The 65,220-nt window shown below is 41.6% G+C and overlaps 1 protein-coding gene across 1 annotated transcript; it reads left to right on the top strand.

The window, feature by feature from the left end:
* The first annotated feature begins 3,610 nt into the window (after positions 1–3,610).
* CMTM6 (CKLF like MARVEL transmembrane domain containing 6) lies at positions 3,611–54,449 on the top strand. Its single transcript, XM_081245455.1, has 4 exons — positions 3,611–3,830; positions 22,839–23,015; positions 48,858–48,956; positions 51,723–54,449. The coding sequence occupies exons 1-4, from the start codon at positions 3,693–3,695 to the stop codon at positions 51,843–51,845; spliced, it is 537 nt and encodes a 178-aa protein (XP_081101581.1). The 5' UTR covers positions 3,611–3,692; the 3' UTR covers positions 51,846–54,449.
* Positions 54,450–65,220: the final 10,771 nt, after the last annotated feature.

Consider the following 65,220-nt stretch of genomic DNA (forward strand, 5'->3'; position numbering starts at 1 on the left):
GTTCCTTAGCCTGATTTCTAAGGCCCTCCAAAATCTGACCCTCCGTTTATCCTCCTTGACAACCCTTTGTCCTTCCTCCTTCTGTTCTATGTGCAGGCTCTTTGCTTTCCATCCCGTTGCCCCTCTGCCTGCAGTACCCTCTGTCCTCTTTCTGCATGTCCAAAGCTCAGTGTTCTTTAACCCCCAGCTTGAAGCTCTACCATGCGGATCCTTTTAGCTGAAAGTCATTTCCCTCTACTCTGAATTCCCAAAACATTTACTTTGTATCTCTTTTATGGCACATACACTTTGTTTTGTGACCTGGTCTGTTAGGTATGTTTCTTGTTTCTGTGGCCTCTTTGTAGGACAGTGTCTGTGGTCCAAATTTGTATCCACATTACTGCCTAACTGTGCTAACATAGATAAGACAGCCATGAAGTTTTTTCAGTAGGAGCTGCTGGAAACTTAAAATTTCAACTGAAAAGGTAGCACCAAATTATTATTATTATTTTATTTATTTTTTTTTTTCTGGTACGCGGGCCTCTCACCGTTGTGGCCTCTGCCGTTGCGGAGCACAGGCCCCGGACGGCAGGCCCAGCGGCCATGGCTCACAGACCCAGCCGCTCCGCGGCACGTGGGATCTTCCCAGACCGGGGCACGAACCCGCGCCCCCTGCATTGACAGGCGGACCCCCAACCACTGCGCCACCAGGGAAGCCCCAAATTATTTTTTTAATGTTGAAAATCTCAAATTATATTTTCCCAAACTATCTCTTTTTGTGAATGTTTTCCTTCATTTAAAAAATATTAACTATATTAAAGGAAAAAACTGAATACTCTCCAAAACTTAAATGAATCTTCCTTTCTTCTATTTAGTGTATCTTTTCTCCATAAATAAGATTTCTCATTTCAATGTAGCAAGTCCCAGCATTTAACTATTCAGTGTTATTTATTCATTAATGAAGCGAAAGTTTTCTGTGTGGCTGCCCCCATCCAAAGGACTCCCTAGTACAGTCATCCTGTGATGTCCGGGGGTGGGGGGGACTGGTTCCAGGACCCTCCCTGGATACCAAGATCCTCAGATGCTCTAGTCCTTTATATAAAAACATGTATTTGTATATAACATATGCACATCCTCCCATACACTTTAAATCATTTCTAGATTACTTATAATACCTAATACAATGTAAATGTTATGTAAGTAGTTGCTGACATACAGCAAATTCAAGTTTTGCTTTATGGAACTTTGTGGAATTTTAAAGAAGTATTTTCTATCTGTGGTTGGTTGAGCCTGCAGATGCAGAACCCATGGATACAGAGGGCCAACTATACAAGTATTTGTTCATGAAGACCTAAAATCTTCAGTTGGGCTTTTAATTTATTAAGAAACAATAAGCAACGCACATTTTTTTTAACTGGCAGGGATATTAGTGTCTAAATGCTAGGCACCCCCAAATCAATCAGAGCAAAGGAGGTTATGGCACGTCTGCTGTCTCCTACCTAATAGCTTTCATTCCCATCGTGTTATGAAACAGTGTTCCTCCACATGTGGATAGAGTTCTCATCGGTAGTATCTGGAGAGCTTCTTACAAAATTATATTCCCAAGACCCACCCAAATCCAGACACTTTGGGGCTGGATCTCCCAGGAGCTTTATCTTTAACTTCCCAGATGATTCTTCGGCACCCTGAAGTTTGTGAATCACAGGCTACATTCTATCCTCTTCTAAGTTCAAAGAGAAGCAGAGAACCTTTTTAGACTTTCCCAAGTGCACCGTAAACAAACCAAGAGCGTTGAGAGTCATCCATTTTTTCTCCTCTAAGTGTCCTTCTTCTTTGTAACTTTCCCTTAATATTTTATTTTGAAAATATCCAAACCGAAGTTGAAATAATTGTGCAGTGGACACCCATGTACTACACCATTAACATGTTATCACAGTTGCTTTATCACAAATCTCTCCTTTCATCCATCTCTCTGTTCATTAACTTTTTTTTTTCATGAATTTCAAAGTAAATTTCAGACACAGGTAGTGTCTAATTTGGGATGATGGTGACTTGAAGAATAACAAGGCAGTGAATTCTTGTAGCCCTTGTGAAAGCACAGTGGCTTTACTGGCCAGGATTGGTGGCTGCTTGACCTCAGCAAGAGGTTAAGAATGTGTTTAATCAAAGACAGAAGGATAGTTTGGGCTGACTGTAGATTATCTCCCTACCCCCCACCCTCACCCCCTCCAGCAGAGTAGTATCTATTTGTCTCTATTCATTTGAATGGGAGCTTTTGTTTTGTTACAGGGGGAAGAAAGGGAGGTTTGGGGTTGTGGAGAACAGAAGATAAATGTGGAAGCAGAGGGCAGCAGTAACCCTTCCTTTTAACACGGTTTCAAGGCCCTAATGGAGAGATGGGTTACAGGCTGAGGTTGCTGGCTTAGTGGTTAGCAGCAAGGCCATGAGTCAGACTGCCTAGGCCTACATTCCACTTGTCCCTGGGTGTTTGACCTTGGATGTGATACTCAGCCTCTTGGTCTTGTTTCTGAACCGAACTTGGGTCCTCTTGCCCAGCATGCAGCAAAGCCAGTTTACTGACACTGGGTTGTAGTAAAGGAAAGTACTGCATTTATCGGAGGGCCCAGCAAGGAGAACGGAGAGCTCATGCTCAGAAGACCCGAGCTCCTCGATGGTTTTCAGGGGAGGGTCTTAAAGGCAACATTTGGGGTGAGAGTTGCAGAGGGCATGACTTTCTTCTGATTGGTTGGTGTTGAGGTAACAGGGTGGTGTTACAGGAATTTTTTTTTTTTGCGGTACGCGGGCCTCTCACCGTTCTGGCCTCTCCCGCTGCGGAGCACAGGCTCCGGACGCACAGGCTCAGCGGCCATGGGTCACAGGCCCAGCCGCTCCGCGGCATGTGGGATCTTCCCGGACCGGGGCACCAACCCGTGTCCCCTGCATTGGCAGGCGGACTCTCAACCACTGCACCACCAGGGAAGCCCAAAGCCTTTTTTTAAAAACAAGAACTGGGGGACATGGAGGGGCTTTTGTACCTGGGTTCCAGCCTCAGTTTTCTCATCTGTAAAATGAAAGTAATGACAGTACTTACATTATATTGTTGTGGAGAAAATATGTGTGCCTAGCATGTAACTTGATCAACTTCAGTTGCTAAAATATAATTACCTTCCTTGATGAGTATCTTTAAGTTCACACAAAATTAACATATAGGGCTGTAGCAGCTGGTGAACAAAAAAGAGACAAGTAAATGAAACTATTTTGATAATTAAGCCTAGAAGGAATTCAGAGAGAAGCAGGAGGGAGAAATCCTGAAAGTCCTTCAAGGAAACCCATAGCACTTAAAATGAAATCCAATTTTTTCCCTTTCTCTGCAAGGCCTCTACAGTATCTGACCTCTGCCTACATTTCCAACTTCACCGCCTCTCTTTCTCCCTTATTTAACCTAGCCACACCAGCCGTTTCATAACGAGCCGAGCTCACTGGATCCTCAGGACATTTGCACCTGCTGTTCCCTTTCCTTGAGTCTCTCCGCAGATCTTTCTAAGTTAGAAAAGAGGTAAGGCCTCGAGGCAGGGGGCGGGGCTCTGGAGGAGGCGGGGCAGGGGCGGAGTCGGCCGGAAGTGGGGCGGAGGCCCAGGAAGTGAAGGTCCTGGTAGCGGAGTCGGCGAAGTCTACGACGCCAGTTGCGGCCTTGCGTTCCCGGACCGTGGGCGATGGAGAACGGAGCGGTCTACCGATCCACCACCGAGGCGCACCCGGGCCCCGCCAGAGGCGCCCGGAGCGGCCTCGTCGCCTACTTCACCCTGCGCCGGCTCAAGGGGACCCGGCTAATCATCAAACTCCTTCAGCTGGTGAGTCCGCGGCCGGGGCGGGCGAGAGGAGACAGTCGAGCGGCTCTCAACTAGCAGTTAAGGAGCGGCCGTTTCCACATCTCCAGTTCCTTCCCTCTCCGCCTGGGGAGGGGTCGTTCCCCTCGGGGCTCCCCCTTCCCGCCGGCGCCCCCTCATCCCGGGTCCCTCCCCCGGTGGGTCCCCGACGGCGACCTAGGACCACCGAGCGTGTTTGGCGGGCGCAGGAAATGCGTCAGAGACCCAAGTCAGCCGCTTAGACTTTCTCTCCTCCTCTGTAGGACTTCGGCTCTTCTCCCAGCTGTAACTCTGCATTATCTCCCAAAGTGCCTGTATTTAGACTATGAAACGCTTTTTGTTTATCTTTCTCTGGTTCTTGCGGGTTTCCTGGTGCGAGCCCAAGGGGGCAGTTTAATTTGTTGGACAAAGTCTTCCGATACTACACAAGGCATAGAGATGTGTGTGTCCAATAAATTGTCTCCCCAAAGTTTTATATTGACTGGAAAAGAATTACTTCTGAATGAGCAATATGTGTGTACCAAATACGAAGTCAAAAGGACAGCTTTTTGTGTGTGTTGTGTGCAGGTAGCAGAGCGAGGGCATTCTTTTTCAATGTCGCTGAGTTTCAGTTTACTTTGGGCATTGGTTAAGGACCTTAAACCTACTACTGAAAATATCAAAACATCTTGGAGATTTAAATTTTAATTCAGATTACACACATATTAAGCTCCTCCTATGTTCTGTTTTAACCAATGATGGGTAACACTTTCTGCAAGAGGAAAACTCAGACTGTTTATAGAGTGTTTATGGGTTGGGTTGGTTTTTTGAACCAACCAAGTGAAAATAGCCAGTTAGTTTCCTTGGGAAAATCTTAAGTTCTTAGAAATCAGGTAACCAGAACTTACATTCTTAGAACTCAGATGACCTACTTTTATTGGATAGAAAAATAGTAGTCAGAAAACAAACAGTACTTTTTAGCCACCAAAATGATCACTTCTGAGAATAATTGGGGAGTCACTTGGAAGCAAGTGACACTGTGGCCTGTGGAACCCAAGGGTCTGGCTCTATCTCCTTTTAATTCCATACTGGCAACCTTTCTGTTCTTACCAGGTGTCATCAGCTCTCTCCTGCCATTGTTCCTTTGCATGGGCGGTTCCTTCTACCCAGAAGGGCTTCCTTCTGCTCTTCCTCTTGTCAGCTCTCACTTGACTTTTAGATATCAGCTATGTTTCTCTGCCTTAGAGCTAAAATGTTTCTGCATAAATAGTAGAACTCTTTAGAACAGAAAAGGGTTATTAATATTCATCTGAAGCACTCTTGCTGCTCAAAAGACATCATCAATTCTGGTCTGTTGCCCATTAAATCTGCTTTTAGTTGCCTTTATTTTTCCTTTCTAATCAGAACTGGCAAATCTAAAGTAAAATTTCCCATTACCTTGTTTATAGTTTAGTAAACTGTAGTTCCATATCTTCAGAATAGAACACAGCCAGAAGTTTGGATAGACTTTTTACTTGGATGTGGAGAAGAGAGGAAGATGAGTTTGCCTTTCGAGGGTTGTTAGACTATTCCTGCTTGTTCTCCATCATCCATAGGAGAAAGAGTGAGAGAATAAAAACTGCCACTGCACAGCTTGTGGGATCTTAGTTTCCTGACTCGGGATTGAGCCTGTGCCCTCCCCAGTGAAAGCTCGGAGTCCTAACCACTGGACCGCCAGGGAATTCCCTCTGTTTATGGGGAACTTGTAATGTTACAAGAACACTTTCTTTAATATAGATTTTAAAAAATATTTCATTATTGCCTTTCATTTTGATGGTTTTCTTTTTGTTCCTGCTTTGTCTGTTTTAATGTCTTACCTCTTCACAACAGTATATTATGGGAGTTACCCAGAAAGTCCCAAGGAAGTTATATATGGAATAAATGAAAACTGTCATCCAGCCAGGGGCAACAGGCAAAGTCTTCTTTGCCTTAACTCAAACTCTGCCTTTAAGTTGTTTTACTTTAGATAACTTATTTTTTAATTAAATAGAATTGGAAAGCTCCAAGAAGGAAACAACCGTAGTGGAGAAACCCATAATCAAAAGAGGAGGTACTCTGGGCTTCCCTGGTGGCGCAGTGGTTGAGAGTCTGCCTGCCGATGCAGAGGACGCGGGTTCGTGCCCCGGTCCGGGAAGATCCCACATGCCGCGTAGCTGCTGGGCCCGTGAGCCATGGCCGCTGAGCCTGCGCCTCCGGAGCCTGTGCTCCGCCATGGGAGAGGCTACACCAGTGAGAGGCCCGCGTATCTCAAAAAAAAAAAAAAAAAAAAAAAAAGAGGAGGTACTTTAATAAGAGACCTGCAAGCCCTATGACATTTTATTCAAAATATAGTGCATTTCTGTGTTTGGGTACATTATTCTAGACCCATAAGTCTTATCAGATTCTCAAAGACCCCAAAAGGGAAATGAATCTTATTCTAAAACTTAAAAAACACTGTGTACTTAGGAAATTCTTAGAGTCCTAGGAAGTTGCATTGGATTTCCTCTGAGGTTCTTTCCACTCCTAAGATTTTTAGAAATCTCTGAGGCTCTGTGGGATGTGCTTGCTGGTACAGAGCTGAACACCAAAGGGTAGATAGAGAACGGAGCCTGCAAACAGAAGGGGAGGTTAGAGAGAAAAGAGAATAACCAGCTCTTGAGTTAACATACTCTGGGAGTTACATGGCTCTGTCTGCCATTCAGATGTGACCTTAATTTTTTCAAAGGCTTGTCCATCCACCCTTCCAGAGCTGAAGAAAAAATAGAGACTCAGCTGAGAATTTACCATAAGGAGTCATTGCAGGTCTAAATTGATGCAGTCACTTTATTAGTTTATTCTACCCTTAGACTGGCCCTTATGCCCATATTTTATTTTGTGACGTTTTGTTATTGTTATTTTTGAGGGAGTTTGTTTTTAAGGGGAGAACTGACCTTTGGCAACCTAATTCCTTGCTAGTAAACTGGTGCAGTGATCTAAGTATGTGTGATATTCTCTCTGCCACAAGCCAACATTGTGTTTATGGTACCAATTGAATGTCCTGAAGGCTGCACAGTACTATGATTATAATGACTTCTTTTTTTTTTTTTTTTTTTGGCTGTGTTGGGTCTTCGTTGCTGAGCGCGAGCTTTCTCTAGTTGCGGCGAGCGGGAGCTTCTCATTGCGGTGGCTTCTTGTGGCGGAGCACGGGCTCTAGGCACGTGGGCTTCAGTGGCTGGGGCATGCTGGCTTAGTAGTTGCGGCAGGCGGGCCCTAGAGTGCGCGGTCTTCAGTAGTTGTGGCACGTGGGCTCAGTAGCTGTGGCTCGCGGGCTGTAGAGCGCAGGCTCAGTAGTTGCAGTGCACGGGCTTAGTTGCTTTGCGGCATGTGGGGTCTTCCTGGACCAGGGATTGAACCCGTGTCCCCTGCATTGGCAGGCGGATTCTTAACCACTGCGCCACCAGGGAAGTCCCCATAATGGCTCTTCAGGCAAGCAGTTTGATTTAGAATTCACCAGTCATTTAAATTTATTAAGTTATAAATATTGTTACTCTGTAAGTGCCAACAAACAGATCACTTAGAAACAGTTTGTATTATGTTGGTGCTGTTTTCATGATTTAAATGTGAAAACAGTTAGGTACTAAATTGAAATGCTCTGTTTTTACCTTGAAGAAGATCTGTAATGTCAGCAAATTATATCTTCGAACGTTTAGGAGAATAAATGTTTGCCGAAGGCAAGGGAGGCTTACCTGATTTCAGGCTGACTGATTTGTTTACTTGAACCTTATGTATCACTACAAGGTTTTTAATAGCAAATTCAGAAATTCACAGACTAATATAATTGTGTAGATGGAGCCTTATAATCAATAGCAAACGTTAAACCGTTCTTTTTATGAGTTTTTTGGTGGTAGACTGCTAAATGATGGAGAATTAGTATGTAGTGTGATGACTGAAGTTTCAGAAAAGGTAGTGAAACTGAAATGGAGACACAGGGTAGTCATTATCTGAATATTTAAGTCACCAGAAGTGTAAGACCATCTTTAGTCACTAAGACTTCCCAAATGTGTTGACCCTAGCACCTTGGTTTTAATGTATGATTTAACAGCAAAAGGGGAAATGCACAAAACTATGGTTGTAACTTCAAAAACCCAACTTACAGGGAAAACCTACACAAACATACATAGTCGTAAAATGAACTTAATAAACAGTGCTTTATGGGGGGAAACAAGTACAGAGTGGGAGTTAGGAGACCCGGGTTCTTGTCTGTGCCTGGCTAACTTGGGATTTAGTCTGTCAGAGATTAAGTCCATCAACTGTAAGCATGAGGCTTGAAGACTGTGCTCTCTCCAAGGGCTCTCCCAACTCTTAACAGCTTGATAATTCCCTTAATTATGTTTGGGTAAAATTTCGTCATTAGAAGGAGCCGCATTGCATGTACGTACTGTTGTTAGGTGCTTAGCCTAATATTCAGTAAGCAATCTTTAGTACATGTCTTCATGCCATTGAGAGCAAAACTGTTTACCAGAAAGTAATCAGTGAGCCTCTAAATTTATGGGTTGCATTCACCATTATTTCCTTACGCAATTCAGTGACTTTATCTCTTTTCCAGTCTTTAACCACTTTGGTATTTAATGCTGGTGACCACACATTTCTCAAACTTCCTCCCTTAACTTTCACATCTTTTTTCTTTTTAATACAAAAAAGTGTCTGCTTACAAATATAAACATAAATATATATGATTACTTACATATATATGATTAATAAAATAAGCCACACTTCAGCCCTCACACCACTCATACACTCCGCAGCATCATTGTTAGATTTACAATTTGGAGGAGTGTGTTTACTTCCTTTCTTTTTTTTGGCCGCACCGTGCAGCCCCCTACATTGGAAACGTGGAGTCCCAACCATTGGACCACCAGGGAAGTCCTTGCTTTTTAAAATTTTTTATTTGTTTGTTTATTTATTTATGGCTGCATTGGGTCTTTGTTGCTGCGTATGGACTTTAGTTGCGGCGAGTGGGGGCTACTCTTCGTTGTGGTGTGCGGGCTTCTCATTGTGAAGCATGAGCTCTAGGTGCGCAGGCTCAGTAGTTGTGGCACACGGGCTTAGTTGCTCCATGGCATGTGGGATCTTCCCAGACCAGGGATTGAATCCGTGTTCCCTGCACTGGCAGGTGGATTCTTAACCACTGCGCCACCAGGGAAGTCCCGGAAGTCCTTGCTTTTTAAGGAGTTTAGGAAAGAAGTGTTAAACTTCCTGTGACTTGCTTGTCTGGTGCAAGTTGCCCTGTTCCCTCCTCCCCTTGAACTGTTGATGTTCCTTCAGGCCTCATCCGGACCTCTGCTCCTCCTGTCTGCAAACCAACTAAACCAGACAGGCAGTGCCTGCATCTAGAAGTCCATACTCCCTGGCACGATCATCACTGTCACTCAACTCCTTAACCATTTTCCTCATCACTTCCCATCCAGTTAGGTTGGTTGCCTTATTATCCCTTTTGGGCTACTGTGCACATCCTTGCTGGCATGAATCTGTTCCTTTTGTGCTGCACCTGGAATGCCCTCTGCCTATCCTGATCCTGTGTGTCTCTTGGCCCTGATTTGAGTCTTGCTTTTCCACTCATCTTTCTCCAGCTATTAGTGCAGGTGGATCTGAACATTTTCCTGAGATTTCCTGAATTTATGTATAACAAATGCTCAATTATGAGATATAAAATTATTGTTTTCTTATTTTTTCTTATACATTGATCTTTTGCTCTGTTATTACATGTTCCTATATATATTACAATGTTGGATACATGATACTCAATACACTGTATTTTTTTAACTTTTCTCTTTTTCAGCATCTTTATTGGAGTATAATTTTTTTAAATTTTTACTTATTTATTTTTGGCTGCGTTGGGTCTTCATCACTGCATGAGGGCTTTTCTCCAGTTGCAGCACGCGGGCTTCTCATTGTGGTGGGTTCTCTTGTTGCAGAGCAAAGGCTCTAGGAGCGTGGGCATCAGTAGTTGTGGTTCATGGGCTCCAGAGCACAGGCTCAGTAGTTGTGGCGCCTGGGCTTAGTTACTCCACGGCATGTGGGATCTTCCCGGACCAGAGCTCGAACCCGTGTCTGCTGCATTGGCAGGCAGATTCTTAACCACTGCGCCACCAGGGAAGCCCTATTGGAGTATAATTGCTTTACAGTGGTGTGTTAGTTTCTGCTGCATAACAAAGTGAATCAGCTATACATATACATATATCCCCATATCTCCTCCCTCTTGCGTCTCCCTCCCACCCTCCCTATCCCACCCCTATAGGTGGTCACAAAGCACCGAGCTGATCTTCCTGTGCTATGTGGCTGCTTCCCACTAGCTATCTGTTTTACATTTGGTAATATATATAAGTCCACGCCACTCTCTCACTTCGTCCCAGCTTAACTTTCCCCCTCCCTGTGTCCTCAAGTCCATTCTCTATGCCTGCATCTTTATTCCTGTCCAGCCCCTAGGTTCTTCAGAAACTTTTTTTTTTTTTTAGATTCCACATATATGTGTTAGCATACGGTATGTGTTTTTCTCTTTCTGACTTACTTCAATCTGTGTGACAGACTCTAGGTCCATCCACCTCACTACAAATAACTCAATTTCGTTTCTTTTTATGCCTGAGTAATGTTCCATTGTATATATGTGCCACAACTTCTTTATCCATTTATCTGTGTGGACACTTAGGTTGCTTCCATGTCCTGGCTATTGAAAACAGAGCTGCAGTGAACATTGTGGTACATGAGTTTTTTTGAATTACAGTTTTCTCAGGGTATATGCTCAGTAGTGGGATTGCTGGGTCGTATGGTAGTTCTATTTTTAGTTTAAGGCACCTCCATACTGTTCTCCATAGTGGCTGTATCAGTTTACATTCCCATCAACAGTGCAAGAGGGTTCCCTTTTCTCCACACCGTCTCCAGCATTTGTTTGTAGATTTTTTCAAGATAGCCATTCTAACTGGTGTGAGTTGATACCTCATTGTAGTTTTGATTTGCATTTCTCTAATGATTAGTGATGTTGACCATTCTTTCATGTGTTTCTTGGCAGTCTGTATATCTTCTTTGGAGAAATGTCTATTTAGGTCTTCTGCCCATTCTTGGGTTGTTTGTTTTTTTGATATTGAGCTGCATGAGCTGCTTGTAAATTTTGGAGATTAATCCTTTGTCAGTTGCTTCATTTGCAAGTATTTTCTCCCATTCTGAGGGTTGTCTTTTTTTTTTTTTTTTTTTTGCTGTATGCGGGCCTCTCACTGTTGTGGCCTCTCCCCTTGCGGCAGAGCACAGGCTCCGGATGCACAGGCTCAGCGGCCATGGCTCACGGGCCCAGCCACTCCATGGCATGTGGGATCCTCCCAGACCGGGGCATGTCCCCTGCATCGGCAGGTGGACTCTCAACCACTGTGCCACCAGGGAAGCCCCCATTTTTTATTTTTGTTTTTATTTCCATTTTTCTAGGAGGTGGGTCAAAAACGATCTTGCTGTGATTTATGTCAAGGTGTGTTCTTTCTATGTTTTCCTCTAGGAGTTTTATAGTTTCCAGTCTTACATTTAGGTCTCTAATCCATTTTGAGTTTATTTTTGTGTATGGTGTTAGGGAGTGTTCTAATTTCTTTCTTTTACATGTAGCTGTCCAGTTTTCCCAGCACCACTTACTGAAGAGGCTGTCTTTTCTCCATTGTATAGTCTTGCCTCCTTTATCAAAAATAAGGTGACCATATGTGCGTGGGTTTATCTCTGGGCTTTCTATCCTGTTCCATTGATCTGTATTTCTGTTTTTGTGTCAGTACCGTACTGTCTTGATTACTGTAGCCTTGTAGTATAGTCTGAAGGCAGGGACCCTGATTCCTCTACCTCCATTTTTCTTTCTCAAGATTGCTTTGGCTACTCAGGGTCTTTTGTGTTTCCATACAAATTGTGAAATTTTCTGTTCTACTTCTGTGAAAAATGACATTGGTAGTTTGATAGGGACTCCACTGAATCTGTAGATTGCTTGGGGTAGTATAGTCATTTTCTCAATGTTGATTCCTCCAATCCAAGAACATGGTATATCTCTCCATCTGTTTGTATCATCTTTATTTCTTTCATGAGTGTCTTATAGTTTTCTGCATACAGGTCTTTTGTCTCCTTAGGTAGGTTTATTCCTAGGTATTTTATTCTTTTTGTTGTAACGGTAAATAGGAGTGTTTCCTTAATTTCTCCTTCTGATCTTTCATTCTTAGTGTATAGGAATGCAAGAGATTTCTGTTCATTAATTTTGTATCCTGCAACTTTACCAAATTCATTGATTAGCTCTAGCAGTTTTCTGGTAGCATCTTTTGGAGTCTCTATGTGTAGTATCATGTCATCTGCAAACAGTGAGAGCTTTATTTCTTTTCCAATTTGGATTCCTTTTATTTCTTTTTCTTCTCTGACTGCCGTGGCTAAAACTTCCAAAACTGTGTTGAATAATAGTGGTGAGAGTGGGCAACCTTGTCTTGTTTCTGATCTAAGTGGAAATGGTTTCAGTTGTTCACCATTCAGAACAATGTTGGCTGTAGTTTTGTCATATATGGCCTTTATTATGTTGAGGTAAGTTCCCTCTATGCCTACTTTCTGGAGAGTTTTTATCATAAATGGGGGTTGAATAATGTTAAAAGCTTTTTCTGCATCTGTTGAGATTATCATATGGTGTTTCTCCTTCAGTTTATTAATATGGTTTATCACATTGATTGATTTGCGTGTATTGAAGAATCCTTGCGTTCTTGGGATAAACCCTATTTGATCATGGTGTATGATCCTTTTAATGTGCTGTTGGATTCTGTTTCCTAGTATTTTGTTGAGGATTTTTGCCTCTGTTTTCATCAGTGATGTCGGCCTGTAGTTTTCTTTCTTTCTTTTTTTTTTTTTTTGCTGCGTTGGGTCTTTGTTTCTGTGTGTGGGCTTTCGCTAGTTATGGCGAGCAGGGGCTACTCATCGTTGTGGTGAGCAGGCTTCTCATTATGGTGGATTCTCTCATTGCAGAGCACGGGCTCTAGGCGCGTGGGTTTCAGTAGTTGTAGCACGCGGGCTCAGTAGTTGTGGCTCGTGGGCTCAATAGTTGTGGCTTACAGGCTCTAGAGCACAGGTTCAGTAGTTGTGGCGCATGGGATTAATTGCTCCGTGGCATGTGGGATCTTCCCAGTCCAGGGCTCAAACCCGTGTCAGCTGCATTGGCAGGAGGATTCTTAACTACTGTGCCACCAGGGAAGTCCCTGGCCTGTAGTTTTCTTTGTGACGTCTTTGTCTGGTTTTGGTGTCAGGGTGATGGTGGCCTCATAGAATGAGTTTGGGAGTGTTCCTCCCTCTCTGTATTTTGGAAGAGTTTGAGAAGGATAGGTGTTAGCTCTTCTCTAAATGTTTGATAGAATTCACCTGTGAAGCCATCTGGTCCTGGGCTTTTGTTTGTTGGAAGATTTTTAATCACAGTTTCAATTTCAGTGCTTGTGATTGTTCTGTTTATATGTTCTGTTTCTTCCTGGTTCAGTCTTGGAAGGTTGTGCTTTTCTAAGAATTTGTCCATTTCTTCCAGGTTGTCCGTTTTATTGGCATGTAGTTGCTTGTAATAATCTCTCATGATCTTTTGTATTTCTGCAGTGTCAGTTGTTGCTTATCCTTTTTCATTTCTAATTCTATTGATTTGAGTCTTCTCCCTTTTTTCTTGATGAGTCTGGCTAATGGTTTATCAATTTTGTTTATCTTTTCAAAGAACCAGCTTTTAGTTTTATTGATCTTTGCTATTGCTTCCTTCATTTCTTTTTCATTTATTTCTGATCTGATCTTTATGATTTCTTTCTTTCTGCTACTTGGGGGCTTTTTTGTTCTTCTTTCTCTAATTGCTTTAGGTGTAAGCTTAGGTTGTTTGAGATGTTTCTTGTTTCTTGAGGTAGGATTGTATTGCTGTAAGCTCCCTCTTAGAACTGCTTTTGCTGCATCCCATAGGTTTTGGGTCATCGTGTTTTCATTGTCATTTGTTTCTAGGTATTTTTTGATTTCCTCTTTGATTTCTTCAGTGATCTCTTGGTTATTAAGTAGTGTATTGTTTAGCTTCCATGTGTTTGTATTTTTTAGACTTTTTCCTGTAATTGATATCTAGTCTCATAGCGTTGTGGTTGGAAAAGATACTTGATACGATTTCAATTTTCTTAAATTTACCGAGGCTTGATTTGTGACCCAAGATATGATCTATCTTGGAGAATGTTCCATGAGCACTTAAGAAAGTGTATTCTGTTGTTTTTGGAAGGAATGTCCTATAAATATCAGTTAAGTCCATCTTGTTTAATATATCATTTATAGCTTGTGTTTCCCTATTTATTTTCATTTTGGATGATCTGTCCATTGGTGAAAGTGGGGCGTTAAAGTCCCCTACTATGATTGTGTTACTGTCGATTTCCCCTTTTATGGCTGTTAGCATTTGCCTTACGTATTGAGGTGCTCCTCTGTTGGGTGCATAAATATTTATAATTGTTGTAACTTTTTCTTGGATTGACCCCTTGATCATTATGTAGTGTCCTTTTTCGTCTCCTGTAATCGTCTTTATTTTAAAGTCTATTTTGTCTGGTATGAGAATTGCTACTGCAGCTTTCTTTTGATTTCCATTTGCATGATGTATCTTTTTCCATCCCCTCACTTTCAGTCTGAATGTGTCCCTAGGTCTGAAGTGGATCCCTTATAGACAGTATGTAGGTGGGTCTTGTTTTTGTATCCATTCAGCCAGTCTGTGTCTTTTGGTGGGAGCATTTAATCCATTTATATTTAATGTAATTATCAATATGTATTTTCCTATTACCATTTTCCTAATTGTTTGGGGTTTGTTATTGTAGGTCTTTTCCTTCTCTTGTGTCTCCTGCCTAGAAAAGTTTTTATTTTTAGCATTTGTTGTAAAGCTGGTTTGGTGGTGCTGAATTCTCTTAGCTTTCGCTTGTCTGTAAAGGTTTTAATTTCTCTGTCTAATCTGAGTGAGATCCTTGCTGGGTAGACTAATCTTGCTTGTAGGTTTTTCCCTTTCTTCACTTTAAATATGTCCTGCCACTCTCTTCTGGTTTTCAGAGTTTCTGCTGAAAGATCAGGTGTTAACGTTATGGAGTTCCCTTGTATGTTATTTGTTGTTTTTCCCTTGCTGCTTTTAATATTTTTTCTTTATATTTAATTTTTGATAGTTTAATTAATATGTGGCTTGGCGTGTTTCTCTTTGGATTTATCCTGTATGGGACTCTCTGTGCTTCCTGGACTTGGATTAACTGTTTCCTTTCCCATGTTAGGGAAGTTTTCAGCTATAATCTCTTCAAATATTTTCTCAGTCCCTTTCTTTTTCTCTTCCTCTTCTGGGACCCCTATAATTCCAATGTTGGTGCGTTTACTGTTGTCCCAGAGGTCTCTAAGACTGTCCTCAATTCTTTTCATTCTTTTTTCTTTATTCTGCTCTGCAGTAGTTATTGCCACTATTTTATCTTCCAGGTCACTTATCTGTTCTTCTGCCTCAGTTGTTCTGCTGTTGATTCCTTCTAGAGAATTTTTAATTTCATTTATTGTGTTGTTCATCATTGTTTGTTTGCTCTTTAGCTCTACTAGGTCTTTGTTAAACGTTTCTTATATTTTCTCCATTCTAGTTCCAAGATTTTGGATCATCTTCACTATCATTACTCTGAATTCTTTTTCAGGTAGACTGCCTATTTCCTCTTCAGTTGTTTGGTCTGGTGGGTTTTTACCTTGCTCCTTCATCTGCTGTGTGTTTCTCTGTCTTCTCATTTTGCTTATCTTACTGTGTCTGGGGTCTCCTTTTCGCAGGCTGCAGGATTCTAGTTCCTGTTGTTTTTGGTGTCTGCCTCCAGTGGCTAAGGTTGGTTCAGTGGGTTGTGTAGGCTTCCTGGTGGAGGGGACTAGTGCCTGTGTTCTGGTGTATGAGGCTGGATCTTGTCTTTCTGGTGGGCAGGACCGCGTCCGGTGGTGTGTTTGGGGGTGTCTGTGACCTTATTATGATTTTAGGCAGCCTCTCTGCTAATGGGTGGGGTTGTGTTCCTGTCTTGCTAGTTGTTTGGCATAGGGTGTCCAGCACTGTAGCTTGCTGGTCGTTGAGTGAAGCTGGGTGCTGGTGTTGAGATGGAGATCTCTAGGAGATTTTCGCCGTTTGATATTACGTGGAGCCGGGAGGTCTCTGGTGGACCAGTGTCCTGAACTTGACTCTCCCACCTCACAGGCACAGCCCTGACACCCGTCCGGAGCACCAAGACCCTGTCAGTCACATGGCTCAGAAGAAAAGGGAGGAAAAAAAGAAAGGAAGAAAGAAAAAAATAAAGTTACTAAAATAGAAAATTAAAAATAATTATTAAAAAAGTTAAAAAGTAATAAAAAAAAGAAAAAAAAAGAAAGAAGAGAGCAACTAGACCAAAAAAACAAATCCACCAATGATAACAAGCGCTAAAAACTGTACTAAAAACAAAAACAAAAACAAAAAACGGACAGGCAGAACCGTAGGACAAAGGGTAAAAACAAAGCTATTCAGACAGGAACACACAAAGAAGCATACACATACACATGGTCAAAAAGAGAAAAAGGAAAAAAATATATCTATATATTTCAAAAAAAAAAGGAGGAAGAGAGCAACCAAATCAATGAACAAATCTACCAATGATAAGAAACTCTAAACACTAAACTAAGATAAACATAAAACCAGAAATAAATCCGATGCAGAAAGCAAACCTCAAGTCTATAGTTGCTCCCAAAGTCCACCGCCTAAATTTGTGGAGATTTAATCTGCTGCTCCTGAGGCTGCTGGGAGAGATTTCCCTTTCTCTTCTTTGTTCACACAGCTCCTGGGGTTCAGCTTTAGATTTGGCCCCGCCTCTGCATGTAGGTCGCCTGAGGGCGTCTGTTCCCTACCAAGACAGGATGGGGTTAAAGTAGCAGCTGATTAAGGGGCTTTGGCTCTCTCAGGCCAGTGGGGGAGGGAGGGGTGTGGAAGGTGGGGCGAGCCTGCAGCGGCAGAGGCTGGCATGACATTGCAACAGTCCCTGAGTTGCACCGTGTGTTCTCCCAGGGAAGTTGTCCCTGAATCACAGGACCCTGGCAGTGGCAGGCTGCACAGGCTCCCAGGAGGGGAGGTGTGGAGAGTGACCTGTGCTTGCACACAGGCTTCTTGGTGGCTGCAGCAGCAGCCTTAACGTTTCATGCCCGTCTCTGGTGTCCGTGCTGATAGCCGTGGCTCACGCCTGTCTCTGGAGCTCCTTTAGGTGGTGCTCTGAATCCCCTCTCCTTGCGCACCCTTTTGGGAAGTCTGAGGTCTTCTGTCAGCGTTCAGTAGGTGTTCTGTAGGAGTTGTTCCACATGTAGATGTATTTCCGATGTATTTGTGGGGAGGATGGTGATCTCCACATCTTACTCCTCTGCCATCTTGAAGGTCTCCCTCTAACTTATTTTTTAAACTGAGGTATAATTGACATGTAACAGTTCTAGATGTACAACATAATAATGTGATATTTGTGTATATTGTGAAATGATCCCTTTATTTTGTATTAGAGACTGTACAGTGCTGTGGGAGATTTTAAAGGAAGGTTAGTAGCATCAGAGATGGGGAGTCAAGAGAAATTTTCATACTGAATATAGCTTGTCAGTGCTGATTTCTTGGCCTTCATCTGGGAATAGGAACTAGTAAATCCCGAACTTGATCTAGTACCCCTTCATTCTCTAGGATGTCCATGCAGAACCCTCCTCTTGATACTGCTTTAGGGCTTAAGGTCAGTAAGAATGACTCCTTTAATAAGTTTGGAATAGGTCTTGTAATGACTTGTCACTGATTGCTTCTGGCCCAGCTGGATCCTGCCCTTTTCTTAGGGAGAGTAGATAAGCAGTCTGTGTCTCTACTACAGATAAGATTTTATTGTCTTATAGCCTGCACTGATGAGTGTTCCTGATAATCTCATTATTGTAGGGAAGAATGGTTCAAGATCAACTATTCTCACACCCCAATTAGAGTTTTAGGCTCATATCTTCTCATAGTTAATTGACTTTCATACACCTCAGGTATATTTTGCAAATGTCTCATAGAGAAACTCCTAAAACTTGGACAAGATTTAACAGAGTCAAGAATAAAGCAAATGGAATATTAAGACATTTGGTATCTTATTATACCGTAGACTTATAAAAACTCCTCTTCTAATTATAATTACAGGTGAAGAAGTACTTTTACACAATGACCTTTTGGGACTTGTCTTGGTGTGTCGCTTTATCCTGTGGTGCAGTGACTGGGAAGACCTTGTCTAACATCTGTCTGATGTGAGGAAGTTGTTTGGGATATTCTGGACCATTTTATGCCTCATTAACTTACAGGAAATCACAGCAATAGGACCTATTTTCGTCCTTACATGCATTCTTTTCAGTTGTGGGAATATATGAATTTTGTATTGCCAACAGGAAGGAGGAAATCCCTTTGAGGTTTGGATGCCAATTTGGATTTGAATTTTTTTAACTTTTTATTTTGAAATAATTGTAGAATCACAGGAACTTGCAAAAACAAAATGTAAAGGGAGGTCCTTTGCATTCGTGTGTGTGTGTGTGTGTGTGTGTGTACGTCTACGTCTACGTCTACGTGTACCTCTATGCTGTTTTATCAAGTGTAGCTTCCTTAATCACTGCTGCAATCAAGAATCAGAACTATTCCATCGGACTTCCCTGGTGGTGCAGTGGTTAAGAATCCACCTGCCAGTGCAGGGGACACAGGTTCAATTCCTGGCCCGGGAAGATCCCACATGTCGTGGAGCAACTAAGCCCGTGCACCACAGCTATTAAGCCCGCGCACCTAGAGCCCATGCTTCGCAACAGGAGAAGCCACCGCAACGAGAAGCCTGTGCACTGCAATGAAGAGTAACCCCCGCTCGCCGCCACTAGAGAAAGCCTGCATGCGGCAACAAAGACCCAATGCAGCCAAAAAATAAATAAATAAATGAATAAAAATTAAAAAACAAAACTGTTCCATCATCACGTGGTTCCCTCATGCCACCCCTTTATAGCCACACCTCTCCCCTCCACCCTGGCCACCACTAATTTGTTCTCTATCTCTATAAGCTTTTTTATTATATAAATGGAGTCATGCAATATGTAACCTTTGGAGATTGGATTTTTTTCACTTTGCATAGTTCTCTGGAGACTCATCCGGATTGTTGCATATACCAAGTTTGTTTTTATTGCTAAGTAATATTCCATGGTATGGATTACCACAGTTTGTATAACCATTGAAGGCCATCTGTAGTGTTTAGAGTTTGGGTCTCTGATGAGTAAAATGTTATGCACATTCATGTATCAGTTTTTGCAGGAACGTAAGTTTTCATTTCTCTTGGTCATATACAGAATGTAGGAATGCAGTTGCTGGGTCATACAGCAGTTGCATGCTTAGTTTTTAAAGAAACTGCTAAACTGTTTTCCAGAGTGGCTGTACTATTGACCTCTGATTTGATGAAAGTGTTTCGTAGGATAAAATTTTGATTGCCTACTTAATGTATGTGTTGATTTTGGTAGCAGTCTTATTGCCATTAATATATCTGGTTGCTCCTGCTGGCCTGACTTGTGTGAGACGGCATTTCCCAAAAGGCTTTCACTTGGGTCATCAGTCATTTTGATGGTTTAATACCCAGAAGGAAATTCCCTTAGCTTCTACAAAACCCACACAAACTGCACAAGTGAATCTCTTCTCTCTCTTCCTTCCTATTTCTAGAGAAGAGTTAGCCTCACACCTTGAGCCCTGAATCTTGCCTTTAGAGATCCTCTTTTCTTTCTCTGTCTTTAGACATCTTACAGGTTTCTGTCTAAGCATTTATCATGCTCAGTTCTCTCCTGTCTTGAAATTCCTTTCCCTTTGACTTCATCCACTACTACCCTTTATCTGGCCACTCAAAGCTGCACTGGGTGACTGGGCTGTCTCTATAGCACTGCCTTGTCCAGCCCTCACTTACAGTGTACAGTACAGTAATCTAGGTTGCCTCCCTGAGCACACTGAAATGGTCCTGTTGATGTCACCAGCAACCCTGTAGCTCAGTCTCATGTAAGCATTTCAGTACTGTGAGTAGCATTCAGCACTCTTTTTTTGTTTGTTTTGTTTTTTTGTTTTTTTGCGGTACGCGGGCCTCTCACTGTTGTGGCCTCTCCTGTTGCAGAGCACGGGCTCCGGACGCGCAAGCTCAGTGGCCATGGCTCACGGGCCCAGCCGCTCCGCGGCATGTGGGATCCTCCCGGACCGGGGTACGAACCCGTGTCTCCTGCATTGGCAGGCGGACTCTCAACCACTGCGCCACCAGGGAAGCCCCCAGCACTCTTGATTACTTGCTCTGAGTAGAAATACTTTTTTCTTGATCGACTACCCCTTGGTCTGCTGCTCCTAATTGTCCTTTGCTGGTGTCTCCCCCTCTGTTCATCCCTTAAATCTTGGGGTTCCTCACAATTCTGCACAGGGCCGACTTTCCTCATTCTAGGTAATCTCCCACATCTTGGTCTCCACCTCAGACCTGTCTCCTGAGCTCCAGACCCATATATCCTTTTGCCTCCTAGCCAGCTCCACCTAACTCTTCTGCAGACCTCTCATATACAGCATATTTAAAATGGAATTTATTCTCTTCCCAGCACCCTTGCCTCTTAAAAAGAAGAAGAAAAACCCTTCTTTCTTCAGTGAGGCATCAGTGTGTTAATACCACATCACACAACAGTGGGAGTGCTGTTAAAACCACCTGCGTTTTTTTTTTTTTTTAAGGTGTCACATTTTATTTATTTATTTATTATCTTTGGCTGTGTTGGGTCTTCGTTTCTGTGCGAGGGCTTTCTCTAGTTGCGGCGAGTGGGGTCCACTCTTCATCGCGGTGTGCGGGCCTCTCACCGTTGTGGCCTCTCTTGTTGCGGAGCACAGGCTCCAGACGCGCAGGCTCAGTAGTTGTGGCTCACGGGTCCAGTTGCTCCGTGGCATGTGGGATCCTCCCAGACCAGGGCTCAAACCCGTGTCCCCTGCATTGGCAGGCAGATTCTCAACCACTGCGCCACCAGGGAAGCCCCCCACTTGCGTTTAATTGAGTTGCCGAATTAGCCAGAGATAACTGTTCTCCATTCAATGCAAATGCATAAAAATTATACTTAAAAAAATTTATTTAGCCACGCCATGTCGTAGTTGTGGCACATGGGATCTTCACTGCCACATGCGGGATCTTCATTGCAGCATGCAAACTCTTAGTTGTAGTATGGGGGATCTAGTTCCCTGACTAGGGATTGAACGCGGGCCCCTTGCATTGGGATTGCAGAGTCTTAGCCACTGGACCACCAGGGAAGTCCCCCAAATTATACTTTTTATGGCCAGCTAAATAACTGCAAGACTAAAATTGAATGTGAAAAGGAATTGTTTCTATGAAAATAAATTGAATGCTTTGGAAAGACCAAAAAAGCTACTAAAATACTTGCAGTGGAATTAAGTAAGAGCAAGGCAACTGTGAAAGGCTAGTAAAACTCGTCCAACTCTAGAAGGATTCTGCGTGCTGCTTCTCAGGTGTCCCAGATCTTGCTCCACTTCAAATAACATCAGTCTGGAAATGGTAGTCATAAATGATGGAAGTGATTAATGCAGAAAACATGATGGGGAATTCCAATCAGGTGCATTCTCAAAGAAAAGGCCCATTTCAAAAGACTGAATAAATAAATGTGCCTTTTTGTTTTAAATGAAAATAAAATGGTTTAAGCATATATGTATTATCTTGTTTGCTATTCCGTTTGTATTCATCCTGTCTGATGAGGGCTTCTATTGCATCTTCCAGTGATTTCACTCTTGTCCATTACTACTACCCTGCTCACTGTCTTTCCTCTGATTTCTTACATCAGCTTCCCCAGCTGGATGTCCAGCCCCAGTTTTGCCCTCCCCCACTGTCTCCCCCTCCCCGTCTCTCCCCCATCTCTCCTCCCCGTCCCTTCTTTATATTGTAGCTATAAAGAACTACTAAAAGCATAAACCTCATCATGTTACCCCTTTGCTTTATACATTTATTTATTTATTTATTTATTTTTAAAATTTATTTTTGGCTGCGTTGGGTCTTCGTTGCTGCGTGCAGGCTTTCTCTAGTTGCGATGAGTGGGGGCTACTCTTTGTTGCAGTGCATGGGCTTCTCATTGCAGTGGCTTCTCTTTGTTGCAGAGCATGGGCTCTAGGCGCACAGGCTTCAGTGCTTGTGGCACGTGGGCACGCTAGTTGTGGCTCACGGGCTCCAGAGCACAGGCTCAGTAGTTGTGGCGCTCAGGCTTAGTTGCTCCATGGCATGTGGGATCTTCCCAGACCAGGGCTCAAACCCGTGTCTCTTGCATTGGCAGGCAGATTCTTAACCACTGCGCCACCAGGGAAGTCCCTACCCCTTTGCTTTAAAAACGCTTAAAATCCAGATTCCTTAAACTAGTAAAAGGAGGCATTTAGATCTGGCCTCTGCTTATTACCTCTCTGGTCTCATTTCATCATTTCTGTGCTGCCATCCCCTCCCCTCTGACACGTTAGCCATGTTGACTCAACTCACTTTCACAGTTGAGTGGGGCTTGTGGGATATCTGTGTGTGGTTGGCGTGAGAAGGTACCGAGCTCTCTCATTTCTAGGTCTTTCTGTGCACTGCTTCTCTGCCTGGAACTTTTCCCCCTACCTTTCACCCCACAACTGACTCTACTGTCCTTCTGGTCTCAGCTTTCCTTCAGGAAGCCTTTCCCAACCTCCAGGTTGAGTGCCTTTTCTGTGTGCTTTTATAACAACACCTCGGATTTCTCCTGTTCTAGCATTTAGCACACAGTAGGTAGTTAATTATCTGTGTACCTATATTCCCTTCAAGGCAACTGGAGTGTAAATTATGTGTAGATCGGGTTCATTCAGTAATCTTGTTTGCCGAGTCTCCACTTGATAAATATTTGAGTGAACAGGTGGTGTTTTCTGAATAACGTAGGTTTCCCTGAAAAACACTTAAGCAAAATGTTTTGTTTCTTTTGTAGGTGCTGTCTCTGTTGGCCTTTATCTGTGAGGAAGTTGTGTCACAATGTACTTTGTGTGGAGGCCTTTACTTTTTCGAATTTGTAAGCTGCAGTGCCTTTCTGCTGAGTCTCCTTATGCTGATTGTGTACTGCACTCCAGTTTATGACAAAGTTGATCCTGCAAAAGTCAAGTCATCGGTAAGCATGAAAAAATATAATCCCTATAACAAGAATTTAGATATTTTTGGATCTTGTGTAGTTGTATTGTTCACAGTTGTAATGCTTTCATAACTCAGTAACAGGAAAAGACTCTATCCATTGTTCCAGCTCTGCCTCTAAGCAACTTGGTTTTTCCCTGCCAGATGGTATGGTAGAGGGGGAAGGTGAAATTAGAATGAGAGTGACAGACACTGCTGATAATTTACAGTTATTGGTGGTTTAATCTAATTCTCATGAGGTATTTTGTAAAAACTAGGATTTTGTCACTTTTGATTTCTCCTATTTCAGACTGTCACTCACTGGTTGTACAATTAATTATTCACTGTGTGCCTATTGTAGGCCAGGCGTTATGCCGGACGTAAGAGATGGAGTAGTGAACTAATGTGATATATTGATACTTCTGAAGCCTTTAAACAAAACATGTAATTCTACCTATTTTGTTTTGATTTTATTTTATGAAAGAAAGTTCTCTATAAGTGAATTTAGAAGGTATTTGTTAAATTTATTGCATAGAAATTTACCTTTTAATAAGAGTCTGTGAGAATTTTATACTCACAAAATTAGAGATGTATAACTTTCTAAAGACTTAGTCTGCTGACCCTCTGTTTTTATTTGAGTATAATATGGATTTTTGAGATAACAGATGAGATAGTTTACATAGTTACTGCATTTAAGGAAGAAAGAATTGAGCAGTTTACTTCTTCAATAGCATTCAAGTTATCAGGAGTGGTTTATCAGGAACTGTAACTATCAGGGTTGATTTATGAAAGAATTCTCAGTTTTGAGGGAAGAGATAAAAGTTAGGGTAAATTTTAACTATTAAAAGAAGAGAGGGACTTTCCTGGTGGCACAGTGGTTAACAATCCGCCTACAAACACTTCTCCTCGGCCAATTGGCAAAAAAAGTGGCCCACACCATCCAGAGTCCCATTGTTGCTGTCGAAATAGAAGCCCAGAAAGAGCTACAGGGTGAAAGTGAAAGGGAGATCAATCAAGAAAAAATGGATAAAGAAGACAGGAGATAAACAGAAAACAGGAGGAAGAAACTCTTGAGAAAAAAAGCAGAAAAAAGAGAAATAACAGATGGAGCCGTGTGGCTGACAGGGTCTTGGTGCTCAGGCCGGGTGTCAGGCCTGTTCCTCGGAGGTGGGAGAGCCAACTTCAGGACATTGGTCCACCAGAGACCTCCCAGCTCCACGTAATATCAAACGGCGAAAGCTCTGCCAGAGATCTCCATCTCAACGCTAAGACCCAGCTCCACTGAACAACCAGCAAGCTACAGTGCTGGACACCCTATGCCAAACAACTAGCAAGACAGGAACACAACCCCACCCATTAGCAGAGAGGCTGCCTAAAATCATAATAAGGTCACAGACACCCCCAAACACACCACCGGACGCGGTCCTGCCCACCAGAAAGACAAGATCCAGCCTCATACACCAGAACACAGGCACTAGTCCTCTCTACCAGGAAGCCTACACAACCCACTGCACCAACCTTAGCCACTGGAGGCAGACACCAAAAACAACGGGAACTAGGATCCTGCAGCCTGCGAAAAGGAGACCCCAAACACAGTAAGATAAGCAAAATGAGAAGACAGAGAAACACACAGCAGATGAAGGAGCAAGGTAAAAATCCACCAGGCCAAACAACTGAAGAGGAAATAGGCAGACTACCTGAAAAAGAATTCAGAGTAATGATAGTGAAGATGATCCAAAATCTTGAAACTAGAATGGAGAAAATATAAGAAACGTTTAACAAAGACCTAGTAGAACTAAAGAGCAAACAAACAATGATGAACAACACAGTAAATGAAATTAAAAATTCTCTAGAAGGAATCCATTCCAGAATGACTGAGACAGAAGAACAGATAAGAGACCTGGAAGATAAAATAGTGGAAATAACTACCGCAGAGCAGAATAAAGAAAAAAGAATGAAAAGAATTGAGGACAGTCTTAGAGACCTCTGGGACAACAGTAAACGCACCAACATTGGAATTATAGGGGTCCCAGAAGAAGAAGAGAAAAAGAAAGGGACTGAGAAAATATTTGAAGAGATTATAGCTGAAAACTTCCCTAATATGGGAAAGGAAATAGTTAATAAAGTCCAGGAAGCGTAGACAGTCCCATACAGGATAAATCCAATGAGAAACACACCGAGACAGATATTAATCAAACTATCAAAAATTAAATACACAGAAAAAATACTAAAAGCAGTGAGGGAAAAACAACAAATAACATACAAGGGAATCCCCATAAGGTTAACAGCTGAACTTTTGGCAGAAACTCTGCAAGCCAGAAGGGAATGGCAGGACATATTTAAAGTGAAGAAAGGGAAAAACCTACAAGCAAGATTAGTCTACCCAGCAAGGATCTCACTCAGATTAGACAGAGAAATTAAAACCTTTAGAGACAAGCGAAAGCTAAGAGAATTCAGCACTACCTAACCAGCTTTACAACAAATTCTAAAGGAACTTCTCTAGGCAGGAAACACAGGAGAAGGAAAAGACCTACAATAACAAACCCCAAACAATTAAGAAAATGGTAATAGGAACATACATATTGATAACTACCTTAAATGTAAAGGATTAAATGCTCCCACGAAAAGACATAGACTGGCTGAATGCATACATAAACAAGACCCATCTATATGCTGTCTACAAGAGACCCACTTCAGACCTCAGGACACATACAGACTGAAAGTGAGGGTATGGAAAAAGATATATCATGCAAATGGAAATCAAAAGAAAGCTGCAGTAGCAATTCTCATATCAGACAAAATAGACTTTAAAATAAAGACTATTACAGGAGACAAAGAAGGACACCAAGGGATCAATCCAAGAAGGAAGATATAACAATTGTAAATATTTATGCACCCAACATAGGAGCACCTCAAAACATAAGGCAAATGCTAACAGCCATAAAAGGGGAAATCGACAGTAATACAATCATAGTAGGGGACTTTAACACCCCACTTTCACCAATGGACAGATCATCCAAAATGAAAATAAATAAGGAAACACAAGCTATAAATGATATATTAAACAAGATGGACTTAACTGATATTTATAGGACATTCCTTCCAAAAGCAACAGAATACACTTTCTTCTCAAGTGCTCATGGAACATTCTCCAGGATAGATCATATCTTGGGTCACAAATCAAGCTTTGGTAAATTTAACAAAATTGAAATCGTATCAAGTATCTTTTCCGACCACAATGCTATGAGACTAGATAGCAGTTACAGGAAAAACTCTGTAAAAAATACAAGCATATGGAGGCTAAACAATACACTACTTAATAACCAAGAGATCACTGAAGAAATCAAAGAGGAAATCAAAAAATACCTAGAAACAAATGACAATGAAAACACGATGACCCAAAACCTATGGGATGCAACAAAAGCAGTTCTAAGAGGGAAGTTTATAGCAATACAGTCCTACCTGAAGAAACAAGAAACATCTCAAACAACCTAAACTTGCACCTAAAGCAATTAGAGAAAGAACAAAAGAGCCCCCAAGTAGCAGAAAGAAAGAAATCATAAAGATTAGATCAGAAATAAATGAAAAAGAAATGAAGGAAGCAGTAGCAAAGATCAGTAAAACTAAAAGCTGGTTCTTTGAGAAGATAAACAAAATTGATAAACCATTAGCCAGACTCATCAAGAAAAAAACGGAGAAGACTCAGATCAACAGAATTAGAAATGAAAAAGGAGAAGTAACAACTGACACTGCAGAAATACAAAGGATCATGAAAGATTACAACAAGCAACTATATGCCAATAAAACGGACAACCTGGAAGAAATGGACAAATTCTTAGAAAAGCACAACCTTCTGAGACTGAACCTGGAATGGAAGAAATAGAAAATACAAAGAGACCAGTCACAAGCACTGAAATTGAAACTGTGATTAAAAATCTTTCAACAAACAAAAGCCCAGGACCAGATGGCTTCACAGGTGAATTCTATCAGACATTTAGAGAAGAACTAATACCAATCCTTCTCAAACTCTTCCAAAATATAGCAGAGGGAGGAACACTCCCAAACTCATTCTACGAGGCCACCATCACCCTGATACCAAAACCAGAGAAAGATGTCACAAAGAACGAAAACTACAGGCCAATATCACTGATTAACGTAGATGCAAAAATCCTCAACAAAATACTAGGAAACAGAATCCAACAGCACATTAAAAGGATCATACACCATGATCAAGTAGGAACGCAAGGATTCTTCAGTATACACAAACCAATCAATGTGATACACCATGTTACCAAATTGAAGGAGAAAAACCATATTATCATCTCAATAGATGCAGAAAAAGCTTTTGACAAAATTCAACACCCATTTATGATAAAAACTCTCCAGAAGTAGGCATAGAGGGAACTTACCTCAACATAATAAAGGCCATATATGACAAAGCCACAGCCAACATCATTCTCAATGGTGAACAACTGAAACCATTTCCACTAAGATCAGGAACAAGACAAGGTTGCCCACTCTCACCACTATTATTTATTTATTTATTTAAAAAAATTTATTTATTTATTTGTGGCTAAATTAGGCCTTTGTTCCTGCACGCGGGCTTTCTCTAGTTGTGGCAAGTGGGGTCTACTCTTCGTTGCGCTGCGCGGGCTTCTCATTGCGGTGGCTTTTCTTGTTGCAGAGCACAGGCTTTACGCCTGCGGGTTTCAGTAGTTGTGGCTTGTGGTCTCAGTAGTTGTGGCTCACAGGCTCTAGAACGCAGGCTCAGTAGTTGTGGTGCACGGGCTCACGGGCTTAGTAGTGGCAACGAGAAGCCACTGCAGTGAGAAGCCTCTGCACTGCTGCAGTGAAGAGTAGCCCCTGCTCGCTGCAACTAGAGAAGATAAAGCCCGTGTGCAGCAACAAAGAGCCAATGCAACAAAAATAAATAGAGAACTGGATAAATACAAAGCAGTAAGATTTTATTGTTTTAAATTAATGAGAAGCAAGCGTTGGGTCCTATATTGATCATACACCTACGATTTACTTTTTTCTGTATACTCATTTGTACCTCTTAAGTTTTGTACCATTAGAATCTATTGCCTTCTTTCACTTATTTTTTTGCATTTAAAAAATTTTATTGAAGTATTGTTAATTTACAGTGTTGTGTTAATTTCTGCTGTACAGCAGAGTGATTTAGTTATACATATATATATCCTTTTTCACTATGGTTTATCACAGATACTGAGTATAGTTCCCTGTGCTACACAGTAGGGCCTTGTTGTTTATCCATCCTATATATACTAGTTTGCACCCGCTAATCCCAAACTCTCAATCCTTCCCTTTCCCACCCTCCCTCCCCTTTGGCAACCACAAGTCTGTTCTCTAAGTCCACGAGTCTGTTTGTTTAGTAAATAAGTTCATTTGTGTTGTATTTTACATTCCACATATAAGTGATATCATATGGTATTTGTCTTTCTCTGTCTAACCTACTTCACTTAGATGGACCTAGAGATCATCAGACTATGTTGCTGCAAATGGTGTGATTTCATTTTTTATGGCTGAGTAATATTCCATTGTGTGTATGTATGTGTGTGTGTGTACACTCACACACTCACGTATATATATATACACCACATTTTCTTTATCCAGTCATTTGTTGATGGACACTTAGGTAGTTTCCATGTCTTGGCTATTGGAAATAGTGCTGCTGTGAATATTGGGGTGCATGTATATTTCTGAATTACAGTTTTGTCTAGGTATATTCCCAGGAGTGGAATTGCTGGATCATATGGTAACTATTTTTAGTTTTTTGAGGAGCCTCCATACTGTTTTCCATAGTGGCTATACCAATTTACATTCCCACCGGTGGTGTAAGAGGGTTCCCTTTTCTCCACACCTTCTCCAACATTTATTATTTGTAGACTTTTTAATGATGGCTGTTTTGACCAATGTGAGGTGGTGCACCTCATTGTAGTTTCAATTTGCATTTCTCTAATAATTAGCGATGATGAGCATGTTTTCTTGTGCCTATTGGCCATCTGTATATCTTTTTTGCAGAAATGTCTATTTAGGTCTTCTGACCATTTTTTAATTGGGCTTTTTTTGTTATTGAGTTGTTTGAGCTGTTTGTATATTTTGGAAATCAAGCCCTTGTCAGTTGCATCATTTGCAAATATTTTCTCCCAGTCCATAGGTAGTCTTTTCGTTTTGTTTATGGTTTCCTTTGCTTTACAAAAGCTTTTAAGTTTGATGAGGTCCCATTTATTTTTGCTTTTATTTCTATTGCCTTGGGTGACTGGTATGATTGGTACGACTTATGTCAGAGAATGTTTTGTCTATGTTCAAGGAGTTTTATGGTGTCATGTCTCATATTTAAGTCTTTAAGCCATTTTGAATTTTTTTTTTTTTTGACAAATGCATTTTTTTTAAAATTAGTTTCTGCTTTATAACAAAGTGAATCAGTCATACATATACATCTGTTCCCACATCCCTTCCCTCATGCATCTCCCTCCCTCCCACCCTCCCCATCCCACCCCTCCAGGCGGTCACATAGCACCAAGCTGATCTCCCTGTGCTATGCGGCTGCTTCCCACTATCTATCTACCTTACGTTTGGTAGTGTATATATGTCCATGCCTCTCTTTCGCTTTGTCACAGCTTACCCTTCCCCCTCCCCATATCCTCAAGTCCATTCTCAAGTAGGTCTGTGTCTTTATTCCCGTTTTGCCCCTAGGTTCTTCATGACATTTTTTTTTTAAATTCCGTATATATGTGTTAGCATACGGTATTTGTCTTTCTCTTTCTGACTAACTTCACTCTGTATGACAGACTCTAGGTCTATCCACCTCATTACAAATAGCTCAGTTGCGTTTCTTTTTATGGCTGAGTAATATTCCATTGTATATATGTGCCACATCTTCTTTATCCATTCATCCGATGATGGACACTTAGGTTGTTTCCAGCTCCGGGCTATTGTGAATAGAGCTGCAATGAACATTTTGGTACATGTCTCTTTTTGAATTATGGTTTTCTCAGGGTATATGCCCAGTAGTGGGATTGCTGGGTCATATGGTAGTTCTATTTGTAGTTTTTTAAGGAACCTCCATACCGTTCTCCATAGTGGCTGTACCAATTCACATTCCCACCAGCAGTGCAAGAGTGTTCCCTTTTCTCCACACCCTCTCCAGCATTTATTGTTTCTAGATTTCTTGATGATGGCCATTCTGACTGGTGTGAGATGATATCTCATTGTAGTTTTGATTTGCATTTCTCTAATGATTAATGATGTTGAGCATTCTTTCATGTGTTTGTTGGCAGTCTGTATATCTTCTTTGGAGAAATGCCTATTTAAGTCTTCTGCCCATTTTTGGATTGGGTTGTCTGGTTTTTTGCTATTGAGCTGCATGAGCTGTTTATAAATTTTGGAGATTAATCCTTTGTCAGTTGCTTCATTTGCAAATATTTTCTCCCATTCTGAGGGTTGTCTTTTGGTCTTGTTTATGTTTTCCTTTGCTGTGCAAAAGCTTTGAAGTTTCATTAGGTCCCATTTGTTTATCTTTGTTTTTATTTCCATTTCTCTAGGAGGTGGGTCCAAAAGGATCTTGCTGTGATTTATGTCATAGAGTGTTCTACCTATGTTTTCCTCTAAGAGTTTGATAGTTTCTGGCCTTACATTTAAGTCTTTAATCCATTTTGAGCTTATTTTTGTGTATGGTGTTAGGGAATGATCTAATCTCAAACTTTTACATGTCCCTGTCCAGTTTTCCCAGCACCACTTATTGAAGAGGCTGTCCTTTCTCCACTGTACATTCCTGGCTCCTTTATCAAAGATAAGTTGGCCATATGTGCGTGGGTTTATCTCTGGGCTTTCTATCCTGATCCACTGATCTATCTTTCTGTTTTTATGCCAGTACCAGACTGTCTTAATTACTGTAGCTTTGTAGTATAGTCTGAAGTCAGGGAGCCTGATTCCTCCAGCTCCGTTTTTCGTTCTCAAGATTGCTTTAGCTATTCGGGGCCTTTTGTTTTTCCAAACAAATTTTGAAATTTTTTGTTCTAGTTCTGTGAAAAATGCCATTGGTAGTTTGATAGGGATTGCATTGAATCTGTAGATTGCTTTGGGTAGTAGAGTCATTTTCACAATATTGATTCTTCCAATCCAGGAGCATGGTATATCTCTCCATCTATTTGTATCATCTTTAATTTCTTTCATCAGTGTCTTATAGTTTTCTGCATACAGGTCTTTTGTCTCCTTAGGTAGGTTTATTCCTAGATATTTTATTCTTTTTGTTGCGATGGTAAATGGGAGTGTTTTCTTGATTTCATTTTCAGATTTTTCATCATTAGTGTACAGGAATGCCAGAGATTTCTGTACATTAATTTTATATCCTGCTACTTTACCAAATTCATTGATTAGCTCTAGTAGTTTTTCGGTAGCATCTTTAGGATTCTCTATGTATAGTATCATGTCATCTGCAAACAGTGATAGCTTTACTTCTTCTTTTCCAATTTGGATTCCTTTTATTTCCTTTTCTTCTCTGATTGCTGTGGCTAAAACTTCCAAAACTATGTTGAATAAGAGTGGTGAGAGTGGGCAGCCTTGTCTTGTTCCTGATCTTAGTGGAAATGGTTTCAGTTTTTCACCATTGAGGACAATGTTGGCTGTGGGTTTGTCATATATGGCCTTTATTATGTTGAGGAAAGATCCCTCTATACCTACTTTCTGCAGGGTTTTTATCATAAATGGGTGTTGAATTTTGTCGAAAGCTTTCTCTGCATCTATTGAGATGATCATATGGTTTTTCTCCTTCAACTTGTTAATATGGTGTATTACATTGATTGATTTGCGTATATTGAAGAATCCTTGCATTCCTGGGATAAACCCCACTTGATCATGGTGTATGATCCTTTTAATGTGCTGTTGGATTCTGTTTGCTAGTATTTTGTTGAGGATTTTTGCATCTATGTTCATCAGTGATATTGGCCTGTAGTTTTCTTTCTTTGTGACATCCTTGCCTGGTTTTGGTATCAAGGTGATGTCGGCCTCGTAGAATGAGTTTGGGAGTGTTCCTCCCTCTGCTATATTTTGGAAGAGTTTGAGAAGGATAGGTGTTAGCTCTTCTCTAAATGTTTGATAGAATTCACCTGTGAAGCCATCTGGTCCTGGGCTTTTGTTTGATGGAAGATTTTTAATCACAGTTTCAATTTCAGTGCTTGTGATTGGTCTATTCATATTTTCTATTTCTTCCTGAGTCAGTCTTGGCAGGTTGTGCATTTCTAAGAATGTGTCCATTTCTTCCAGGTTGTCCATTTTATTGGAATAGAGTTGCTTATAGTAATCTCTCATAATCTTTTGTATTTCTGCAGTGTCAGTTGTTACTTCTCCTTTTTCATTTCTAATTCTATTGATTTGAGTCTTCTCCCTTTTTTTCTTGATGAGTCTGGCTAATGGTTTGTCAATTTTGTTTATCTTCTCAAAGAACCAGCTTTTAGTTTGGTTGATCTTTGCTATCGTTTCCTTCATTTCTTTTTCATTTATTTCTGATCTGATCTTTATGATTTCTTTCCTTCTGCTAGCTTTGGGGTATTTTTGTTCTTCTTTCTCTAATTGCTTTAGGTGCAGGGTCAGGTTGTTTACTCGAAATGCTTCCTGTTTCTTAAGGTGGGATTGTATTGCTATAAACTTCCCCCTTAGAACTGCTTTTGCTGCGTCCCATAGGTTTTGGGTCGTCGTGTCTCCATTGTCATTTGTTTCTAGGTATTTTTTAATTTCCTCTTTGATTTCTTCAGTGATCACTTCGTTATTGAGTAGTGTATTGTTTAGCCTCCATGTGTTTGTATTTTTTACACATCTTTTCCTGTAATGGATGTCTAGTCTCATAGCATTGTGGTCGGAGAAGATACTTGATACAATTTCAATTTTCTTAAAATTACCGAGGCTTGGGCCTCCCTGGTGGCGCAGTGGTTGAGAGTCCGCCTGCCGATGCAGGGGATACGGGTTCGTGCCCCGGTCTGGGAGGATCCCATATGCCGCGGAGCGGCTGGGCCCGTGAGCCATGGCCTCTGCGCCTGCGCGTCCGGAGCCTGTGCTCCGCAACGGGAGAGGCCACAACAGTGAGAGGCCCGCATACCGCAAAAAGAAAAAAAAAAAAAAAAAAATTACCGAGGCTTGATTTGTGACCCAAGATATGATCTATCCTGGAGAATGTTCCATGAGCACTTGAGAAAAATGTGTATTCTGTTGTTTTTGGATGGAATGTCCTATAAATATCAACTAAGTCCATCTCGTTTAATGTATCATTTAAAGCTTGTGTTTCCTTATTTATTTTCATTTTGGATGATCTGTCCATTGGTGAAAGTGGGGTGTTAAAGTCCCCTACTATGATTGTGTTACTGTCGATTTCCCCTTTTATGGCTGTTAGTATTTGCCTTATGTATTGAGGTGCTCCTATGTTGGGTGCATAAATATTTACAACTGTTATATCTTCTTCTTGGATCGATCCCTTTATCGTTATGTAGTGTCCTTCCTTGTCTCTTCTAATAGTCTTTATTTTAAAGTCTATTTTGTCTGATATAAGAATTGCTACTCCAGCTTTCTTTTGATTTCCATTTGCATGGAATATCTTTTTCCATCCCTTTACTTTCAATCTGTATGTGTCTCTAGGTCTGAAGTGTGTCTCTTGTAGACAGCATATATATGGGTCTTGTTTTTGTATCCATTCAGCCACTCTGTGTCTTTTGGTGGGAGCATTTAGTCCATTTACATTTAAGGTAATTATTGATATGTATGTTCCTATTCCCATTTCCTTAATTGCTTTGGGTTCGTTATTGTAGGTATATTCCTTCTGTTGTGTTTCTTGCCTAGAGAAGTTCCTTTAGCATTTGTTGTAAAGCTGGTTTGGTGGTGCTGAACTCTCTCAGCTTTTGCTTGTCTGTAAAGGTTTTAATTTCTCCATCAAATCTGAATGAGATCCTTGCTGGGTAGAGTAATCTAGGTTGCAGGTTTCTCTCCTTCATCACTTTAATTATGTCCTGCCACTCCCTTCTGGCTTGTAGGGTTTCTGCTGAGAGATCAGCTGTTAACCTAATGGGGATTCCCTTGTGTGTTATTTGTTGTTTTTGCCTTGCTGCTTTTAATATGATTTCTTTGTGTTTAATTTTTGACAGTTTGATTAATATGTGTCTTGGTGTATTTCTCCTTGGATTTATTCTGTATGGGACTCTCTGTGCCTCCTGGACTTGATTAACTATTTCCTTTCCTATATTAGGGAAGTTTTCAACTATAATCTCTTCAAATATTTTCTCAGTCCCTTTCTTTTTCTCTTCTTCTTCTGGAACCCCTATAATTCGAATGTTGGTGCGTTTAATGTTGTCCCAGAGGTCTCTGAGACTGTCCTCTGTTCTTTTCATTCTTTTTTCTTTATTTTGCTCTGCATCAGTTATTTCCACTATTTTATCTTCCACCTCACTTATCCGTTCTTCTGCCTCAGTTATTCTGCTATTGATCCCATCTAGAGTATTTTTCATTTCATTTATTGTGTTTTTAATCGATGCTTGATTCATCTTTAGTTCTTCTAGGTCCTTGTTAACTGTTTCTTGCATGTTGTCTATTCTATTTCCAAGATTATGGATCTTGGAAATAGAATCTTGGATCAGCTTTACTATCATTATTCTGAATTCTTTTTCAGGTAGACTGCCTATTACCTCTTCATTTGTTAGGTCTGGTAGGTGTTTATCTTGCTCCTTCACCTGCTGTGTGTTTTTCTGCCTTCTCATTTTGCTTATGTTACTGTGTTTGGGGTCTCCTTTTTGCCGGCTGCAGATTCGTAGTTCCCGTTGTTTTTGGTGTCTGACCCCAGTGGCTAAGGTTGTTTCAGTAGGTTGTGTAGGCTTCCTGGTGGGGGGGACTAATTCCTGTGCTCTGGTAGTTGAGGCTCGATCTTGTCTTTCTGGTGGACAGGTCCACGTCTGGTGGTGTGTTTTGGGGTGCCTATGGCCTTATTATGTTTTTAGGTAGCCTCTCTGCTAATGGGTGGGGTTGTGTTCCTGCCTTGCTAGTTGCTTGGCATAGGGTGACCCTCACTGTAGCTTGCTGGTCGTTGACTGAAGCTGGGTGCTGGTGTTGGGATGGAGATCTCTGGGAGATTTTCGCTGCTTGATATTATGTGGAGCTGGGAGGTCTCTTGTGGACCCGTGTCCTGAAGTTGGCTCTCCCACTTCAGAGGCACAGCACTGGCTCCTGGCTGCAGCACCAAGAGCCTTTCATCCACCCGGCTCAGAATAACAGGGAGAAAAAGTAGAAAGAAAGAATTAGTAGAAGAAAGAAAGAGAGAGGGAAAGAAAGGAAGAAGGGAAGAAAGGAAGGAAGGAAGGAAGGAAGAAAGAAAGGAGGGAGGGAGGGAGGAAGGATGGAAAGAAAGAAGGAAAGAAAGGAGGGAGGGAGGGAGGAAGGAAAGGAAGAAAGACAGGAGGGAGGGAGGAAGGAAAGAAAAAGAAAGTGGAAAGAAGAAGGGTGGGAGGGAGGAAAAAGAAAGAAGGAAAGGAGGAGCGGAGGGAGGGAGGGAGGAAGGGAGAGTAGGAAAAAAAGAAAGAGCAGGTAAAGTAAAATAGAATAAAGTATGAAATATAGTAGCGTTATTAAAATTAGAAAGTAATTATTGAAAAAAAAAAAACAAAAACCGGACCGATAGAACCCTGGGACATATGGTGGAAGCAAAGTTATACAGAGAGAATCTTACACAGAAGATTACACATACACATTCACAAAAAGAGAGCAGGGGGAAAAATCAAAAATCTTGCTCTCCAAGTCCACCTCCTCAATTTGGGATAATTCGTTGTAAAAAGAGGAAAAGGGCGAGAAGTCTGAAATCTTGCTCTCTAAGTCCACCTCCTTAATTTGGAATAATTCGTTGTAAAAAGAGGAAAAGGGGGGAAAGTCTTAAATCTTGTCCTCAAAGTCCACTTCCTCAATTTGGGATGATTCGCTGTCCATTCATGCACTCCACAGACGCAGGGCACATCAAATGGACCGTGGAGCTTTAATCCGCTGCCTCCGAGGCTGCACAGAGAGATTTCCCTGCCTCTGCTCTCACAGCTCCCGGGTCTCAGCCTTGAACCTGGCCCCGCCTCTGCGCGTAGGTCGCCGGAGGGCGTCCGTTCTTCGCTCAGACAGGACGGGTTTAAAGGAGCCGCTGATTCGGGGGCTCTGGCTCACTCAGGCAGAGGGGAGGGAGGGGCGCGCAGTGTGGGGCGGGCCTGCGGCGGCAGAGGCCGGCGTGATGTTGCAGCAGCCCGTGGCGCTCCGTGCGCTTTCCCGGGAAAGCTGTCCCCGGGTCTCGGGGACCCCGGCAGTGGCGGGGTGCACAGGCCCCCCGGAAGGCGGGGCGGACAGTGACCCGCACTCGCACACAGGCCCCGCGGCGGCGGCGGCGGCGGCGGCGGCGGCGGCGGCGGCGGCGGCGGCGGGCCGCGGCGGCGGGCGGCGGCGGGCGGCGGCGGCCCACGCCCGTCTCCGAGGTCCGTGCCTTACCCGCGGCTCGTGCCTGTCTCCGGCGCTTCCCCAAGCAGCCCTCTTAATGCCCTCTCCTCGCGCACCAGGAAACAAAAGGGAAAAAAGTCTCTTGCCTCTTCAGCAGCTCCAGACCCTTTCCCCGGACTCCCTCCGGGCTAGCCGTGGTGCACTAACCCCTTCAGGCTCTCTTCCTGCCGCCAGCCCCAGTCCTCTCCCTGCGCTCCGACTGAAAGCCGATACCCGAGCCTCAGCTCCCAGCCCCGCCCGCCACGGCGGCCGAGCAGACAAGCCTCTAGGGCTGGTGTGTGCCTGAGGGCACCGGTCCTCTGTGCCAGAATCTCTCCGCTTTGCCCTCCGCACCCCTGTTGCTGTGCTCTCCTCCGCTACTCCGAAGCTTTCCCCCTCCGCCACCTGCAGTCTTCGCCCGCGAAGGGGCTTGTAGTGTGTAGAAACCTTCCCCCCTTCACGGCTCCCTCCCACTGGTGCAGGTCCCGTCCCTATCCTTTTGTCTCTGTTTATTCTTTTTTTCTTTTGCCCTACCCAGGTATGTGGGGAGCTTCTTGCCTTTTGGGGGGTCTGAGGTCTTCTGTCAGCGTTCAGTAGGTGTTCTGTAGGAGTTGTTCCACGTGTAGATGAATTTCTGATGTATCTGTGGGGAGGAAGGTGATCTCCGCGTCTTACTCTTCCGCCATCTTCCTCCGGGGCCCTGAATTTATTTTTGTGTATGGTGTGATGGTGTGTTCTAACTTCATTGATTTGCATGTGGCTGTCCAACTTTTCCAATACCACTTGCTAAAGAGAGTGTCTTTTCCCCATTGTGTATTCGTGCCTCCTTGGTTGAAGATTAATTGTCCATAGGTGTTTGGGTTTATTTCTGGGCTCTCCACTCTGTTCCATTGATCCATATGTTTTTGGGCCAAAACCATGCTGTTTTTTTTTTTTTTTAATAAATTTATTTATTTATTTTTGGCTGCGTTGGGTCTTAATTGCTGTGTGCAGGCTTTCTCTGGTTGCTGTGAGTGGGGGCTACTCTTCGTTGTGGTGCGCGGGCTTCTCATTGTGGTGGCTTCTCGTTGCAGAGCATGGGCTATAGGCGCATGGGCTTCAGTAGTTGTGGCGCATTGGCTCAGTAGTTTTGGCTCATGGGCTCTAGAGTGCAGGCTCAGTAGTTGTGGCCCACAGGCTGAGTTGCTCCATGGCATGTGGGATCTTCCCAGACCAGGGCTTGAACCCATGTCCCCTGCACTGGCAGGCAGACTCTTAACCACTGCACCACCAGGGAAGCCCAACCATGCTGTTTTGATTATTGTAGCTTTGTAGTATTGTCTGAAGTCTATGAGGATTATACCTCCTGCTTTGTTCTTTTTCCTAAGGATTGCTTTGGCAATTCTGGGTCTTTTATGGTTTCATATAAATTTTAGGATTATTTGTCCTAGTTCTGTGAAAAATGTCATGGATAATTTTATAGTAATTGCATGAAATCTGTAGATTGCTTTGGGTAGCATGTCCATTTTAACAGTTTTCTCCCAATCCAAGAGCATGGGATATCTTTCCATTTCCTTGAATCCTCTTTAATTTCCTTTATTAATGTTTTATATTTCTCAGCATGTAAGTCTGTCACTTCCTTAGTCAGGTTTATTCCTAGGGGTTTTTTGTTGGTGGTGGTAGTGGTGGTGCTATTTTAAAAGGTATTGTTTTTTTACATTCCCTGTCTGATATTTCATTGTTAGTGTAAAGAAATGCAACTGTTTTCTAAATATTAATCTTGTATCTTGCTACTTGCTGAATTCATGTATTAGATCTAGTAGTTTTTGTGTGGAATCCTTAGGGTTTTCTATGTTTTGTATCATGTCATCTACATATAGTGAAAATTTTACCTCTTTCCTTCCAATTTGGATACCTTTTATTTCTTTTTCTTGTCTGATTGCTGTGGCTAGGACTTCCCAATACTGTGTTGAATAAAAGTGGTGAGAGTGGGCATCCTTGTTCCAGATTTTAGCAGGAAGACTTTCAGCTTTTCACTGTTGGGTATTATATTGGCTGTGGGTTTGTCATAAACAGCTTTCATTATGTTGAGATATATTCCTGTATACCCACTTTGGCAAGAGTTTTTATCATGAATGGATGTTGAATTTTGTCAAATGCTTTTTCTCATCTATTGAGATGATCATGTTATTTTTCTCTTTTTTTAAATTTATTTATTTTATTTATCTTTGGCTATATTATAAAGCCTGCTGCACGCAGGCTTTCTCTAGTTGCAGTGAGCGGGGGCTACTCTTAGTTGTGGTGCACGGGCTTCTCATTGCGGTGGCTTCTCTTGTTGTGGAGCACAGGCTCTAGGCACGTGTGTTTCAGTAGTTGTGACTCGCGGGCTCTAGAGCACAGGCCCAGTAGTTGTGGCACACAGGCTTAGTTGCCCTGTGGCATGTGGGATCTTCCTGGACCAGGGCTTGAACCCGTGTCCCCTGCGTTGGCAGGCGGATTCTTAACCAATGCGCCACCAGGGAAGCCTGACCATGTGTTTTTGACTTTTGTTAATGTGTATTACATTGATATGCGTATGTTGAACCATCCTTGTGAACTTGGGATGAATCCCACTTGGTCATGGTGTATGATCTTTTTTATGTGTTGTTGGGTTCAGTTTGCTAATATATTGTTGATAATTTTTGCCTCTATATTTGTCAAAGATATTGGCTTGTAATTTTCTTTCTTGGTATCTTTGTTTGATTTTGGTATCAGAGTGATGGTGGCTTCATAGAATGTCTTTGGGAGTGTTCCCTCATCTTCAGTCTTTTGGAAGAGTTTGAGAAGAATTGGTAGAAGTTCTTCTTTGTATGTTTGGTAGAATTTGCCTGTGAAGTCATCTGGTCCTGGACTTTTGTTTGTAGGGAGTTTTGGTTTTTTTATTTTTATTTTTGCGGTACGCGGGCCTCTCACTGTTGTGGCCTCTCCCACTGCAGAGCACAGGCTCCGGATGCACAGGCTCAGCAGCCATGGCTCACGGGCTCAGCCACTCGGCGGCATGTGGGATCTTGCCAGACTGGGGCATGAACCCGTGTCCCCTGCATCGGCAGGCGGACTCTCAACCACTGCGCCACCAGGGAAACCCTGGTTTTAGTTTTTTGACCACACCATGCAGCATATGGGATCTTAGTTCCCTGACCAGGGATCAAGCTCTTGCCCCTTGCATTGGAAGCGTGGAGTCTTAACCACTGGACAGCCAGGGAAGTCCCTGTAGGGAGTTTTTTTGCTTTTTTTTTTTTTTTTTTTTTTTTTTACTATAGATTCTGTTTCACTTCTAGTGATTGGTCTGTTCAAATTATTTCTTCTTGATTCAATTTTGGTGGGCTGTATGTTTCTAGAAAGTTGTCCATTTCTTCTAGATTGTCAAATATGTTGGCATATAATCGTTCATAGTATTCTCTTACAGTTTTTTTTTGTATTTTTGCAGTATCAGTTGTGATTTTTCCCCTTTCATTTCTTATTTTGCTTATTTGGGTCTTGTCTCTTTTCTTCTTGGTGCACCTGGCCAGAGGCTTGTCAATTCTGTTTACCCTTTCAAAGAACCAGCTCTTGGTTTTATTGATTTTTTTTCTATTTTTTTAATCTCTATTTTATTTATTTCCTCTCTGATCATTATTATCTCCTTTCTTCTGCTGACTTTAGGTTTTGTTTGTTCTTCTTTTTCTGATTATTTTAGGTGGTGGGTTAGTTACTTGAGATTTTTCTTGTTTCTTAAAGAAGGCCTGTGTCACTGTGAACTTCCTTCTAAGAACTTTTTTATTGCATCCCATAGATTTTGTTTATCTTTTTTGGCTGCGCTACATGACTTGTGGGATCTTACTTCCCTGATCAGGGATTGAACCCGGACCCTCAGCAGTGAGAGCATGGAGTCCTAATCACTGGACCACCGGGGAATTTCCCCATAGATTTTGTATGGTTGTGTTTTCATTGTCATTTGCCTCAAGGTATTTTTTAATTTCTTCTTTGCTTTCACCATTGACCCATTGGTTATTTTAGGAGCATGTTGTTTAGTCTCCATGTAATTGTTTTTTTTCTTGTTTTTCTGTTGTTGATTTCTGGTTTCATGCTGTTGTGGTCAGAAAGGATGCTTGAAATAATTCCTATACCCTTAAATTTGTTGAGGCTTGTTTTGTGCCCTAGTATGTGGTCAGTCCTAGAGAACGTTCCATGTGTGCTTGAAAAGAATGTGTATTCTGCTTTTTGGGGGTGTAATGTCCTGAAAATACCAACTAAGTCTAACTGTTCTATTGTATCACTTAGGATCTCTGTTGCCTTATTGATTTTCTGTGTAGAAGATCTGTCCATTGTTGTGAGTGGGGTGTTAAAATCTACTATTACTGTACTCCTGTCAGTTTCTCCCTTTATGTGTGTGTTTGTTTAATGTATTGGGGTGCTCCTATGTTGGGTACATACATGTTGACAAGTGTAATATCCTCTCCTTGTGTGATCCTGTTATTATATAGTGTTCTTTATCTTTCTTTATAGCCTTTGTTTTAAAGTCTATTTTGTCTGATGTGAGTATTGCAACCCCCACTTGTCGTTTTCATTTGCATGAAACATCTTTTTCCAGCTCCTCACTCTAAATCTATATGTGGCCTTTGCCCTAAAGTGGTCTTTATTTTTAATTATTTATTTATTTATTTTTGGCTGCGTTGGGTCTTCGTTGCTGTGCACGGGCTTTCTTTAGTTGCGGCAAGCGGGGGCTTCTCTTTGTTGCGGTTCGTGGGCTTCTCGTTGCAGTGGCTTCTTTGGTTGCAGAGCACAGGCTCTAGGCACGTGGGCTTCAGTTGTTGTGGCACACAGGCTCAGTAGTTGTGGCGCACAGGCTTAGTTGCTCCGTGGCATCTGGGATCTTCCCGGACCAGGGCTCGAATCCAGGTCTCCTGCATTGGCAGGCAGATTCTTAACCACTGCGCCACCAGGGAAGTCCCTTAAGTTGGTCTCTTGTAGGCAGCATAGTGTAGGTAGTCTCTTGTTTCATCCAGTCTGCCACTCTGTGTCTTTTTGATTGGAGCATTTAGTCCATTGACATTTAAAGTAATTGTTGATAGATACGTATTTACTGCCATTTTAAACCTTGTTTTCCCGTTGATTTTATATTTCTTCTTTGTCCCTTTTTGTTTTTCCTTTTGTGGTTTGAAGACTTTCTTTGGTATTATGCTTATGTTCTCTTCTTTTTGGTGTTTGTGAACCTATTGTGTGTTTTTGATTTGTGGTTGCCCTGTTTTTCAAGTATATTAACCCTTCCCACTTGCTTTAGACTGGTAATCATATGGGTTTGAACACATTCTAGGAAAAAAAAATTACATTTTCTTCCTCTCCTCCCCCACATTTGATGATTTTGATGTCTTCTTTTACATCATGTTCTTCCTTTTGCTGTTCATTGTGGTTATCATCACTTCCACAGAAATTTTTTTTTTTTTTTTTTTCTGTACGTGGGCCTCTCACTGTTGTGGCCTCTCCCGTTGCGAAGCACAGGCTCTGGACGCACAGGCCCAGTGGCCATGGCTCACGGGCCCAGCCGCTCCGTGGCATGTGGGATCTTCCTGGACCGGGGCACAAACCTGTGTCCCCTGCATCGGCAGGTGGACTCTCAACCACTGCACCCCCAGGGAAGCCCCCACAGAAATTTTTCATTTTTTTTTTAAATCTGTATATGAGCTTACTTAAGTGATTTACTTTCTGATTAGGATTTTCTCTTTTCTATAGATTCTTCTTTTCTATTTAGAGAAGACCTTTCAATATTTCCCTTAGGATGGGTTTGGTATTACTGTATTCTTTTAGTTTTTGCTTGTCTGAGAAATTCTTTATCTCTCCTTCTATTCTAAATGACAATCTTGCTGGGTAGAGTATCCTAGATTGCAGATTTTTCCCTCTCAGGACTTTGAATGTATCTTGCCACTCCCTTCTGGCCTGCAACATTTGTTTTTTTTCCATAGGCACCTTTTTTTTGGGGGGCGGGGGAGCTACATTGGGTCTTCGTTGTGGCACATGGGATCTTCACTGCGGCATGCAGGATCTTTTGTTGTAGCGTGTGGGCTCTTCGTTGCAGTGCATGGGCTTCTCTCTAGTTGTGGTGTGTGAGTTTTCTCTCTCTAGTTGAGGTGCATGGGCTCAGTAGTTGTGGTGCGTGGGCTTAGTTGCCGCATAGCATGTGGGATCTTAGTTCCCCGACCGGGGATTGAACCTGTGTCCCCTGCATTGGAAGGCAGATTCTTTACCATTGGACCACCAGGGAAGTCCCTGGCCTGCAACATTTCTGTAGAAATATATGTCTTGGTGTAGATCTGTTTGGGTTTATCTTGTTTTGGACCCTCTGTGCTTCCTGTACTGGGGTATCTGTTATCTTCTTTAGGTTTGGGAAGTTTTCAGCCATCGCATCTTCAATTCCCTTTTCTCTTTCTTCTCCTTCTAGGATCCCAGTTATGTGTAGATTGGCATGCTTTGTATTATCCCACAGGTCTCTTATGTTGCTTTCATTTTTTTTTCATTTGCCTTTCTGTCTGCTGTTCTGTTTGGGTGATTTCCATTATTCTATCTTCCAGGTCATTTGTTCTTCTGCATTATTCGTTCTACTATTCATTGCCTTTAGCTCAACTTTCATCTCAGTGAATGAGTTCTCTAATTTTTCTTGGTTTCTTTTTTATAGTTTCTAGTTTCTTTTTATAGTAATCTGCATTTCTATCAATACTCCTTAACTTCTTCAGTGTTTTCATTATCTCCTTTTTTTTTTTTTTTCCAGTACGCGGGCCTCTCACTGCTGTGGCCTCTTCTGTTGCGGAGCACAGGCTCCGGACGCGCAGGCTCAGTGGCCATGGCTCACGGGCCCAGCCGCTCCGCGGCATGTGGGATCCTCCCAGACCGGGGCACGAACCCATGTCCCCTGCATTGGCAGGTGGACTCTCAACCACTGCGCCACCAGGGAAGCCCCATTACCTCGTTTTTGAACTTACTGTCTATTAGACTGAAGAGGTCTGTTTTATTGTTTGTTCTTTTGGGGAATTCTCTTGATCTTTTAATTGGGAGTGGTTCCTCTGCTTTTTCATTTTACTTATATTTCTCTTGGTTTATGAGTTGAAGACAAACAATTATCTACTGTGGTTTGGAGGGCTGTTTTTATGTGGAAGTGTTCCTGTGTAGCCTTTGTGGGTGTGATATTTTTTGGTGCGAGGGCTGTTTTTAGCTTGGATGCCTGCCACCTCTTTCCTCGGTGTATGCTGGCTGTTGTTATCCCCTTGCTAGGAGGTGTGACTGGTGTTGTGGTGACCAGAACCTGCACTGCATATTGAGTGGGGCCTCCTCCTTGCTCTGTGGTTTTCACTGCTCTATCAGGGGCTGGGTTTGTTCCCTAGTTGTTGTAGTAGAAGCCCCCAGATGCATTTCTGAGTGATGGTGCAAGGTAGGTGGGATTGGCGTGCTCCCATTGGGAGAGGAGCCACTATTTATCTGCTAGAGCTGTTCACAAGTGAGTGTGTTCACCTGTCACCTGTTGTGCGGGCTCACAAAGTACACTGTTGTTGGCACTGCCCTTGCCCCTGTCTCAACCTTGGGAATGCCATCAGTCAGCCCTGGTGTCTCTCTGACCTTGTTTTCACAAGGCCACCAGTGCGGCCACCAGTGCAGATCCACTGAAGTCAGGTTCCAGGACTATAGTAGTTGTGCACCTGGACCCGCTGTGGGGGCTATGGAGGCAGCTCAGACCCTGGCCCAGCCCAGTCCCCACATGCATGTGCCCACAAAGCCCACAGCTGCTAAGGCCACATCTGTCCCAGCCATGGGAGGACCTGTTGTCCCTTGGATGTGCTTCAGGTGCTGAATTTACATGGCTGGCAGCGGAGGTGTAAGTCTGTGGCTTGCACAGCTGCAGGGAGAGATTTCAGCCCTACCTCCTAAGTTGCGTGGCTGCTGGGGTCCAGCTGTGGTTTCAGCTCTGCCTCTGTGTGTGGGCAACCCACTGGCGTTTGCGCCCGGAGCCTGCCGAGGCAGCGGCTGGTTCACCGGAGCCTGTCAAGGCAGGAGCCCCCAAGGCGGTGGCTGGGGTGTGCTCACCTGGAGCCTGCCGAGGTGGGGGCTGGCACGTGAGAAAGAGGCTGCTATGGCGGCCTCCATCGCCTCCTCGTACGCCACTTAACGATGGCGCTTCACTTCTGTGACAGGCCTGGGCTTCTTCCGCAAACATCCCCAGTTGCGACCACACCACATTCCAGCCCCTTCAGGCTGTTTCCACATAGCCAACAGAGCCCTCTCCCTGTTGTGTCCTCTAAACCCTGAGTTTCAGCACCCAGCCCCTGTCCATACCAGCAGATGTGCGTCTCAGGCTCGGATGCGCAGGGCGGTGGCACGGCACTCTGTGCAGGTCTCTGTTTGTTCTGCCTCCCACAGACCGGTTGTTGCACTCTCCTCTGTGCCTCTGAAGCTCCCTTTCTGTCCTGGTTGATCTCCCTGCCAGTGAGGGGGCATCCCAGGGTGCGGGAACCTTTCCTTTTTCCAGCTCCCTCCCATGGCCGCAGATCCCGTCCTGCTTTCCCTTTTTTTTTTCCCCTTTCGTCCTACCTGGTCACATGGAGATTTTTCCTGTCCTTTCAGGTGTTTGAGGTCTTCTTGCTGGTGTTCAGTAGGTGTTCTGTGAGAACTGTTCCATTTGTGGGGGTATTTTTGGTGTATTTGTGGGAGGAGGTGAGTTCCACGTCCTTCTACTCTGCTGTTTTGATTGGAGCTCCTATTCCCTTCTTTTAATTCTTTAAGCATGAAATATTGCCATTTGCAGCAATATGTTAGTTACTGGACCTAGAGAATATTAAACTTAGTGAAGTAAGTCAGAGAAAGACAAATACTATATGCTATCACTTATATGTGGAATCTTAAAAATAATACAAAAGAATCTGCCTACAAAACAGAAACAGACTTAACAGACATAGAAAACAAACTTATGGTTACCAAAGTGGAGAGGGAATGGAGGAGGGGACAAATTAGGGATGTGGGGTTAACAGATACAAACTACTATACATAAAATAGATAAGCAAAAAGGATTTATTATGTAGCACAGGGAACAATATTCAATATCTTGTAATAACCTATAATGAATATAATCTGAAAAAATATAAATGAATCACTTTGCTGTACACCTGAAGCTAACACAATATTGTAAATCAACTGTACTTTAATAAAAAATACATATATATATAATGATTCTTTTAAGTTTGAAAAGTTAAAAAACAAGAAGTTGATACCAAACAGCTAAAAAAATAACTTTGAAAAACAGAGTCTGAATCAAATCCATTAAGCCTTTGATGAACACATACGTGCAGTTCTTGGTATGGCCAATATATGACAGTTCCCATTATGTTACCCGATAATAGCTGCTGTCAGTGTTTACTGTGTGCCAGGCACTTTATGTGCTGTGATTTAGAATCTTCACACCTCAGTGCTCCATTTTTCTGTTGAAGAAACTTAGGTTGAGAGTGGTTAAGTAACTTGTCCGAAGTTACACAGTGAGGGTAAAAATAAACAGATTTGAACCCAGGAAATTCTCACACTCTGCAGTCTATCATGTGGCCTAGGCAGAATGCTGCTAGAACCACTGCCCTAGTAACTTTAGATGCTATTATGGCAAATATCGTCACCACAAGAGTCTTTGTATAGCAATGACAACAGAACCCATTTGTTTTATGAAGTACGTATTAAGAAGAGGATGCAGAGAATATCTTAGAATTTTTGTTAATTATATTTTTAATCTTTGAAAAGTCCTCCTTTTTACAGATCAGTATGTGATAAGATTTGGGCAAGGGAAAAATTCACTAGCATCTGAGCTGGTTGATTTGTAGCTTGAATGTGTAAATTTATGTTTTAAACATTAAAGATTGAAAATATTTTTTTCATTTCTTATCTCAACAGCAAAATAGCACTACTTTCCATAAAAATATTTTTAGAAATGTTTATAGTTTTTTAGTGCTGCATCTGTAGTGTTTAAGAACATTGATCTTTTTGACAAGAAACAATATAATATTTTCCAGTTTAGTATAATGGTCAAACTAAGCAAAATGTAAAGCAGTTATTACATCAAACTTGAGCATTTAAAAAGTTATTTTAGAGTAAATACTAATTTTAAAATACTGAGGAAAAAAAGAAAAATTAGTCATTTCATCCTAAAATAGCTTTTGTAAATATTTTACTGTATGTCTTTTGGGTCTTATAGAAAGTTTTAAACACAGATGTAATTGTAGAGTATGTATGTTCTACTTTTCACCTAACATCATAAGGAAGTCATGTTTGTTTGAATGGTTTAAAAATTACTTTTACTGTCTGCTTATTAATATACTTAAATTAAAAAAATCTTTATGTAAGGGGTTTTCTGTTTTAGAGAAAATGTTTTGAGTGTGTGGTGGTGGTAGTGTCTAGGGAGGCTAGGGAGGAACAGTAATCTTTTTGGAAAGAGAATCTTTTCTATCCCATGCTCTTGCGGGTCCCATTGTATCAAGAATAACAATAGCCAATGTTTATGGAACATTTATTGTGTTTCTGGCACTGATCTGAGCACTTTCCATGGATTAACTCTAATCTATAGAATCACCTATGAATACGATATTGTTACTACTCTCATTTTGCAGATGAAGAAACAAAGGCACACAGATGTTAGGTAACTAATTCAATCACGTAGCTAAGAAGTAATATTACTGGAATGTGAGCTCAGGTAGTCTCACTCTAGAACCCATGTTTATTGAATACTGCATTATTCTGTCTCAAAATGATTGTCTTGTTTAAATACCTCCTTGAGTGTACTCCAAATATTAGTAAATAGTTTTATATTTGTATGTAACAGATTTAAATAATATTCAGTTCAAAGGAATAGAAAAAAAGAGAAAGTGCTGCAGAAAAACACCTCTTTTAGAAGCAAAGAGGAAATCTCTGAAATTTCTTAAGTGAACTAACAAAATAGTGAATTCTGTTTTGGGTAGTTTTACTGATATTAGGTTTAGTGGAGATTGCATTTCAGAAAACTCAAAGTATCAGACTTAAAACACTTTGGAGTGGCTATCATTTTTCCAGTTTCTCCTCTGAATCAAGTATGTATGTCAAGCACTGTTTTCAGTTGGCACTTGAGAGCGAACCTCATGAGGTGATGCCTGAGAGAGCACTTGGAAACCATGAAGAATTCCATTGCTGTAAGCTGCATTATGATGAGATGTGGATGCTTTTATGTAGTAGATAATCTCATCATACAAGCTCATGTTGGATTACCCACTTGGCACAATTGAAAACAACATGCTATTCCAAGAAAGCCTAAGTGTCTTTAGTTAATGATGGGTGATCCTTTTGAGTCTCTCTTTTTCCAAAGTGCTTTAAAAGCACTGAAGTACTCTCAGAGAGGCCATCCTAGCATGGATTATGTTGAAAGGGAAGAAAAATGCTGTTCTTTGCTGGAAGTAATGTGGGATTTAATAAATCCTTTGGCTTTGATCTTAATATGTCCTAGAGAGGGGACTTCCCTGGTGGTCCAGTGGCTAAGACTCCGTATTCCCAATGCAGGGGACCCGGGTTCGATCCCTGGTCAGGGAACTAGATCCCACATGCCGCAACTAAAGATCCTGCACGCGGCAACGAAGATCCCACGTGCTGCAACTAAGACCCGGCGCAGCCAAATAAATAAATGAATATTTTTTAAAAATTAATACATCCTAGAGAAAAAGATAAGCACACACATGCATGACCTTTGGGGAACTGTTTTTATTTTATTTCATTTATCTGTAATAGAATATAATTGAATTTACAATATTATATTAGTTTCAGGTGAACAACATAGCAATTCAATATTTTTATAGATTATACTCCATTTAAAGTTAGTTACCAAAAAACGGCTAGATTTTCCTGTGCTGTACAATATATCCTTGTTGCTTATTTATTTTATACATGATAGTTGGTACTTCTTAATCCCCTTCCCCTATCTTGCCCCTTCCCTTTCCCTTTCCCCATTGGTCACCACTAGTTTATTCTTTGTGTCTGTGGGTCTTTGTTACTCATTTGTTTACTTTTTAGATTCCACAAATAAGTAATAATGGATAACTATTTTTATTAAAACATTATCTTGTGATGTACTTTCTGAATATGCCCTGTCCAGAGTGTGCATAGTGTTCCTTTACAGGGTATTTATCAAATACCAGGCTTATTGAAAAGTTAGAAGTTGAAGTATGTAAGTTTGAGTCAAGAAAAAAAAGTCACTGAAGTTTTTTTTTTTTTCACTGAAGTTTTTTAAAAGTTAAAAATTAAAACATTTGTTTTCAGCCACCCTAACCATGCTGTATTCCTTATGTTTTATGTGTATGTGTAGGATTTTTATATTACTGTGGGAACAGGATTGGTGTTTTTGGTGGCATCCATCTTTTTCGCTTCGACACATGACAGTACCACGGCTGAACTTGCTGCAATTGTAAGTACCTTTTATCTTTGCTTATTTTTATTTGCTTAGAAATATGGAATTTGGAAAGTACTTGACAGGTTATACAATAAGGGAGAGTGGTTTGTCTTTTAACTTATTTTTTAGTGTAATTTGATTAGAGGCCTAAAAGCAAATAAATATGATAGCCTTAAAAACCTAGAACCTGGGCTTCCCTGGTGGCGCAGTGGTTGAGAGTCCGCCTGCCGATGCAGGGGACATGGGTTCGTGCCCCGGTCTGGGAAGACCCCACATGCCGTGGAGCAGCTGGGCCCGTGAGCCATGGCCGCTGAGCCTGCACGTCCGGAGCCTGTGCTCCGCAACGGGAGAGGCCACAACAGTGAGAGGCCCGTGTACCGCAAAAAAAACCAAAAAACAAAAAAAACCTAGAACCTGTCTTTAGAATTTGACTGAGTTTTGTTAACAAAAATCCATTGAAGCCACGTATGAACTTTATTGCTAATGGAAGTGGTAAAATTGACTTGATTATCTCATATTTCTCCCCTTTTTGGTTCAACAGAAACACACCTACATATCATGTGCTGTTTTAGGTGTAGAGAATAGACAGGAGAAATGACCCCAAAGTTCAGCTTAGTATAAGAGATAGATAAGTAAATGTTTTTATCTGAAATCCTTGAGGGACCAAATGTTTTTTAGAATTCAGAATATTCTGCATTTTAGAAAGGTAATACTGTGCATATACTGTATTACACACCTTCAGAGGGCCTGGGCAGCACCTTGTAATCCAACATATTAATTTTTCTGAAGCATCTGAATATTCACAGTAAAAGAGATAGGTAAAGACTGTAAAGAGTTTTACCTTGTGTCAATTTTGAGCCAAGTAAATCATGAAACTTCGAGTTTTTGTTGCTTTTTGGACTTCAGAATTGCAAATCAAGGATCATGGACTTAATTGGTGCCAGTGCTGTGAACATGAACAACTAACAACTCGTTAACAAGTCCTCTTACCAGTCAGCTGATTTCCAATTATTGCTCTGTTCATAAGAAAACTGAAGTTGTAATTAATTGAACTGTCAGCTAATAGATCATTAAAACTGCCTTTTATGATAGAACAACTCAAAAGGAGTTCAGAGAATTAGATGGCTATAACATATCTACCTATTTATGTGAACACGGTTTCTTAGTACTTACACGTGTAAAAACAAAACCATAAAATTAATGCCGAACCTTGATGCATTCTAGCAATAAGTACTATTTAGTCATGGATGCATGAACCAGTTGAAGAGAAAAGAAGCCTTATGCTTAATTTGTAATCATATTTTTGTTGCAGAAGAATATGATAGGGTGAATCAGTAAAATACTTTCTAGTGTAAAAATGTATTACTGTAAAATCCTGTGGAGGAAGTAAAATAAAGTTGAGGAAATGTTGAGTTCGTGGGGGGAAAGAAAGCATGTCCTAAAATTACCAGCTATTAAAAAAAAGCTTATTTATGTGTTTTAATTAGGTGGTATGTCAGAATGTTACAGTATTCAGATTTCATTAGGTATATTTAAGAGCGACTGGTGGTTTAAAAGCTCAGTATTTATAATATGCTGGAAATTACCTTTTGCAACTAGTTAACTTATGAAAATTATATAGACTGAAATGGGTGAGGGAGTCCATTTTTTAAAAAATTGTGATGTGAGCAGAAGAGCTAGAAGATCATTTGGGTTATATGCATAGAGGGTCCTTTATGGACTGGAGCTCTCTAAGGCGGTCAGAGATGTCTTCGTAGACAAGATGACATCTGATCTGCCTTTAAAGTGTCAAATAAATTTGCCAGTCAAGTAAGGGGACAGATGCCATCAAGCCAAAATACAGACTCCAGAGTGGAGAAGAGACTTGGGTTTTGAAGGGTGGAATTGATAATTACATTTTGGTGGGCTGTGTTGGGGACATCCAGGTGAATTAATGAATTGGGAGCTCCGTTTGCTTTACAGTGAAATGAGGCAGAATGGAGGGATGGGGTGTGAAGGGCAAGAGACTGCAGCAAACGACAACAAAATGTTAAACTTCATGGAGATGGAGCCTTAGAATTGGGACTTTAGCCGTAACCTACATCGATTTTCTCTTTTTACAGAGCTCTTCTTTGGCCCCCTTCCTTAAGGGTTTTCCTAGTGAAGAAGCTAAATTTGCACCATGGTCTTCTGTCTCTTGACAGAATTCTCAGAATGTTTGATTAGATGTTAGAAGAGTACAATGAGGAAGTGATTTAAGGAAGAGGTAGTAGGTAGTGGCGTCATGTTGCTGTGTCATTACAGTGTGACAGTGAGCTGGAAAATGTTTTTTAGGTAATTGAACCATTTAACCTAAAAGTATCTTCAAAATAGAATTTCTGTTTTGATACAAATAACCTTTTCCATTTTTACCTAGGCATGGCTGCCTGCTCTTCTCATCTGTCAGTCTAAACCACTGCTAACAATCCGGTGTTTTGTATCATGTTATAGGATTTTGTTTTTCATCTGTTAACCTTAGCTTCATAGATTGGCACCTCACACACACACACACACACACACAAGACAGGACATTAATATTTTGTGAGACCTTGACTAATGGCCATTATTCTGGATTTTTTTGTAACTTCTTTCCATTTTTTGATGACCTTAAAATTTTTTTAACCACTAAGGTTAAGAATGATGTGTATAAGATAAATTGATGAATTGTCTTGCTTGTATTAAACACGATCAGAGCCAAGTAGGAAATGTGAGAGTATATTGCAGCATTCCTCATATAATCTTTGCCCCCTTTTCCCTCCTCAGGTGTTTGGATTTCTAGCAAGTTTTGTGTTCCTGTCTGACTTTTTCATTATGGTCTATGAAAAACGTAAGGAGCCCCGGCCAAGAAAACCTGAGGCTACTGTTAGTGAACCACTTAATGCTTAGAGACTCTAGGGGAACAGGTGTTAACGTCGCCACTGCATGGTGCCTGAGCCCTGGCAGAAGCTCTTGTAGAGTCTGTCATTATTAAACCACTTCTTTTGGAGCGCAAGGCAGAAAGGCAGTTTGATCAGTATTGACTGGACTGTGTGTCAGTCACCACAAATTGGGCCAGAGGGCTTTTTGTTTAAAAAAAATTTTTTTTTTTTTTTTTTTGGTAACAGTTGAAACTTGTGTCAGATGAAGTTTTGTTTTGTTTTGTTTGGAGGTGAGGGCAATTGTTTGTTTAAATCACATAGCTCAACTGATGATAAATTATTCTGTCGTTGTTACTAGGCTTAGCTTTCAAATTATGCTTTATAGCTGTATAAACAGCATGATTAAGTTTATCCATTTAGAAATGGTTTCATTTTTAAATTAATTTGCTTAACTATAACTTTGCTTTTTGATGACTAGGTAAAATTTAATGTATATTTAAGAGATCAATATTTTAAATGTTGGTCTAGGTTTTTTTCCTTAAAATGTAAAACCGAGGCTTTACTGTATCTCACTCAGACTTAAAATTATACCGTAACATTTTAGGATAATAATAAACTTTTTCTGAGACCTTTTATAGCCTAACAGAAAATGTATGGGAGATGCTGATATTTTACATAAAAGCAACAGCATCAGTAACCCCATGTTTATAGTGTACTTTGGTTGTCAATATCAAGTAAAAAAAAGATCTTTATATAGAAAGATAGAAAAATGGAAGAAACTGCTATCATGACTAAGGACCAAAGATAAGATACACTTTTGCACAGTGCAGTGAAAGTAGTTATAAAAGTAGGCCTCAACCACTTCCAGATGCCTGAAGAGATGAGTTCATACTAGAAGACAGAAAATGGTTTGCTCCCTTTTGCCATATGATCATTTCTACTGAAGTTAATACAGCTCTGCAGGTTCTGTTCAGTGTTTTCTTTGGAGCCAGCCTTCTTTTGAAACCTCAATCTTTGATTTTTGACTTGAGAGCCTCCCTTTTCTGTCTCCTTATCAGAATGGTCCATGTTCTACTTCATCAGGCATAGCTGGGCCTCTGGCTCTGGCTTCCTTGATGGCAGATTCTCCAGAATCTTGGGCCCTTTTAATTGCATAGAGTATAGAGCAGGATCTTTAGGGTTCTTGTTCCCACATAGGAATTGCTCTGGTTTCTCTTCAAAGGAGACCTTCTTAAGAAAGTGAATATCCAGAGATTCCTGCCCAGTTTAATACTGTTGATGGTGTAAGAAACCATTCTCAGAAGACACTTCATACCCAGTTCTGATAATCTGGAAGAACTGTCTGTTGCTGGCAGTCTGTCTTAGAGCCAGCCAGCCAGGGCACCTTGAGCAAGACTTTTCTTAAAGTGGGTCCTTTTTTTTTTTTATTTTTTATTTACACGGGACCTTTCTGACCAAGTGGTTCACAGACTAGACCTTCCTTGTCCTCCTGGTAGATTTTTTTGACTCAAGACTGTAGGGCTCAGGCAATGAGCCCCTGCAATCACATCCTTCAGTACTTTGGTGAAAGTCCCCTGGGCTAGTAGGTTTTCTGTCTGAAAGAGTGGAATCATGTTTCCAGTGAGACAGTTTAATGACCTCATCCTTTTTAAATTTCTCATCTGCCAATTGTGTGTTGTAGATGGTTTTCAGACGCAGATGGCCAGACGCAGCTTCTGCTCTTACTGACTCAGAACCTTATCCATTTGTATCAGAGCTTGGATGCTAGTGCTAGTGGTGATGTCACCACTACCTGCTTGGGAGATAATGAAGCCAATCTTGGATGCTGTTTTTACTAGGTGTGCTGTCTGAGAGAGGAGAAATAGCCTGGGTCTTGGGTTCAAAGATAAGCAGCTTATGATAGGCAGGTTCTCAAATTTCACATCCAGCTATACCGTTGTCCTTTTAAGTATCATCTGCACCCAGCTGGGATTCAGAGCAGACCATCTGGGCTACCTCACGGTCCCCACTCATGCACTGGGCTCAGTTGAGTTTGATGGCATGTCCTCTGCTGGCCTCACATCCACAGCATGTTGGCGTGGAACTTAAGCTCTGCGTGTTCTGAGGTTTCACTTCCATTTGTTTCATTGGCGCTGAATGGACCTCTTAGCTGGCCACCGAAAGGTAATATCTTCACTGGTATTTTGGGTCACTCTAGAACCTTTCCTCACATTGTTTTTTACAGGACCCATGACTGATTAGCCTCCGTCTTCTATTGTAGAAGGAGTTAGTTAGGAGTAAAAAGATCTTTGTGGTAAATAAAAATTTCAAGGTGAACTTGAAACCAAAAATACTGTTACTTACAGAAAAGGGCACACCCAGTTAACTCAAATGTAAAATAATTTATTAACATTTATGGTAAATTTATATTCTACACAAATAGACTGTTTAGAATGGTTCTTAAAAATGATAAGGGAAATGCACATACAAAAATTTTATAATTGCTATACTTCTGTTTGGGGACTGGGAAATGTATTTTTACATTGTTTAGAACCAATCATTTTTGTATTTAATAATTTTAAATCCTGAGTCTTTTATATCTCTGTGTCAAATTTTGTAGTCTTCTTTTTAAATAAACCCACTTTATTGTTCACACCTTTGTAGTTGTTTGTTTAATTATTATAAAAACATGGTGTTTAAATGAAAGCTTTCTCCAGAGTTCTAGGAGTTGGCTCTACAACCTTGGTAAGAATACTGGACTTTGGATCTACCTGGGCGTGGGGCATGGGTAGACGTCCAGCTCCTACCCATGGGCTGTCCCTCTTCTTGGAAAGTTGGAATACACATTGAAACAACGTTTTTAGGGAGCCGTGTGTGAAGAGTTACAAAGGAATGGGCTTCCCTGGTGGCGCAGTGGTTGAGAGTCTGCCTGCCGATGCAGGGGACATGGGTTCGTGCCCCAGTCCGGGAAGATCCCACATGCCGTGGAGCGGCTAGGCCCATGAGCCACGGCCGCTAAGCCTGTGCGTCCGGAGCCTGTGCTCCGCAACGGGAGAGGCCACACCAGTGAGAGGCCCGCGTACTGCACAAAAAAAAAAAAAAGAGTTACAAAGGAATATTCCGGACTAAATATGCCTTTAAATACTCCCAAAGCAGCAAATTTGGACTCGATCACATTTCTCAGTGTGGCCAACCATCCTAAAAACAAAATAGGTACATTCTCTTTCAAGCTGTTCAATGATTGGGAAAGTGTGAAGCAAAACTGAGGTGGTTCTGGTAAAGCTACAATTATTTGTGTAGTTTGCAAAATTCCTGCCTCCAGACGTACAGAATAATAAGGTCTTTATAGTAGTCATGAACTCACTGGAATTTGTACATTCTTCAGAGTTTTGTGTTTTGTTTTGATAAAGAGCGTGATTTTATCAATGTGCAATCAACTGCAAGGAGCAGAAACGTAATTAAGTAAGTGGGTCTTAAACAGTAAGGAAAATTTATTTCACAAGAAGTCTGGGTAGGGCAGTTCCACAACTGGTAAATTCAGTGGCTCACCAGGGACCCAGGCTCTTTCCATGTTTTTCTGCCCATCCACTTTTTTTTTTTTTTTTTTTTTTTTTTAATTTATTTTGGCCATGCTGGGTCTTAGTTGCGGCATGCATGTGGGATCTAGTTCCCCGACTGGGGATCAAACCCAGGCCCCCTGCATTGGCAGCACGGAGTCTTTCCCCTGGGCCACCAGGGAAGTCCTTGCCCATCCACCTTCTGCTGTGAGAGTTTTTGTTTTCTGGATTGACCCTTTATGGTTTCGCAAGATGGTGGCAACATCTCCAGGCATCATCTGCTTGTACAACAATGTCCAAAGGTCAGAAGAGAAGAGGTTGTTGATTCTTCCATGTCCTTCCAAGGTGTTCCTTTTTCACAGAGGCCCCTTGGTGGACTTCACCTACTTATCTTACTAGGAGATATTAAATGCCTGTTTCCAAATCACTTTTTAACATGGAGACTAGAATTGCTGTGATTGGCTTAAAGTAATCAAGATTCCTCCCCTTAGGTTGTGAAAATCCTTTGAAGCCTATAGCCTTCTGATACCTGAACAAAACTGGTTCTGTTAGCAAGAGAAAGCGTCATGGGTTAGGGATCAACAGTGTCTATCATAAGCATGTAAAGGATTGTGACCTAGCTAGCAGAAATAAAATTTCCAGTTTAAGAAATTCCTACAACATTGTAAGTCAACTGTACTTCAATTAAAATTAAAAGCAAAAAATTTCTGTAGGCCTGACTACCCCAAAACAATTTAAAATAGAAAAACTTGTTTTATTTCTTACACTAAATTATAATTCTACAAATAATGTCTACCATAGAAAATTGGTTTAACAAAAGTGGGAAGTATTTTTCTTTCCCTGATATCTTTGCATTTAGCTACTTCAAAAATTTTTGAAATATGTCAAGCACTGGAAGTACAGAGGATAATGCTTATTGTAGATACCACCCAGCTTTAGTGGATCGTAACATTTTTGCCATATTTGCTTTAAGGCCCTTGTTTAAAGAGAAAATGAAGTTACACTTTTAAAGTACCACCACCTCTAATCTTATTCTCTTTCTTTTTCCAAAGGTAAACACTGTCTTGAATTTGGTGGATATCTTTCCTGTTTTTCTTGCCTGACATATATATAGATGTATCCATAAACAATGTACAGCGTGGTATAGTTTGCTTTTTTTAGTCAGTAATATTTTTTTTAATTTATTTATTATTTTTGGCTGTGTTGGGTCTTTGTTGCTGTGTGCAGGCTTTCTCTAGTCGTGGTGAACAGGGGCTACTCTTCGTTGTGGTGCGCGGGCTTCTCATTGCGGTGGCTTCTCATTGCAGAGCACGGGCTCTAGGCGCTCAGGTTTCAGTAGTTGTGGCACGCAGGCTCAGCAGTTGTGGCTCGTGGGCTCTAGAGCACAGGCTCAGTAGTTGTGGTGCACGGCCTTAGTTGTTCCACAGCACGTGGGATCTTCCCAGACCAGGGCTCGAACCCATGTTCCCTGCATTGGCAGGCAGATTCTTAATCACTGCGCCATCAGGGAAGTCCCAGTCAATAGTATTTCGAAATTCATCTGATACTTGTAACTCTAGTTCATTCATTTTAACTGCTACTTGGTGTTCCATCATACGTATACTACATGCCATGATTTACTTATCATTCCTATGTTGATAGAAAAATTTTTTTTAATTCTTGATCATTTCAACCAGTGTTGTATTGAGCAAACATACTTGGAACATCTTGTGTACATGTGTTGGGTGTGTATTAAGAAATCAAATTGTTGGGTCAGAGGGTATATGCAATTTCAACATGGCTAAATATTTCCAAATGGGTCTGCAAAGTGGTGGAACCAATTTGTTTATATTCTTTTTATTTTTAATACATTTATTTATTTATTTATTTTGGCTGCATTGGGTCTTCATTGCTGCACACGAGCTTTTTCTCTAGTAGCATCGAGCAGGGGCTACTCTTCGTTGCGGTGTGTGGGCTTCTCATTGTGGTGGCTTCTCTTGTTTCAGAGCAAGTGCTCTAGGTGCGCAGGCTTCAGTAGTTGTGGCACACAGGCTCAGTAGTTGTGGCTGGTGGGCTCTAGAGCATAGGCTCAGTAGTTGTGGCACACAGGCATAGTTGCTCCACGGCATGTGGAATCTTCCCGGACCAGGGCTCAAACCTGTGCCCCCTGCATTGGCACGCAGATTCTTAACCACTGCACCACCAGGGAAGTCCCCCCCAATTTTTTAACATTATAAAGTACCATAAGGTAATGATGAAAGAAATATTAAAAGTAATAAAAAGCAAAGTTTATTCCTTTTACCTTTTATATAGTGATTTAACTAGTAAATATTTAACAAAGAGAATTTAAGTTAAATATCCCAAAGCCAGATGAGCTACTTATGAACAGTTTACCAGAATAAACTCACCTATGTGGCAAAATAGTGAGAAGATTTATAAGTAGAGGTGATAAGCCTAATGAGCCTGGTCATAGCTGGTTGTCCAGAAACTTAGTTCAACTTTAAAAATTACCAAAAAAACTATAAATTTTAATGTATTTCTTTTTTTTTTTTTTTTTTGCGGTACGCAGGCCTCTCACTGTTGTGGCCTCTCCCGTTGCGGAGCACAGGCTCCAGATGCGCAGGCTCAGCGGTCATGGCTCACGGGCCTAGCCACTCTGCGGCATGTGGGATCTTCCCAGACTGGGGCACAAACCTGTGTCCCCTGCATTGGCAGGCGGACTCTCAACCACTGCGCCACCAGGGAAGCCCTTAATGTATTTCTAAATGTTCATCTAAAAAGGTACAGCTTTTTAGAAACAGGATACAACCTTATCTAGAGAGTAAATATAAACAATACCATAGTTGGCTTAAAAGCAGCCACCAATTAAGAAGGCATTCAAGCTCAACAATATAATTATCTTCTCTCTCTTTTTTTTGTTTTGTTTTGTTTTGTTTTTTGGCCACACCATGTGGCTTGCGGGATCTTAGTTCCCCGACCAGGGATTGAACCCGTGCCCCCTTGCAGTGGAAGCGCAGAGTCCTAACCACTGGACTGCCATGGAATTACCAACAAAATAATTATCTTAATACCAACAACAAATTAACTCCTAGTTTAATACTGGACTTATTAATTAATAGAAGCAGTAATGTTAATGAGTAACAAGATATATTTCTCCTTGCATAAGCTTACATCAGTGACCAATGCTATACTGATAATTAACAGTAGATAAACGAAACCAATGATAAACTATTTATCAAATACAGTTAACCTTTATACAGTTATGCACCTAAGGAAGATTTTTAAAAAGTGAAAGGAACTCTGCAAATACAAACCCCACTTATTTACCAAAAACATCACCTCTAGCATAAGAAGTATTAGAGGCACTGCCTGCCCAGTGAGTGACATCTGTTAAACGACCGAGGTATCCTGACCATGCAAAGGTAACATCAAGATTTGTTCTCTAAATGAGGACTTGTATGAATGGCCACACAAGGGTTTTATTGTCACTTACTTTTGATCAGTGAAATTGACCTTCCCATGAAGAGGTGGCAATGACAAAATAAGACGAGACGACCCTATGAAGCTTTAATTAATTAACCCAAAAAATAAACGATTAAGGGACAACAAAAATTTCATGCGGGTTAACAATTTTGGTCCAGGTGACCTCAGAGAACAAAAAAACCTCCGAGTGATTAAAATCTAGACCTACTAGTCAAAATAATTTATCATTTACTGATCCAAAAAAAATGATCAATAGAACAAGTAACCCTAGGGCTAACAGCACAACCCTGTTCTAGAGTTCATATCGAAATAGGGTTTACAGCCTCGATGTTGGATCAGGACACCCCAATTGTATAACCACTATTAAAGATTTGTTTGTTCAACTATTAAAGTCCTACTTGATCCCAGTTCAGACAGGAGTCATCCAGGTTGGTTTCTATCTACTCTATATTTTTCCCAGTTTGAAAGGGCAAGAGAAATAAAGCCTACTTTATGAAAGCACCTTAAAATAATTAATGATATAGGGACTTCCCTGGTGGTCCAGTGGTTAACACTGTGCTTCCAACGCAGGGGGCGTGGGTTTGATCCCTGGTCAGGGAACTAAGGTCCTACATGCCGTGTGGCGCAGCCCAAAAAAAAAAAAAATTAATGATATAATCTTAATTTAATTAATTCCTAATTACTCAAGAAAAGGGTTTGTTAGGGTGACAGAGCCCGGTAACTTCATAAACTTAAGCCTTTATAATCAGAGGTTCCACTCCTCTCCCTAACACAGTGTTTATAATTAATATCTTAATACTCGTTGCAATTCTTCCAGCCGTAGCATTCCTTACATCAACTGAACAAAAAGTACTAGGTTATATACAACTTCGAAAAGGACCAAACATCACTGGACCATATGGCCTATTACAACCTATTGTGAACGCAGTCAAATTATTCATTAAAGAACCACTATGGGTCACACCGGTTAGAATGGCTATCAAAAAGACAAGTGATAACAAGAGTTGGTAAAGATGTGGAGAAAAGGGAATCCTTGTGCACTGTTGATGGGAATGTGAACTGGTACAACCATTATGGAAAACAGTATGGAGTTTCCTCAAAAAATTAAAAGTAAAACTAATATATAATATTATCCAACAATTCCATTTCTGAGTATAACTCCAAAGGAAATGAAACCACTATCTTGAAGAGATATCTGCAACTCATGTTCATTGTAGCATTATTCACAATAGATAGAAAGATATGGAAACAACCTAAGTATCCATTAAAAGACAAGTGGATAAAGAAAATGTGGAATATTTATTTATATAATTCAACCATAAAAAGAAGGAGATCCTGCCTTTTGTGACAGCATGGACCATGAGGGCATTGTGCTAAGTGAAATAAGTCTGACATAGAGAAACTGTATGTTCCCACTTATATACGGAATCTAAAAAAAATTTAACTCATAGAAATAGAGAGTAGAATGATGGTTACCAGGGGCTGGGAGTGGGGGAAGTGGGGAGATGTTGATCAAATGGTACAAACTTCTAGCTATAGGATGAGTAAGTTCTGGGTATCTCGTGTACAGCATGGTGACTGTAATTAGCAATACTGTATTATATACTTTAAAGTTAAGAGAGTAGACCTTAAACATTATCACCACATGCAAAACAAGGGTAATTATATGAAGGGATGTACGTGTTAACTTACATTTTTGTGGTATTCATTTCACAATATATTCATGTATCAAATAAAAAAAAAACTAAAAAATGAACCATTATGGGGACTTCCCTGGTGGTCCAGTGATTAAGAATCCATCTTGCAATGCAGGGGATGCTGGTAAGATCCCACATGCCACAGGGCAACTAAGCCCACATGCTGCAACTACAGAGCCCACACGCCACAACTAGAGAGAAGCCCGCACACCACAACGAAGAGCCTGTGCACTGCAACGAAAGATCTCGCATGCCACAACTTAGACCCGATGCAGCCAAAAGATAAATAAATAGGGCTCCCCTGGTGGCACAGTGATTAAGAATCCTCCTGCCAACACAGGAGACATGGGTTCGAGCCCTGGTCTGGGAAGATCCCACATGCTGCAGAGCAACTAAGCCCATGCGCCACAACTACTGAGCTTGCGCTCTAGAGGCTGCGAACCACAACTACTGAGCCTGTGTACCACAACTACTGAAGCCCACATGCCTAGAACCCATGCTCTGCAACAAGAGAAGCCACTGCAATGAGAAGCCCACACACCACAGCGAAGAGTAGGCCCCACTTGCCACAACCAGAGAAAAGCCCACGCACAGCAACGAAGACCCAATGCAGCCAAAAAAAAAAGATGGGAGTTTAAATCTCCCCTTAATGATATGCCACAACCAGAGACATAAACAAGATTCATTACTATTTCATCAATCATTCTAGCCCTACTTATTATAGTCCAATAAAAAATTCAAACTATGTTTATCACTTAAACCCAGAATTAAAACTCACTCAAACGCCAAAACAATCCACCCTTTGAGAAACAAAATGAATGAAAATGTATTGGCCTCTTTCATTACCCCAACAATAAGAGGACTTCCTATTGCTATCTTCATTGCTCTAGTCCCAAGCATTGTATTCCCCACTCGTAACCCACAAATCCACAACCGTATCATTTTTACTCAACAGTGACGAGTCCAATGCACATCAAAACAAATAATGGCCATTCACAATCACAGAGGACAGACCTGAATACGAATACTTCAATCACTCATTCTATTTACTGGGTCAACAAATTTACTAAGACCCCTACCACCTTCATTTATTCCCACCACACAACTCTCAATGCATTCAGGTCTAGCAATCCCTCTATGAGCAGGAACTGTAATGACTGGTTTTCCCCACAAAACAAAAGCATCCTTGGCCTATTTTCTACCACAAGGACCCCAGTGTCTCTTATCCCTGTGCTAGTCATCATTGAAACTATAAGCCTATTTAGTCAACCAAAAGCCTTAGCCATTCGATTAACAGCCAATATTAGAGCAGGTCACTGATTAATTCATTGAATCGGAGGGGCAACTCTAGCACTACTACATATTAGTACCACCACAGCCCTTATGACAGTCATCATTATTATTATTATTTTTTTAGTATTTATTTGGCTGCATCGGGTCTTAGTTGCGGCATGCAGGCTCTAGAGCTCGCGGGTTTAGTCGCCCCTCGGCATGTCAGATTTTACTTTCCCAACCAGGGATCAAACCTGCGTCCCCTGAATTGAAAGGAGGATTCTTAACCACTGGACCACCAGGGAAGTCCCAACAGTCATTATTCTTCTCCTACTCACAATCTTTGAATTCGCTGTCCCCCTAATTCACACTTACATATTCACCCTACTAGTAAGTTTCTACGTATATGACAACACACAAAGACCCACGAAACCCCTGCATGTCATAGAGTAAATCCTAGTCCCTGACCCCTTACAGGAGCTCTTCCACCCCTCCTAATAACATCCGGCCTTGTCATAGGATTTCAGTTGAATTCAGTACTATTATTAGCACCAGGCTTACTAATACTCTAATAATATTACAGTGATGACAAGACATTGTCCAAGAAAGCACCTTCCAAGGCCATCCTGTACCAACTGTTCAAAAACGACTTCGATATGACCTCATTCTCTTCATGATTTCAGAAGCCCTCTTTCTTACCAGCTTTTTCTGAGTCTTCCATCACTCGAGCCCCACCCCACACCTGAACTAGGCGGATGCAGACCATCCTGGGCAACTGCCCTCTAAACCCACTAGAAGGACCACTCCTCAACACCTCAGTCCAGTTAGCCTCCAGCACACAGGCTTAGTTGCTCCGTGGCATGTGGGATCTTCCCGGACCAGGGCTTGAACCCATTTCCCCTGCACTGGTAGGCGGATTCTTAACCACTGCACCCCGAGGGAAGCCCCTCATTCTTTTTTTTTTTAATGGATAATAGTCCATTGTGTGTGTGTATACCTATATATATACATATATATATATATATATATATATATATATATGATGCATCTTCTTTATCCATTCATCTATGGATGGACACATAGGTTGCTTCTATACACTGGCTATTATAAATAATGCTCAATGAACATAGGGGTGCATGTGTCTTTTTGAACTAGTGTTTTTGTTTTCTTCCGAAAAAATACACAGAAGTGGAATTTCTGGATCTTATAATAGTTCTACTTTAAAAGTTTTGAGGAATGAGGTGCATTACTCTTGAAACGAAGTTTACCTGGTGATGTTAGGTGAATCCATCCAGGATCTCTGTGAAGACCTCCAAAACTGTTAAAACATAAGGGTAGGGACTTCCCTGGTGTCCAGTGGTAAAGAATCCGCCTTACAATGCAGGGGCCCTGGGTTCAATCCCTGGTCAGGACACTAAGACCCCACGTGCCGCAGCGTAACTAAGGAATGGTGTGGAGGAGGTTAAGGAAAAGACCACGTCAAGCTCAGAGGCCGTTTCAGATGGCAACAAACTCCTGACATTGACTGAAAATCAAAGTTCTTTATGTGGAACAATCAAAGAGGCAGGGTGGGTCCTGTTAGCAAGGTCCCCTGAGATGCCAGGTCACCTGACCCCCAGCTCCAGATGCAGAGATGTCCGGGACCCAGGCTTTGCTGGCCTGGGAAGGCTGAGGGTGCCCAGCTGCTGACAGGACACACGGGGTAGGGGGGGGCAGGGGGGAAGAGTTGGTTGCCGCCCAAGGCAGAAGAGCGTCTGTGCAGAGCTGCCTGGCTCAGCCTCGAGAAGCCTGTCTCAGAAATCGACAGCAAGTCTTCCAGAAGCTCTGCGCATATTCCATTCAGGCGTCACCGGTCACACCTGTGGCTGCCTGGATGAGGATTGGGGGCCCACACGTTCACACACTGAAAGTTATCACCTAATGCAAGAGAGTGAGGGATCAGACCATGAACTACTCTAATTTTAATGCCTAAGTAGAATCACGCGCACCTTATTCTGCTTTCTGGTTTTGCATTTGTAATTTCACAAAATGGGTGATTTGTGGGGCTTTTCTAATTGCTTGTCATTTTGCCTGATGAGAAAAAAACAGCACAATAAGAAAACATTATAGTTTTCACTGGTAATGGGCATAAAAATATATGCACTGTTACTGCTTGAAAACAGCATTAATGTGAACGTTCCAGATGATTTTCTATTTGGTGATGGGTTAAGTGGCTTGCCCACGTTCACTTTTATGTAAAGGGAAGATTAGAAAATTGCACTCTTCTTGCATTTTAAACTTTAAGAAAATGGATTTCAGGAAACCTGGATAACAAATTAAGAAAGCAATCAGGACTGCAAGTATTTAGGGGTTTTAGGTTAGTTTCAAAACACAAGGGAACAACCCATGATGTATGTGTCTTAAAAGACCACTTGGTACAGTAAGATTCCACAGACAGCCTTATAATAACAGAACTCAGAACTGCTTACACATTTCCCACAAGCCACTTTCTCAGCATTAGGTTAACAGTGTCGGCTCACTCCCCTGCTTGGGGGCAGAGAAGACAGGTCTCCTTTCCTTTCTCAGATTCTTTTCATGAGTGGCTAGAAAGCTTAAGCACTGGAATTCCATTAGAGAAAAGGAGTATTCCTCAGAGGACTGTAAATGACACAACCCCAAGTGGACTTTAACAGCTGTGTCCCTGTGTCAGAGATCTCCCACGCATGGCTGGGGCCCAAATGACACAGAACAGCGGGGGCCCAAGGGCCACAGTCCTAGGACGCCGCTCCCCAACCAAAAGAGTCCTCTCGCTCCTCAGGGAAAAACAAAGGTGTTCTCAGACACACACAGCCTCCAGAGCCAGGAAGTGAGCACCCCACCTGCCTGGCCTGTCCCAGGAGAGTGGCTGATGCAGTGCCCAGAACCAGAAAGGGGAACTGAGACCCAACAGAAAGGGAACCACGAGACCAACACATTCCTCCCCCCTCCCCCACCTACCCCCGCAAAGAAGCTGCACCCCAGTACCAAGGAGGGTGCTCTTCAACTAGGAATCTTATCCACACAAACGTGCTGATTTTGAGAACCTTTTGAAACGCATAGTATTCAACCTCTCAAAGTAAAAAAAAGGAAGGAATTACATAGCAATGCTGGAAAATACAGGAAAAAGACAATAAACCTTGGAAAACAATGTCTACTAATATGACCCCAACTGGAAAAATTTAGAAACATTTAAGACGACTCCGAAAGCCAATAAGACAAGGAAAACAAAACAGAACAAAAGAAAACAAGACAGTATTGGGGCAGGAAGATGGGCAGTGGACATGAACAGGCCCTTCATATAAAAACAGAAATACATCAGTCTGAAAAGACCACAGAATGAAGGACTCCAACTACCTGACATTCTGGAAAGGGCAAAAATACACAGACAGTAACAAGACCAGCAGCTGTCGGGGGCTTG

This window comes from Mesoplodon bidens (assembly GCF_964165515.1).
Source record: "Mesoplodon bidens genome assembly, chromosome: 10".
Classification (NCBI taxonomy): domain Eukaryota; kingdom Metazoa; phylum Chordata; class Mammalia; order Artiodactyla; family Ziphiidae; genus Mesoplodon; species Mesoplodon bidens.

What these genes read in the sequence shown, in the direction of transcription:
- CMTM6 (XM_081245455.1), top strand. Translation starts at nt 3,693, where the DNA reads ATGGAGAACGGAGCGGTCTACCGATCCACCACCGAGGCGCACCCGGGC. An exon ending in TCATCAAACTCCTTCAGCTG is followed by an intron (nt 3,831 to 22,838) that starts GTGAGTCCGCGG and finishes TTTCTTTTGTAG; the next exon opens with GTGCTGTCTCTGTTGGCCTT. An exon ending in CTGCAAAAGTCAAGTCATCG is followed by an intron (nt 23,016 to 48,857) that starts GTAAGCATGAAA and finishes GTGTATGTGTAG; the next exon opens with GATTTTTATATTACTGTGGG.